This window comes from Triticum aestivum, chromosome 6A (assembly GCF_018294505.1).
Source record: "Triticum aestivum cultivar Chinese Spring chromosome 6A, IWGSC CS RefSeq v2.1, whole genome shotgun sequence".
NCBI classification, from domain to species: domain Eukaryota; kingdom Viridiplantae; phylum Streptophyta; class Magnoliopsida; order Poales; family Poaceae; genus Triticum; species Triticum aestivum.
The window spans coordinates 574,891,596-574,963,684 of NC_057809.1; the positions used below are offsets into that span (position 1 = coordinate 574,891,596).

General features: G+C 45.8%; 2 protein-coding genes and 1 long non-coding RNA gene across 4 annotated transcripts; all 3 read left to right on the forward strand.

The window, feature by feature from the left end:
- Positions 1-2,646: 2,646 nt before the first annotated feature.
- Positions 2,647-8,491, forward strand: LOC123128626 (DNA (cytosine-5)-methyltransferase DRM2). Of its 2 annotated transcripts, none has more exons than XM_044548680.1 (8): positions 2,647-2,903; positions 4,711-4,827; positions 4,931-5,039; positions 5,123-5,169; positions 5,265-5,423; positions 6,637-6,736; positions 6,829-6,920; positions 7,012-8,484. In XM_044548680.1, exons 1-8 carry the CDS (start codon positions 2,898-2,900, stop codon positions 8,188-8,190), a joined length of 1,809 nt encoding a protein of 602 aa, XP_044404615.1. In that variant the 5' UTR covers positions 2,647-2,897; the 3' UTR covers positions 8,191-8,484. The 2 variants fall into 2 exon arrangements, with proteins under 2 accessions (XP_044404615.1, XP_044404618.1); XM_044548683.1 differs by having other exon boundaries at positions 2,760-2,903; positions 4,711-4,836; positions 7,012-8,491.
- Positions 8,492-14,686: 6,195 nt separating this feature from the next.
- LOC123129723 (subtilisin-like protease SBT1.4) lies at positions 14,687-21,535 on the forward strand. The gene is made up of 6 exons (XM_044549775.1): positions 14,687-14,774; positions 15,696-16,966; positions 18,258-19,382; positions 19,692-19,774; positions 19,878-20,069; positions 21,325-21,535. The coding sequence occupies exons 1-6, from the start codon at positions 14,687-14,689 to the stop codon at positions 21,533-21,535; spliced, it is 2,970 nt and encodes a 989-aa protein (XP_044405710.1).
- Positions 21,536-28,530: 6,995 nt separating this feature from the next.
- LOC123131096 (uncharacterized) lies at positions 28,531-29,494 on the forward strand. Its single transcript, XR_006464061.1, has 2 exons — positions 28,531-28,722; positions 28,829-29,494. It is a non-coding gene; the product is annotated as an uncharacterized lncRNA (long non-coding RNA).
- The last annotated feature ends 42,595 nt before the right edge of the window (positions 29,495-72,089 follow it).

Below are 72,089 nucleotides of genomic sequence, written 5' to 3' on the forward strand. Positions count from 1 at the left end.
CAAAGTCAAGTTTTGTAAACTTTGACAAAATTTGTAAACAAAAATGTTAACATACACAATAACAAATCAATACCATTAGATTCATTATTGAATATACTTTCACATCATATAGATTGGTTATGGTTAATGTTTATATTATTTTTATAAACTTGATCAAATTTTATGAAGTTTGACTTAAGTCAAATCTAATATGCAGAGTAAATAAAAACGAAGAGAGTACTTGTGAATATACAATTAAAGATTGGTGCATATTTTTCTTTTTCTTCTTCTTCTTCTTCTTCTTTTGTGGGAAGGTGCATATTTTTCTTTTGACCGTATTTTTGTGTGTGTGTAACTTACAAGCTCGCGGCTTGGTCGGAAGATAGTTGGTCTGTCTTGCCATCTCCAAGTACTCCCAAGGTCTAGAAATATAATATGCACATATTTTCCAAGCTTTGTTTAGCGGCATATGATTGTGTAAACTTGTCAAATTTGTATTCAAAATCTATATATGGTTATATTAATTATTTTTCAAAGTTAAATCCGGAAACAAAAGCATTTCTTATATCTATGAATGAAGAGAATGTTTGGCGAGGCCACCTACAATGGTTATCGATAGAGTTGCAAGCGGACGGCGCAAACGAGACTGCCTGCATCCGTAGTTATCAATGTTTTCTCATAGCTGTCACACTGAACATGTGGATATGCGAGAAAAATGCAAACTACTAAACCCCATTACATAGATCACCTCATCACGCATTTTGCACATATATAGAGATAATGTGCTCACTTCATTTTTTTAAATAACTGGCTTAATATCGTCTTTATATGCATCTTTGATCATTAAATTTTGTAGAGATACATTATTGGGGAATCGTGAAAATGTTTTAATGACACATCGAATAATATTAGTTTCACGTTACTGATATATAAGATATGATGATCTTAGAGCATCTACAGCTGGGCACCCCAAATTTGCCTCAAACGCCCGGGCGGACGACCTGGTCACTGGCCAGTCACAAAAAAAAAACAACTCACACGGACGCCTCAAACTGGCCTCAAACGTTCAGTCTGACTGGCACTCCTCATATTCAGCCCAAATCTAGGGCGAATATGAGGGTGCCCGCCACGTTGAACCCGACCCATGTTGGCCCACCCGACCCCACATACATTCCTCCCAATCCGCCAAGCTCCCGTCTAGCAATCTTCGGCCTTCTCCTACACGACAGGCAACAGATCTGAGTCCTACACCTTCAGATCCATCGACCTCGAGCTCATCCCATGCAGCCCCCAGGGAGAAGATGACCGCCGGGCTTGTGCTCCGTTGCTCCCGGGAGGAGGCCGCCCGACAACAACGCTTGGATTCCTTCCATTTGGAATTCATTTCGTCCGCCCAAATGACGCATGGATCCACCACAAGGTGCGGCATCGCTACCTCACCGGAGGCGATGCGGCCCGTCTGGTGTTCGAACTCGGTGGCGTGGAGTCGCATTCTCTGTCGTCCCGTATAGTGGATCAGTATGGGTGTCGCAACTGTGTTGTGGTGGATGTCGTCGGCTCGTCCCAGGACGGATCCATCATCGATCTAACGTCCACCGGCACCGTTAGGGTTTCCGGCTCCGACGAGAAAGAGTAGGGCATGGGAGGCCTCATCACCTTGAGTTCCGTGAGCCGGCTCGTGTCTCATGTCCTACTCTACCTCGCCGGTGACTGGACCAACACTCTAGAGAGCGCAACCGACCGCCGGACATAGGCACGACGGAGCCGAACGGGCTTCGCCTAAGATTAGGTTTACGTTGCATGTTATAGTATGGATTTGAGGTTTCTAATTTGAAGTATCCCGTTGTGGAATAGATTATTTGAGACGTGACCGGTCACTGTCCGCGAACATGTGTGGGCGCGTCCACGAACATTTGAGAGATCAAATTTGTCAAGTTCGGTTGTAGATGCTCTCATGTTTGCTCCCATATAATGACATAATATGTGTCGATGATTCACGTTTGATGCCTTTGCCATTTCGCCACCATGCTCGAGGGGGTGTCCCTGATTCTTATGTTAATGCTTGGCGCGTCACGCTTGTAGCATGTAGCGCGACTGCCACCCTATATTAATGTTCTATATGAAATGTTATGAGTCAAAATTAGAAAAATTCTACTACAAGCTTCTTAGAAAGCCGTTTACGATATTAGTAATTGTATTAACCACACTGATATACTATTGAAAACTCCCAAGATTTACCAACTTAAATCATGAATTTCATTAATAAAATATTAATGACATGCCATAGAAATAGAAAAATAAAATTGTATTCCAAATAAGTTTTTAATGTATAATTTTTACGGCACCCAACATAATTATCAGCCCGATTGATGATCAAAATAAATATAAAAATACGCAATGATCATATAAGTCTAAAAAATAACACAATATTAATTTATATCTATATTTATATGAAAAGACTGGTCAAAGCTATCCAGCTAGGTCTAGCCTAAAACTGTGTTGGACAGCTATGACCAGTCTAACTTGGTTATTATCACCACCGACACCTCTACCACCACGCATCACCGCTTTGGCACATCTCTCCATCTTTCTTTTCTTTTATTTATCTATTGAAATGTGTGCTGCGCACAAAACGGTGCAGCCAGTTTTGTGCGCGGCCGCACGCCACGTCTGAAACAGAGCAGCACGGCTCGCAAAGTACTCCCCAGTGTCAGTTCCGTTGGTAGAAAACCATGCGCGCCCGGTCAGAAGTACACGTCCCGGCGGGCGCACCGCAGTAGCACCGTCTTGAAAGCCAGCGAGGGGCGGACGAGCCCGCCGTCGCCGCCCTCCGCCTCGGGCTGTCCTCCTCTTCCTCCTCCCATCTCTCACGGCAGGGAGACAGTGAGAGCGGGCGTGCCGATCTTCTGGCGTCAACAATGGCGGTGGGCTCTCTCTCTCCCTCTCTCTTTCCTCTCTTGTCTGGCAATTTGTGGCCTCGTTGATCCGATGTTTTCCGTACTCTGGATCATGGAAGTATGCGAGGATTTCCATCGGACGGATTCTCCCGCGCACACACTGTTAGCTAAATTTCCATTGACTAGAAACTCTGAAAGATTCCTTCGTTTCTCACTCTGTCTCGGTGTGCGATTCTTTTTCTGCATATTGGGGGGTTTTCTGGTCTGTTCGATCGAGAACATGTATATGCTTGAAGCCATATAGCGATTGATGGCGATTAGATAGAGGAAGGGGATGGAACTGCGCGCCTGGAATGGTCTAGTGGACTGCTAAGTTGTGAGGGGGAAATAAAATTCCCCACACGCCTCTCGGTCTCAAAACTCAAATCCTGAATCCCTAGCTGCACGCCCGCAAATGCGCGTTGAGCTGACTGGATAGAGGCCGCCAAGGCTGCTGCTGCTGCGGCGGCGCTGGTCTGACAACCACCAGCAGCAGCAGATACTAATTCCTCGCCTTTTCATTTTGGATTCTGGTGATTTTTTAATCTCTGCTCCGTGTTATTAGAATAGAACCTGGGGCTAATTAGAACTGGGATTTAGAAATTCAATGTCCAAATGTGATGTTGTAGGAAATTCATCAAGCTGCTTGTGTTGATGTACTAATCAATTTCAGTATCAAAAGCTAAAACCATTGTTAATAGTTTCAAAGTCTTTTTAGTATGTTTTCTCGTGTCCTGGTAATCGCATTTCATGGTTCTCTTTTGGGGACCATTTATCTTGTTGAGTGGACTTGCATTTGCCTTGATAAATATCGACCTTAAATTAAATGTTCTCCCCGGAAAACCACAATTCTTGGCTCTGCCATATGGCAGTGGCTGGTTTCCTCAATCTGTTTGTCATTGTCTGATCATGTATCAGGGGATTATGCCCAATAGGATGCTGCAGTCATTTGCTCAAAAAACTTAGATCCTGCAGTCATTTGTACTGATTTCGCATCTGCGATTTCGACTGTCGCATTGGTCTTTGCGAGCAAAAGCTTGTCTCGGTTTGCAGTTACTAATTCCAGTGCCACCATTTGTGTATTAGCTCTGTTGCTATAGCTCTGCTGCAACGGGCTGTGTCGCGCCATTGCACATAGCTGTAAGCTGGATGTCTCTAGGAGATCAGTTCTTCCTAAGGTTGTATCGCCGTGGAAACCGATCAGCGATGGGTACACCGATTTCTGAATACCACTAATGCATTCAGCCTGGTCAGTTAGGCATCCCTGTCAACTATAACGATCATGTGTCTCAAGAGAGATGTTCTTCCTGACCTGTTAAAGCTAGAGCACTGCATCAGTTAGGCATCCCTGCAGCTGAAAATTCAACTGTTGTATTCTGCCAATGGACGTTTTCTATAGCTCTGCCTATTACTGTCCAGAAAACTATTCTTCCTGGCATCTGAAAGCTAGCATACTTCAGTTAGTCAGGCATCCCCATAACTGCAAATCAAACTGTTTCTAATTGCACTAATGTTATTTCTTGAGCATTAGCTTGATGTTTTGCTTTTACAGTGGTGAAGGGGAGTTTGTTAAATAAAAAAAATGGTTTTTGCTCTTCCTTTTTGATGAGTTCTGAACTCTAGAGCTGAATCATTGTACTGATTTCGCACTGGAGATTTCAATTGCAATATCTTATGTTTGTTGTGGGCTTCTGGCACAATAAACTTATTTTGCTGCGCTGTTTTATTCTCTATAATTGCTTTTCTTGTGGTTTGCTTTTAATATTGACGGAGGTGTGTTTAACTCATGTCACAGGGCTTGACCAGCGACAGCGATGATAATGATAAGTTTGAGTGGGAAAGTGATGGTGAGGTTGCGCCCTCATCAGCTCCGGCCTTGAGGAACTTGGATGCTCCTGGCCCGTCCACACTGGTACGTCAGGTAGTAACTGGTTGTGTATTTCAACATAAGAGCTAGCCATGGCTTGTTATTATTATGATCATATTGTAATATTTGTTTGTGCAACTGTCTAAAGAATTCTAACGGGTGGGCCAACGGGGAAGCAACGTCTACTTCTTTAGTCGAGGAATATGTGACAATGGGTTTCCCAAAAGAGATGGTTGTGAAGGGCATTAAGGAGATTGGTAATATTAAAAATAACCAATGTCATTTCATTTGTCTTCTTTGTGTTTGCACCTTCTGTTTTAACCGAGGCTTTTGCTTTCAGGGCACAATGATGTAAATGCGTTGCTAGAGCTACTTCTCACATATAAGGTATTTGTCAATGTGCTTTATTAGTGAGTTTATCTTATGATACTTTTGCTGCTTGGTGGCAAGGATCTTATGTTATAAGGCGATATGAAATGCAGGCACTAGGTGATGAAGGTGCATTGGGTGATTGCTCTACTTCTGGCTGCGCCTGCCCAAATGTTCAAGATGATGATGATGATGATCTTGATTCCGATAACTGGGATAACGACAATGATACTGGTGGTAGAGAGCACAACTCTGATAGTTCTGGTGATGAGGTAGATGATTCTTTATCTTTAGTTATGTTGCTAGAACTTTTTAAATCATTTGTATGCTGATATATGTGAAATACTACCTCGGTCTCAAATTATGAGAGGTTTTGTTATGATATTTTATAGACTACCAAAACATCTTATAATTTGGAACGGAGGAAGTATTTGCCATGCATACCTTGAGCACCTCCTTTACGTTCTGTTTGAGCTTTGTTTATTTTGCTCCCAGCCTTTCATCACTGTAGAATTGCATTGTGAGTTTGAACACTTGATTTTAGAATTCTTCACTGTAGAATGGCATAGTTCAAGATTCTTCTTTTTATTTTCAATTACACAAAACAATCATAATACTGGAAAAGAACATCACATACCACACTAATTGCATCAAATATCCTTCTAAGATCAACCTCAAGAAGAGCAACATCTACCTGTTAGAGCCGAGAAAAATGATGGATTTGGTCCATAAATATTCTGCTAGAAATGCATAGACGAAGTCACTAATTTGGAATTCTCAGCATGTAATATATGATGTGATAACCAGTTTTCATAAAGTTGACTGAACACAACAGACAGGGAAACAGTATGTAGTGTTTGATTTGTATTGCACCTGCTCAGCCAAAAAAAACATCTTGCCTAGGAAGGCGATAACCTGAAATGGGAGGAATGGGAATATCGTCATGTTCTCCTGAAAATACACAGATATCATCATTCATCAGTTTTTAACTTTCTATCACGCAAGCAGCATGAAGAGACCAGATAACTGTGTTTCACCACTGATATGCATCCAACACAGAGTGCCATCATATGAAACGACAAAGTTGTACATGTACCTTCAGTTTATTCCAGTCCAGCAGCACCAGTGCTTCATATTGCTAGTGTGCATAGTTGCTCAAGTGTAAAATGATGAGCATTTGTGTTCATGCATACAGTACCTTTTGTATTAACGTCATTTCAAACAGCGCCGGGGAATAAGAAGTCAAGTTCCTAAATGATTTCATTGATTTAATTTTTGATCAGTTTTTCTTTCTCTTGATTCTTGGGTAGTTTGTGCTATTCATTTCTTGATCATTTAGCTGTAGGTCCCCTTCTTTTCTCTGGCCCTATACATGTCGCTATGTAGTTGTATTTCCCTATCAGGAGTCACATAGTTGGCATTAAAAAGTTAATGAGATATAACTATTGTTTTCTAATCTCGGTTTGTTGTTGTACCTTTGTGCAGGATTTTCTAAAAGAGATGTCAGCGAAGGACGAGAAGATAAACTTATTAGTAGACATGGGCTTTTCTGAAGATGAAGCCAGTATGGCTATGACAACATGTGGTATGCCTCATTTTCAAATTGTTTCCTTGACGGTCCTTCTTTCATGTTAAAGGCACCTTGTGCTATATAAATTCCTGTTTCAATTTTCCTAGGTGTGGATGCTGATCTCTGTGTATTAGTTGATTCGATCAGTGCATCACGGGTTGCAGGAGATTGCCATTCCACAAACTTATGTGACGATCAGGTGCGTTGTGGTTTGATGTACATGTGAATACGATAACAGTTTCGCTCTTTTAATTTGATGTAAGGACACTGAAATCTGTGACATTTGGCAGGTTATGGATAGATGCTTTGATTCCTTTGGAGAGAGAAAGAAAACAAGATTGATGGAAGAGCGCAAGAAAAAGAGGAAGCGATATGGAGGTGGAGCACATGGCAATCGATCTTCCTTGGATGGTAGCGATGATGAACCAATGCTTCTCCCAAATCCAATGGTTGGATTTAACCTGCCCGGTTATAGGCGGCCATCAGTGATGAGAATGCTTCCTCAACAAGCTATTGGACCACCTTTTTTCTACTATGAAAATGTGGCCCGAACTCCAAGAGGTGTATGGGAGACCATTTCAAGATTTCTGTATGACATTGAACCAGAGTTTGTGGATTCTATGCATTTGTCTGCAGCTGCAAGGAAAAGAGGCTACATCCATAATTTGCCAATTGAGAACAGATCACCTCTTCTTCCTCTGCCTCCAAAGACCATATTTGAGGCATTTCCTCATTATAAGAAGTGGTGGCCTTCTTGGGACCCGAGAAGACAACTCAATTGCTTGCAAACAACTGTGGCAAGTGCAAAGACGACCGAGCGGATCCAGAGTCTTCTTGCAAGGTCAGGCAATTCACCACCTCCAAGTGTTCAGAAATATGTCATTGATGAGTGCAGAAAATGGAATCTTGTCTGGGTTGGAAAAAACAAGGTTGCTCCGTTGGAGCCTAATGAGGTGGAATATCTACTTGGTTTCCCAAGGGACCACACAAGAGGGGTCGGCAAGACAGAGAGATATAAATCTCTTGGCAACTCATTCCATGTTGATACTGTTGCTTACCATTTGTCGGTGCTGAGGGACATGTTTCCTAATGGTGTTAGTGTGCTGTCCTTATTCACCGGTATTGGAGGAGGAGAGGTAGCTTTGCACAGGCTTGGGATCCACATGAGGGCAGTGGTTTCTGTTGAGATAGGTGAAGCTAATAGGAGGATTTTGAGGGGTTGGTGGGATCAGACCCAGACAGGCACGCTGATTGAGATTGCTGATGTGAAATCTCTCACACCTGATATAATTGCATCATACGTTGGTAGATTTGGCGGCTTCGACTTGGTGATTGGGGGCAGCCCATGTAACAATCTTGCCGGGAGCAACCGACACCACCGTGATGGCTTGGAGGGCGAGCAATCTTCTTTGTTCTACCACTACTTCAGAATCTTGGATGTCGTCAAGTCGGCTATGGCGAGGATGTAGGCTATGGCAAGGATGAAGCCTAAGCATTGCAGTACCCTATCTTATCACGTAGTGCTTATATCTAGGAACCGCGACTTCTTTTGTTTAGTTGCTTCATGTCCTTTTCTTTGCTTGCACTTACAACTATGTATCAAGCACTTAATCTGTGGGTTCCAGGCTATGAAAATGGTGAGCCCAATAAGGTTAAAGGAGGATGCTGCTTTGCTATGAAGCCTATTGTGAAAAATACATTGTGTCTTATGCCGCTTTCATCGTGTAGGGCCTTCAAAGTCAGGAAAGAAGTAAGAGTCAGAACTTGGGTTCTGATTTTTGTGATAGTGATTGTTATGTTTAGAGCCTGCCTAGTGCCCTGTACTCCTGGTGCACAGAATGTTAACTGGCAAAAACCAAAAATAGTAACCTCGATCTGTATTCTGTAGTGAATGAATAGAAATAATGATTATCAAACTATCACTGGAGATGAGATAACTACATTCGTGCAAACGAGTTTGCATTGGCTCTCTAATGGTGACACGTTACATAGTAATCTAGCTGCCACTGCAAAATTTTAGGACATACGTACCTTTTGTGAACTGCCAGTTAACATAGCTGTATAACAACTGCCGAAAAGGAGTGGCAGGAGCAAGCGGTTGGATTGGCCCGACTCTTCAAGATCAAAGATACTCGGTCTCCTCTTCATTAAGTCACGAAATTTAGAAAAGAAAAAAACTTCATGTGCCTGACTCAGAGCCATTAGGAATAGTAGAGGTAACTGAAACACACCATTATTTAATTCTAAAGCATCAACTTATTCACTGTTCTCTTCAAATTTCTGCCAGACTGGAGAAAAGAATGATGAGAAAGAGAAGAATGAATGGAGATTCAATTATTATGAACTCTGATGGAATCATTAATGTTCTCCAAAATTTTGGTACTAGAAGGACAAATATTCCTCTCATATACTAATTGCAGGGATTCTTCAGCATGTAAATTGTTAACAAAATGGCATTTAAATTCAAACCATCAGCTCGTTTAGATTCCTCGTGCAGTATGGAATCTACATTGTCATTAGTTTTAGGTATCTAAAAGGGAGCCTCACGGTATGATATTTTTATTTCTACTTTACAGAAACCGCACATTGGTTCAATATGCTATTGTTTACTGAAGAACGGGGAAAATGTAGAGATCATGAAGACATTGCATTCTGCGATAACATTAACAAAAACCAGAGATCTGGTGATGTTTTCATTCTGTCACAAGGTAATCAAAACAAGGAAAAAGACTAACCAGTTGACACCCTCATGACAATAAAGCTAGGACTACATAATATATACATACAGCACTCAAATACAATACAAATCATGCTTTCAATCTTAAGCACCATGTATGCTATGTAAATTTCAAAAAATAATCTGTAAGATTTAATTATGATGCATTGCCAGTTATGGCACCCCATTGCAATAAAACAAGCAAAATTGCATAGGAAAAAGAAAGAAACGAGCTTATGTATGTTCAGTAAAGCTCGTTTGTTCCATCTTTCTATGCACGTTTGTATGTGCTTTTTCTAACATAAATTGTTCACAACACACACAAAGTAAATAGCTTACCTTAATCGGACTTTCCACCACAAGAGACAGGCTAAAGGTTTTTTTTTTTTTTGGTGCTGTACAGTGTTGCCTGAATATGAAAGGGTTACATGTACTTGGTGGTGACTGGGGGCCTTCATCGACCAAACCTATGGACTCTTGTATATACATTTGCTTTTCCTCTTAATGAAAAGACGAGCAAAACACTGTTTGCATGTTTCTCTAATTTTTTGCACTATTTCTGCTGCCATATAAAACTAGACTGTCATTGAGACACTACCTCCATGATACTACACTTGATAGCCTTGATCTTAATCCTTCAGGCATTGTGAATTAGAACTACCCTAAGCTCATACATTTCGGCTTCTCGGAGGCCTCTCTTCTCATTAAAGTGCATGTATACATTTCAATGTTTCATGGTAGTTGTGTTGTCCTGTCGCCATGTATAATGAAATTTAGCAGTAAGAAGTGATAATTCTTAGTCTTAGGTTGGTTGCAGATACAGATGCTCCAGAATGTTGTAAATTTGATTAAAACTGGGGTGGCTGAAATCCCCCGTCAAGAACTCATGAACAACAGTGTCTACTTCAACCCAGCTGAGCCCTATATCTTTTTCAACAACATTTCCCCTCATCAGTCGTCGTACATCCTCAACCGAATCCCATCGCTGGTTTCGAGCTAGTGTGTTTGCAAGGAGAACGTAGTTGCCAGCATTCATGGGTTCGATCCTGACGAGTTCTCTTGCGGCGACCTCACCTACATCAACATTGCAATGCTTCCGGCAGGCACTGAGCAATGCTCCCCAGACACCTGCATGTGGCTTCACCGGCATTACCTTCACAAAGGAGTGTGCTTCTTCAATAAGCCCAGCTCGGCCATAGAGATCCACCATGCAAGCATAATGATCTGCAGATTTCTGAATTGCGTACGTTGTTCCCATGGACTCAAAATAGTGCTTTCCATCGTCCACTAGCCCAGCATGTGCGCAAGCTGATATCACGCCAAGAAATGTCACTGCATCAGGCCGCAATCCTTCCTCAATCATGTCATTGAAAAGCTTCAGTGTATCTTTGCCATGTCCATGTTGCGCAAGAGCAGTGACCATCACATTGTAAGACACCACATCCTTCAGACGTGTCTCGCCAAACAAGAAACGAGCTTCAGTAATGCAACCGCACTTTGCAAACATGTCGATCAAAGAATTCCGCACATGGCAGTTCATCTCGACACAGCCCTTGTGTAAAAGTCCGTGCACCTGCCTTGCAACTGACAAGGAGCCTAGCTGTGCGCATGCGGACATCAACACGGCCATTGTTGCAGCATCGGGGTGGAAACCCACCAGCCGCATCCGATTGAACACCGCTACTGAGTCAGCCCACAGCCCTGCCTGGGAACACGCGGTGACCATCATGTTCCAGCTGTGCACATTCCTCTGCGGCATCTGATCAAACAGGCCCCTCGCGACGCCAGCATCGCCTTGCCGCAGGTACCCTGACATGAGCGTGTTCCAGGAGATGAGGTCCCTCTCCGCCATACCGTCGAACATTTCCTGCGCAGCCTCCACATCCCCTGCTCTGGCATAACATGCTACCATGGCGTTTCCAACCACCACGTTCCTCGCAGGCATTTCATCGAACACCCTCCTTGCGTCCCTCACCAGGCCAAGATTCCCATACGAATCGAGCAATGCAGAGCCCACGTGCACGGAGGAGCCTAGGCCCGCCTTCACCAAGAACCCGTGCACCTGGCACACCTCGCAGACCCCTCGGAGCGTCGAGAGGGACTTGAGCACGGAGCTCACGGTGAAGGCGTTGGGTGGCGGGCCTGACCGGAGCATGAGCCGGAACAGAGCGAACGCCTCGGCGGCGAGCGCGGGGGAGGAGGCGTGCTTGGCGTAGGAGGATATGGTTGCCGTCCAGAGGTAGACGTTGGCGGAGGCGGCGGGGACGCTGTCGAAGATGGCGCGGGCGTAGCGCGGGGAGGAGGAGGATGCGGCAAGGAGGGTGACGGCGGCGCGGGCGGGGAGCGGGAGGCCGCGCAGGAGGAGCTGCGCGTGCAGCTGCCTCGCCGCGGCTGGGGTTGTCGCGCGGTTGGCGAGGCCGGTGAGGAGCGCCGGAAGCGGGGCCGCCGGCGGCATGCAGGCGGGGGCGCCGGAGCGGGGCGGGAGGAGGTTTGCTGGCGTCGTGAGGTTTCAAAGGACTCCACATTGATTGGACCCACGAGGCAGTCTCACTCCCTCACTGATGAGGTCTCTGTTCTATTTTTTTACTAGTAAAATAAAAATAAATTGCATTTTCCATCCCTCAACTTATCGACAAGTGATGCTTTCGTTTCTAAACTCTCTTTCAACCTTCAATATATCAACTTTTTATTTTCGAGAGAATGCCATCATGGCTAACTTTAATGATTAACTCTTAATATCGGTTAGATTTAGCATCTAAAGTTGATATTGGATCTGTACTAAAAAAACAGTTGATATGGATCGGGCAAGCTTGGTTTTGACTATTTTGTGCGTAATCTTTGTATATGTATGTAAAATTTGTTGCCCGGGGGTAATTGATGCAACTTCGTACAATGATCCGAGGAGGTAATTGTCTCTTGGGAGTATTACATTGTAGTTATCTGCGTAGTAATGCCCTAAAACCATCATTTGAATTCTTCATGGTGCATTACGTGAAGTGAATCAAATGGAAGTTATTTTGTCCACTAAATCTCAAAACCATCCTTTGGAATAACCCACAAAGGCACACACTAACACTGAAAAATGTCAAGTACGGGGTAAAATTAGTCATTTCTTGTAGCATGAAAAAACTGGTAACTATCACCAGACCAAAAAATTTAAAGTTGGCTCACCAACTTGCCACCTTTTTTGAAATATTTTTCCAACCAAACTACTCCTCCGATCCATCTAGCACTAAATACACCTAGATGCATCCGTTTGACGGCAAGTAATATGGATCGGACGGAGTACCGATTTTGGGGGCAGTTAGCTTCACGCCACCCAAACATAGGTTGTCCTTACACAAGTAGCAAATTGTACAAAGACAAGCTATATTGTTGTCAATAATATAAGTTGACAAAATTAAAATTCTATGTTCAGATTCGTTTAGGGGAACATGGGTATTTATTCATGTCATGTTTATGCCCTACAAGATACATCATACAGAAGCTTGGGAGGAATAAAATGGTCATGTGTAATGACAGGCTAGATTTCCATTTGTGTCATCGATATGACATGAGCCACGTCATTGGTGATAGGTGATGTTGACGGTTGCAACTGCATTTTTGAGTTCGCTTTGACAGAATTTTTGGATGTTCCTTTTTTCTTTTCTTTATGGGTCGGTGTTATTGTGTGCTTACTTCGTACAAAGGCTGAATGTATGCTCTTGGTGCTTGTATCATCTTGATGCGACATTATGAGTTGTACAATTCACCTTTTATGAAACAAGATACGATTGACAGCTCTTGCGGGAACCTGGGCGAATGATTCGTTTGCCCTAGGGGGAGTTTCCCGGCGACCCTAGCTGGCACAACAAATTATGGAACATGCAGAAAAATGGGTTAGGCCCAATTAGCTGTTTTTTTTTGAAAAAATTGCCATGTAAAAACAATAATGCATAGTAAGTTGCAAAAAAATGTCGTTTTTTAAAACCGAAAAATTGTGAAATTCCCATGAGACTATGTGAAACACTATTAAAATTTACAATTGCCATGCTACCAAGACGATATAATTACAAAAACGAAAAATGGTTTGAAAGGAAAAAAATCTATACCCATGGCAATTTTGCCATGGCATATTGTGTTATGCTGTGAAATTTTCCATGTTCCAATTTTTTGCCATGCCACAAATTTCTTTTTTGCCAAAGTTCAAAAACTAAATTTGCCATAGTCAAAAAATAATTTTGACATGGTCAAAAAACTATAATTGCCATGGTAAAATACATTTTTTTTTGCCATGGATGAATTGAAAAAAAAGGGACAAAAGGAAAAATAATTTTGTCATATATCTAAAAAAGATTTGCCACCTAGTGAAGAAAAGGTTTTTTATTGTAATTTTTTCATCTATGGATTTATTGTAATTTTTGTGTGCATATTTTGCCATCCCTGCTAAAAAAGTATTGCCTCTGTAAAGTCTCAGAAACGTCTTATATTTATTTACAAAAGGAGTAAAATGGAGGAGGATTTGGAACCAGGTCTCCCAGGTGTACGGCCCTAACCAATTAGCTAGCCCACGCATTTGTAACATTTGTAATGAGATCATTTGCGTTTATTTTGTTGTGTAGCGAACTAGTAAAAATATGCCGTGACTCTCTTCTCTGCCTTGAGATCCGTGCAAAGAAATAGACGGCCGAGAAAGGTCGTGATGCCATCATGGGCGTTAGCCAGATACCATTTTCCTAAGGATATGTTTGGTTTATGTGACCGAATGGGACGGCATGGGTCGGTTCCGTCCCGAAGTACCATTCTCGTGTATGGTTGACCCGAGGAACCGGAACCCACTCATTCCTGGAACGGCATATTCGGTCGATATGCCGAACCAGGTCGTGCCTTCGAATTGGCCGGACGACGCGGAACGCCCCAGTCTCACGCCTTCCCCTGACTCTCGCTCACCCCCAATCTCAGCGCCGCCACCCCCTCGTCTCTCCCCACTCGATCTGCGACGCCGGCGGCCACCCCCCTCGTCTCTCCCCCTCGATCTGTGACGCCGGCGGCCACCCCCTTGTCTCTCCTGCTCGATCTGCGACGCCGCCGGCCGCTCCCTCCTCTCTCCCTCTCCGGCTTTGACTATCCCTCTCTAATGGCGTGCACCAGCAACGCGGCAGCAGACTAGCAGTGGGCGAGCGGAGGCGGCTCGCGTGGAAGAGAGGCTTGGCGGCGGCCCATTTGGCCGAGAGCGAGCCGGCAAGGAAGCCGTTGCAGACCTCTGCGCCATGGGGGTGTTCACCGCGGTGCTGACTGTTCTGGTGCTGACTGTTCTGGTGCTGTACGCCGTGCAGTTCGAGAGCTTCATCTTCTTTTGCTAGTAAAAAAGGAGGAAAACTTTTGCTACTGATTGTAAACTGCAATTAGCAAATGCGTGTGTTGCAATGTCGAGTATGAACTCTGAATTGTTGGTGCATGAGCGAGTCTGAACTCTGAATTGTTCGTATATGCCAGAGTCTGAACCAGGAAGGGTGGATGGTAATGGCAATTATTTCTTGTGTATAGTGACAAAATTTATAAATTGTCCAAACTATAATAACAATTGAATTTTCGCTGACAATTCAAATAATTTATTGATAAAAAAATATTGTTCTATTTAAATGTAGCAATTCCGAGAGATAATCTCTCCATTTCTAACCAAATTCATTCCGTTCCATTATCCTAACCAAACACTGGAATGTAGCCATTCCGTTCCACATAATTATCCTAACCGAACATAGGGACGGAACCAACCCGCTCCAGTGGAATGGAACCGTTCCATTCCATTCCACTTCGTTCCCGAACCGAACACACCCTAAGGGTATGGTTAGATCGCCATGGACTGAGATTTAACAAAGTCTTAGTCAAATTAAAACATATAAAAATGATTTTTTTTCATGAATCTTTATGTAAGAGCTCATGAATATAACATCAACCCAGACTTCATTAAATCTCAGTCGGCCAAAATGTCCGACTGAGCAATGCAAAACATACTGTTACTGTTTCACGAGCATAAAACCGTCTGGTTGGGATAAGGACTACATGAATGAATGCTGCTTCCAGATAACCCACAATTAAGTAATTTCGATGGATTTGGATCCGGTGAACATCTCACATGATTGTTGGCTCCTCCACAACGATCGATGCGGCTCAACCGAAGATGAATCTGACGCCTTTACTCATCCAGCCAACTCTGACGGACATGAAATTATAGACGGACGCCTACTTATTCGCGACTCCGATCACCGTACTTCACAGTACACAACACCGCCGCCGCGTATTTCTCTCCGTGCAACGATGCCAGACCACTCGCGCTTCTGTGCGTCCAGCTCGCCATCGTTGCCACCGCCGCGGCGTCGCCGGCGAGGGAAAAGGAGGAGGAGCGGTCCTGCTGCATCGTGCATGTCGCTCGCGCGCACGCGCCGCCGCTGCCGTGCCGTGGCCTGCTCAATACCCGGGCGTACGCCTCATTCCTGCGTGACCGCATGCCGGCGGACATGTCCCTTCCGGCGCCGCGGGTGCTCTATTCCTACTCCCACGCCGCCACGGGCTTCGCGGCTCGCCTCACGGGTCGCCAGGCCGCGCACCTCGCGGCCCAGCGCTCCGTGCTCGCCGTCGTGCCCGATGTGATGCAGCAGCTACACACCACGCTGACGCCATCCTTCCTCGGCCTGTCGGCATCGTCGGGCTTGCTACCAGCGTCCAACGGCGCCACGGACGTCGTCATCGGCGTCCTCGACACCGGCGTGTACCCCATCGACCGCGCGGAGTTCGCGGCGGGCCCGTTGCTGCCGCCGCCGCCCGGCAAGTTCCGCGGTGCCTGCGTCTCGGCTCCGTCGTTCAACGCCTCCGCCTACTGCAATGGCAAGCTCGTCGGCGCCAAGGTCTTCTACGTGGGGTATGAGGTTCAACTTGGAGGCCCGATCAACGAGACGGAGGAGTCCAAGTCGCCGCTCGACACCCTCGGCCATGGCACCCACACCGCCTCCACCGCCGCCGGCTCTGCCGTCCCGGACGCGGCTTTCTACGGCTACGGCAGAGGGAACGCCGTCGGCATGGCCCCGGGCGCGCGCGTAGCCTCCTACAAAGTGTGCTGGAAATGCGGATGCGCAACCTCCGACATCCTCGCGGCGTTCGACGAGGCCATCGCCGACGGGGTCGACGTCATCTCCGCTTCATTCGGCTCCTCCGGCTACGCGGAGCCGTTTTATGTGGACTCCACCGCCGTGGGCGCCTTCAGCGCCGTCCGCAAGGGCATCATCGTCTCTGCCGTAGCGGGGAACTCCGGCCCAGCTGAGTCCACCGGCAACAATATCGCGCCCTGGTTCTTGACCGTCGGCGCGTTCACCATCAACCGCCATTTCCCGGCGGACGTCGTCCTCGGCAACGGCGATACCTTTTCTGGCGCTTCGCTCTACGCTGGCCCGCCGCTTGGCGCTACCGAGACACCGCTCGTGCATGGCCGGACCGTCGGCTCGAAAACCTGCGAAGCTGGGAAGCTGAACGCCAGCTTGGTCGCCGGGAAAATCGTTTTGTGCGACCCTGCCGCAGCGTCTAAGAGCATCTCCAACAGCCGCGCAACGCGCCGCGCGCTAAAAATGAAATGAATTGTTTGGGTCTGTCTCCCGTTGTTTCTGTGGATGACGGCGAGCTGGGAGCGACGACACCGCGGGCCTGGCCTAGGTTTGGCAGCGAGCTTTCTCGATGGCTGACTGAGGCTGACTCCGGCCGCTAGCAAAGATGGGCGTGGGTTTGCCGCCTGCAGGTGAGGTGGCTCCGATCCAAGGACGTCGATCGCTGGCGTGGTGAAATTGGAGCGTGGGTTGGGAGTGAGAGGAATTGGAGAAAATGATGTTGCTTTGGCGGCCGGGAAGTCGGAGATGACCGACGAGGAAGAGGGCATGGGAGCTCCGGCCGGCGACGGGATCTTGGGGTCGGCCGAAACAAGTCGTGCGCGTCTGAGGAATATTGTAGAGAACAGATTGGCAGCGACGCAGGACATGTCCTCTCCGCCCGCGTGGACGGGGAGGAAGGAGGGACTCGTTGAGCTTGGCCACGGTGGTGGAGGGGAGGCGGAGCATGCAGGAGGCTGTGTCGATGCGCGGCCACACGCCGGCCGGCCGGCGACGTGCACTGCACGCCACCCAGGACAGACCACCGCGCGCCTTCCCTGGATGGATGGATGGAGGGTGGGACCGACACGCATGCATGCATGCATCTCAAGCAGGAGCAGCTAGCATGACCAGCTTTGACCAATCCTTCCTTCGCTTGTTTCAATCCCGGACGCGGCTTAATTTCTACGGCTCGCTACGCAAGAGGGGAGGGGACGCCGTCGGTCGGCATGGCCCCGGCCGCGCGCGTCGCCTCCCTCCTGTAAAGAAACACGTACGGATGCGCCACCTCCGACATCCTCGCGGCGTACGTTCGACGAGGCCATCGCCGACGGGGTCCACGTCATCTCCGCTTCGTTCGGCTCCTCCGGCTACGCGGAGCCGCTTTATATGGACTCCACCGCCGTGGGCGCCTTCAGCGCCGTCCGCAAGGGCATCATCGTCTCTGCCGCGGCGGGGAACTCCGGCCCAGCTGAGTCCACCGCCATCAACATCGCGCCTTGGTTCCTGACCGTCGGCGCGTCCACCATGCATCAACCGCCGTTTCCCGGCGGACGTCGTCCTCGGCAACGGCGATACCTTTTCAGGCGGTTCACCCTACGCCGGCCCGCCGCTTGGCGCAACCGAGATACCGCTCGTGCATGGCCGGACCGCCGGCTCCAAAATCTGCGAAGCTGGGAAGATGAACGCCAGCTTGGTCACCGGGAAGATCGTTTTGTGCGACCCTGCCGTCTTGAATGTTGCGCAAGGAGAGTCTGTCAAACTCGCCGGCGGCGTCGGAGCAATCCTCACGAGCACGAAAGAATTCGGCGAGCTGGTCGTCGGCAGCCCCCACACCTTCCCTACAACAACCGTCACGTTCGCCGCTGCGAAAAGGATTAAAACGTACATGAACAAGACTACGTCCCCGGTCGCGACGATCGTGTTCCGCGGCACGGTCATCGGCCCGACGCCTCCTTCCCCTAGAATGGCATCCTTCTCGAGCCGCGGGCCGAACCTCCACGCGCCGGAGATCCTCAAGCCGGACGTCACGGCACCCGGCGTGGAGATCCTCGCCGCTTGGACCGGCGCCGCCTCGCCCTCGGGCCTCGACAGCGACACGAGACGAGTGCACTACAATGTTCTATCGGACACATCCATGGCGTGCCCACATGTGAGCGGCATGATGACCACCATGATGACCACCGCGATCAAGTCCGCCATGATGACCACCGCGTACAACGTGGACAATGCCGGCCACGTCATCGGAGACATGGCCACCGGCAAGGCGTCCACGCCGTTCACGCGCGGGGCAGGCCACGTGGACCCCAACCGCGCCCTTGACCCAGGCCTCGTGTACGACGCCGGCACGGACGACTACGTCACCTTCCTGTGCGCACTCGGCTACACCGCTGACGAGGTTGCCGTCTTCACGAGAGACGGCTCGTCGACCAATTGCTCGACGCTCCCGGGTTCAGGCTATGTTGGAGACCACAACTACCCGGCCTTCGTGGCGGTGTTCACCTCGCGCAACGAGACCATCACGCAGCACCGCATGGTGCGCAACATCGGCAGCAATGTGGATGCGACGTACCGAGCCACGGTCACCAGCCCCGCCGGCATGCGCGTCGACGCGAGGCCGCAGAAGCTGCAGTTCAGCACTACGCACAACACACAGGAGTACCAGGTCACCTTCTCTATCCGAGCCGCGGGAAGCATAAAGGAGTACACGTTCGGGTCGATCGCGTGGAGCGACGGAAAGCACACTGTGACGAGCCCCATCGCCATCGCCTGGCGGCCGCCGGTGAACGCTCGAGCGAAGTCGCGGCCATGTGACGTGGATTTTGGTTCCGCGGTTGCTTTTTTTTTGAGCATCAGTACAGACACAAGCGCTCATATATACGCGCATACACTCACCCCTATGAACGCACACACGTACACCCTACCCCTATGAGCACCTCTGAAAGACTGAGCCGGCATATCATCTTGAGATTTACGAAGCACCGTAGGCGCTTCGTCGTCGACGGGAAGCGCATCGCCGGAATTCCTGAAATAAATCCAGAAATAATACGAGCACCAGGATTTGAACCCTGATGAGTTGGAGATACCACTATCCACCTAACCAACTCAACCACAGGTTGATTGAACTGCACACCTCTCGCAGCACCTACCTAGAGGAGTTGCGGCACGGCTCGTCCCGAGTTCTGCAGTTAACGTGTACACCTCTCACGTGGACACGAGCAAACCGTACGTGTACGCACGCAACTGTATATCTTCCTTCCTTCGGTCTGTAAGAAACTGGATGTCTTCCTTCCTTAAGTCTGTAACTGGGCATCTTACATCCTCGCAGAGAACTCCTCTACTCGTTGCTTCGGCAGGTCCTGCAGGACAATGCTATAAAAATACAATCAAGGAAGGCTCCAACAAAAGCATCCAAGTCACGGCTCGAGACGACCAAACGAGAGACGACCTCGATCAAGGTCCAGCGCCCCGCCTCCTTCGCCGACGACCAGAGCGACGCCCTCGGCCCCCTCCTCCCACGGTACTCATGCTCCATGGTATGCCCCTCCTTCGATAAGGTATCTGTCGCGCCCGCGCGATATGACGCTCAAGCGTTTTAGCATTTTTTGATTATATTTGCCTTGGCCTGATTCATGCTCGAGCTTGCTTTTGCTTACAAAAATGCTACACTTATGTAACTATTGCATAAGGGTTTTGTTGTGCACAAAAAGCAATTTTTATCCTCCACCTGACTGTATTCGCTTGCTTGCATTGACAGAAGTTGTGTCGTGCCAAAGGTTGGCCTGAGGTCAATTCATTTAAATTCCTCATGCCCATCTCAGATGTTGTTGATTACGAAAAAAGTTGTGTAAGATCTGATGAATTCCTTACTTAGATCAGCGCGTTGACAGAAGTTATGTCGTGCCAAAGGTTGGCCTGTGGTCAATTCATTTAAATTCCTCATGCCCATCTCAGATGTTGTTGATTACGAAAAAAGTTGTGTAAGATCTGATGAATTCCTTACTTAGATCAGCGCGACACCGTGAATTGCCTTCTTGCATACGCCCATCCTTTATCCTGCTACTAGCACATGTGCCCATGCGTTGCAACAGTAAACCTTTTGTTAATGAAGCGAATGCAGAACGATAGATCAATTGAAAGTAGAGTTCTTCAGCACGCTAGTTCGAGACATGACATGCTCAAGTGATCCAGGTGAACAACACTAATCTTTGATTAGATAATCCCACATCTTCCTCGATTCCTACAAAACATTGGCACGACACCAACTCATTAGGACTTGCTGATAAACAACGATAAATATGTACTATAAATTAACCCTTTGTACATTAGATCGAGGACCAGCAAACTTATATTCAGAGGAGAGAATAGAGCTAAAAAAGTTGTGCAAATGATCAGGAACTGAAAGAAAGCCTTATAAAGTTAGCATAAAAGAAATTCTTACAAAGTCATACACATCCATCAATATAAATGGCATTATTATTGCAAAGTATCATGCATCCTTCTCACATATGCACTCTTATCCATGAGAGTCAACCAACGATATCGGTAATTCCCTGAATTGCCAATAGTATGCATGGAGACTACAAAAACTTTTAAAGGAAAAAAAATATTTGTCAAGGACCAGAAGTGCTACTTTAAAACACTACCGTGTGAGATGGCCCTTGGTGACATCGGCATCTAGCAACATTGATCTGAAAGTGGTGTGTCTGTTCTTCCTAATCCAGAAGCGATTGCACCTGTCCAAACAATGCGAGTGACGTTGGATGTGTAAGCAGATGCGCCTGGGTGGACACGAACCCGCTCATGGACCGGACCGAAAAAGCTCGGAGCGACAAAAAAACTGGCCATTCCGGTCTGTGGAAAGAGGACCGAAAGTTGCCCGGTCCAGCTCAGTGCGACCGAAGGCACTGCCGCTTCTTCCGCCCAGCCGCCGGCAATGCCCTGCTGTGGCACAGGAAAGATCCATGCTGCCGCGCGACCGGCTGATGCTTACCACCACGCCTCCTTCTCGATCCAGTTTTCCTTTCCTTTTTATATTCTGTCAAACGGAAAACAAAAAGGAACGAAAGAAACGGGGTATGATCGTCGATAATCATGGCGTCATCCCACCATTGGCTCCTGGTCTAAGTTAATCCACTAATCACGGCAATGCCTGGAGAGAGAAAATCGCGGGCTCGTGGACGCGCTACACTACTTGCATGTGTAATAGAAAAACTACTAAGAAACAAACATGCAGGCTGTTTAGATCGGGCCATCAGGACGTCCTGTGCATGCGCAAATGGCGTTTAGATCATGCACTACTGTTATGCAAGGAATAAAGAGGGCGAAAAGCCGAAAACAGAAACACCGCAAGTCAGTTGCACGTCCTGTGCGTGCATGCCAGTTCCACCCTTAGCTATTAAGAGGAGAGGTGGCGAGATCAGCGTCAATGGGCACCAGCGGCGCCGCACGTCATGTGGGCTCTCCACAGACTCGGGCTCGCGCCACAGTGTCACGACCTTCTGCTAGTGCTGAAAATTAGCTACACAAGGAACGGTGCCTAGCCGACATCCTGGATAATGTCCGTGACCGACTCCTGCATCCATCCCTCTACTCTCTCCTTCCCGACCTCCTCCTCGCCTTCTTCTTCGATCGCGACATCTAGAAGCCCACCTACCCGCTCCTTCCACCGGAGCTCCAGTACGCCTCCGTATCGGATAATTCGGTGAAGGACGCCGCAACCACATGGCCGGACACGAACTACTTCGTCCTAGGATTGCCATGGCCCGGAACCGGGGAGACGCCCAGGTCGTACTCATGCCCAGCCCATGGCGAGAACAGCGACAAAGCGCCGCCGGTGTGGCCATGTCGCCTGATTCTGACTCTGGACAGTCGAGAACGACCACCATGAACGAGGGTCTTGCGGCATGGCTTTATCCCAGCTTAAGTTGATGTACGCGTGGCCGCACTGGTGGGCCGATCGACGCCAAATCAGTCTCCTGCTGCTAACGGATTCCAATCCAGGGCAAGCTAGGTATATTTACCTAGATAACGTGAGTTGTACCTACATATGGAAACCTAGCTAGCTACGTATATGCAATTATAAGAAAACAGTATGATTAACTTCTTTTAAATAGGAAAAAACATAAATCTATTTTTAAATCTCAGCCGTCAATCTTTATTATTAACATAAAATCAACGGATAGAAAAGGGTGACTTATAGAAAACTATGAAAGCCTACATCGTTTAATATTAGGTATATATAGATATAGATTGTGATAGTACTGTAGTAGTATTGGCGACATTATTATTGTTCCCTTCTTTATTCTTTCATGGTTCTTTGTCATTCTCTAAATACGGTGTGCTACTCGATCGCGCTAGGTAGCAGACTATGTCGTCTCATCACAAGGCACGGGGAGGTGCTCCAGGACACATTTTCATCGACATCGAGCAGGGCGGCGGGTCGGCCGGTTCCAGTGCCAGCGCCCCTCCTTCGGACAGTAGCATCGTCGTCCTCCATGAGGATGACAATGCCGACTAGCTGTTGGAGAGGCAAAACAAGTGGACCAAGGAGATGCGTGGGTCGCTTATGTTGCTGGCATCCTTGGCGGCGACGCTGTCATACCAGTCAGTCATGAACCTCCTTGGAGGATTTTGGCAGGACGACAAGGACTGGGAGGGCCAGCCCTAGCATTATGAAGGCCGTAGTGCGATTGAGGCACAATGAACATTAACAAAGTAACATATATACTTTCAACAATATATGTTGTATATCATCAAAAAATATAAATGCATAAACATAAAAGACATAATTTTAGCTGTCAAATAAAGTCTCAATACACCATCTATATGTGATTATATGATGCAAATAATGACTATAATACGCTCAACTATAAATAACTATTGAATAAATACAATATGGTGAAGTGCGTCGAGGAGGGGGGGCATATGCCCCTGTCCATGTTAGTTTTTTTCACTATCGTGGACCGTGCTTGTCTCATTTGCGCCAATTAATCTAACTTCGAACATGTTGATTTCTATATGATACATAAGCGATGTGATTTTTCTACTGGGTGAGAGGGAAATTACCGCGATCCTGTATCATGTTGCCAATCACTGGTAGTGCCCTGACAAGGCAACGAAACAGGCGGAGCGACGCAGGAAGAGAGCGGCAAAGGGCAAGCGCCCTTGCTACCTATGTTGTGCCCAGTGATAATCTTTGGCTATTACTTGGAGATCAAGTCATTCGCTACTAATATCTGGCATCATTCTCCAGTTCGTTGCTACTATCTGACATGATTCGCTGGCTCCCCGCTTCATTAGCAATACAGAGTATAGAGAACATTATTTAGCTTCGATGTAAATTCTTCCCCTCACTATAAAACATTAAACACTAAATTAGCGAATGTCTATTTGACAGTTGGATGAAAATCAATTGAAGCCCAATTGATTTTCATCCAACTACGAGTTGGCAGGTTAAAAACAAAAGTGTCGCTTGGTAACGTATGCCCCTCTGTCCTCTGTTTGTCCCGCCTCACCTTTTTATGTTAACGAGCCCACAAATTCCTCAAAAAAATTCAAAACGAGCCCAAAGAACTAGGGGATTGATAAAAAACAAAAAGTAAACGGGTTAATCCACTTGTTCCCCCTATAAAGTTATGTTGAAGCGTTCCTACGCCCTAAGCCATGTATATGTACTGATATTGGCGTGGAGTATAACGAGTTTCGGTTATCAGCCGAAAGAGATTTAGGAGAGGGAGAGATAGAGATAAACAGCAAGTTTAAACCGTAGGAAATCTATCTCTATTCTATCAATGTGTAGCGCACAAATCATGGTTAGGCGGCTAACCATATGCTTGTTTAACATTCTCCCTTAATCATAACTTTTCTAAGTTAAGATTACGCCAAAATTCTTCAAATGATCTTGTAGGCAATGCCTTTGTGAATCCATCAGCAACTTGATCTTTGAAATGCACAAACCAAATTTTTAACTCCTTGCTAGCAACTGTTTCTCCTACAAAGTGATAATCAATTTCAATGTGCTTGTTTCTCGCATGAAAGACATGATTTGTAGACAAGTAAGCAGCACCAAGATTGTCACACCAAAGACATGCAGTTTGTGTGTGATGTATTCCAAGTTCCTTTAGCATGGATTTGACCCAAACGATCTCTGCTGCTGCATTCGCTAATGCTTTGTATTCTGCTTCTTCAGTACTTGATATGAGCAATTCCATCAACGAGTGGGCTGAGCAATTCCATCAATCAACACAATGCAGCGTGCAGGTAGGCGGTATGGAACTCTGTTTGTGAATTACTTCCGGCTAGCCATGCATGCATGCGCTTGGTACTGGATATGTGTTGCAAGTTAACTTTTTTGAGGGATATGTAGTGAGTTAGTAATTAGTAGTAGTACAATTCTTGAGACAATCAACTGATATGTGCATTCAGAGCTGCATAACTGCTGGGAGTAACTATATATGCCATTGTTTTGCTTCTGAGTTTGTACACCTTTCCCAGTAAAAAAAAGGGCCATGCACCGAAATGACGTTGATCAGACATAACATGCCATCAAACTATTACAGCTAACCTTCTACTACCATAAACTGAAGTGGAGAAGAGCGTGAGGTCCGGTCGCCCGGTCGGTCATAGCAGCAGCTGCCCGTTGATAGCGAAGACAATGCAAAGTACGTCGTCTCCGCCGCGTCCAGCTTCCCGTTTCTCACTCAGTCGGCACGTATCATACGCTAGCTAGTGATGATGGCTCGGCTGGTTTCCGTTTCCGGTAAGCATCCATCAGGGACGTAAGGCTCACCGTCGAGCCCAGCTGTATGGACTCAAATGGCAGAATGGTCACGCAAGGCACGACCTCCATCGTCCTTGATGCATGCATCCTTTAAGGGCCTTCCACAGCCACACTGTGTAGTAGAGTAATTAAGTACTACGAATGCTTGCTTTCGTACGTGGCCATGGCCCCATGCATGCCAGTTCGTTCGGGGTGCAAGAATTGATATGCCAGTGATCATGTTTAACAGTAAGACATTTCCCTACGAAAGCGTAGAGACTATATCATGCATCAAAACTATTTAGAACCAGGTAAATTCGACATGCAAACTCATTTTCATGATCACCAACAGTAGCAAAATATGCACGCCCGCCTCCGCCACCGCCACCACCACCACAACCACCTCCCACCCCCACGCCACCCGCCACCGCCGCCATCCCCCATCTTCCGTTGGATCTGAGGAGAAGCCGACGCAACCTGCGCAAAGGAGCGCGTGTCATCCGCTTTCCCTTCCACCAGCTGAAATTTTCTAGTGGACTAGGTGGTGAAAGTGTAGCTCTCTCCCAGAAGTGTCCGGAGAGAGCGGTGAAATCTGCGGGAGGCGATATCCGAGATGTAACTGGAATGATCCCACCACGGATCATTCCTTCTAATTCTCTCCAACCCCCTAGTTTCAGGTGTGGGTGGGGCCCTCCCTCTTACTTAATCCAATTGGCACCTGCCAAGTCACAAACACTCCGTAAACCCCCTTGTTATTCCATGAATGTAACATTGTTGCTGTGGGTCCTGGCATCCACTTCCGCCATTGTAGGAAGGAGGAGCCCCCTTGCGAGGAGTCGTGGCAGCCTCAATGCCCCCGCCTTCACGGTACACGATTGTGCCGCGGTGGGCGCACGCTCGGGGCATGGTTTCTCTGTAGGTTCCCCAACGCCAAACGAGATGTGACAAGGAAACTGAACCCAACCACCATGCACCACGACTTCCCCGTCGATCGGCCGCCCTCTGTCGTTGAGCAGCACGATCTGGCGATCAGCTTGATGAAGGAGCACCTCGCCGTCGTAGAATGCGAGCCAGGTACGCCTCGATCGGAAGTCTACCATGAACGCAGCCGGCCAGCGTACGTCGGACACCATCCCTCCTTGTCTTTTTCGTCCATTCCTGGAAGCTGATTGAAACTCCGTTGCCAGCTCCTTGAAGTGGCGCCCGGCGCGTCCGCTAAATGGACGGCGCATGCCCGTTCTGACGTTCCGTGACTTGTGCGTGTGTCGTCTCCATCGTCGATGCATGCATCGATGATCGATCCGTTAAAGGCCGGGGCCGGCTACAACTACTGTGCAGCACACTACGATGCTTACTTCCGTACGTGGCCATGGCCCCATGCATGCCACTCTGTTCGGGTGCAAGAATTGATATGCCATACTCTGGAAGCAAATTAGAAGTGTGAAACGGCGGGCGCGGCGACATGCCGACCCACTCATGCAACCTACAGTATCTTTCTTTACAACTAATTAAGATTTTACTAGGCCAATTACACATTCTTCTCTTAGGTTCTATACAAATTACGATGCACGTGCCTCTCTCGAGATACTAACGTTCCTTCACATCAGCACATGGCAAGAGTTCATGGCCCCACGCACCTGCGCGTTCAGGGAGGATATGCACATGCAATTGCAATTGCTAAGAAGTTGGGCACCACCAAAGATACATGCCGTGCTTTCCTTTGCCTACGCGTACATCTCACCAACCGTTCATCACATTAATCCTGGCCCCAAGTTGCATTAGAGTTAGAGTCGTCTTTTCAGGTGTCATTTACCATTGTTAGTAGTCAAAATTGACGTAAGTATCACAAAAGAAACAAAGTTTGAACTTTGTGTTAGATAAGAAAGAAAACGTTAAATAAGGAATTCTCTCTTTTGAAGGTTTGTACCGGGGTATGGAGCTATCAGCAGGCCTTTAACTGAGTTGCTAAAGAAAGGTGTGGAGAAGAAGCCAGAAAGCACCAAGCTCAAAAGTGCTGAAAAGCCGTAGTGCTAACACACGCACTGTAGTTTTGAAGCTAAAAAGACAGCAGCGAGCTCCGCGTCGAAAAGCGAGGCGAGCCACGCTAGCAATCATTGAGGTTTATGTCTATCAAACCGAGCTCTTGAACCTTAGGAATCTGCTAAATACCCTTTTCCCCTAAATGGCATTTTTTTCTCCTTAAATATGACTTTAAGGGGATGTTTTTTACCAAAAAAAAGGCCGCCCTCTCTGATCTTGTATAAAGAAACCATGGTCTTGTTTTTGCAGACTAACATACCCATTGATACACTATGGGGTAATGCTAGAGATGCTTTAATTAAGCTGTCTTTCTACCTCCTGACTGCTACTGAACAAGTAGTAAGTTGCTCCATGTAGCTACAACACTCTTTTCTTAGCAGGCTACAGTACTCTTGGGAAATCTAGTTGTGAATTACTTCCAGCTAGCCATGGCTGCGCTTGGTATTGGATATGTTGTCAGTTAACTTTTTGGAGGGCTATGTTATGAGTTATTCGCAGAAAAAAAATGGTGTGAGTTAAGTTTTTTGACGGATATCTAGTGAGTTAATTAGTAGTAGAACAATCAGTTTTTGAGATTATCAACTGGTATGTGCCTTCAGAGCTGTATAACTGTTGCGAGTAACTATCTATGCCATTGTTTTGCTTCTGAATTTGTGCGTACATTTGCCAGGAAAAAAAGTCATCCACTTGGAATCAAACTGTGGTGTGACAGATAAACCTAGCTTCCACCACAAACGAAGTGGAGAAGAGCGTGATGTCCGGCCTGTCCAGCCACCTAGCTTATGTCTCCATCGTCGATGGATGCATGCATCGATCCTTTAAAGGCCGGCCAACTGCTACTATCACTGTGTAGCACTGGGATGCTTGCCTTCGTACGTGGCCATGGCCCATGCATGCCACTCCCCTCCGTTCGGGTGCAAGAATTCAGCCGTCCGCTTGAAGCAAATTAAAAGTGTGAAACGCTCGGCAAACGGGGTCACAGGATACGCACATGCATTTGCATTTGCAATTGCAAAGAAGTTGGGCTGGGCACTGCCAAAGATCGATGGTACGTACAGTTACGTGTCGTGCTTTCCTTTGCCCACGCCTACGTCTCGCCAGCCGTTCATCACTTCACTTGATGTACTACTACTTGCTTATATAGCCGACCGAACCTCCCGTCCCTCGCCGCCTTGACCCATGACCGTGAGAGATAGCTAGCTAGCTCCATCAGGAAAGCACCGCCTGCGCGACAAGAGGAAGAGGAAGAGGGACAAGCATCAATGGCTGGTGGTGACCAACCAGCTGCCGTGATCGGCTTCGTCTTCGGCTTGGCTTGGTGGCGGCCGTGATCGGGCTCGTTGCCGCCACCAGCAACCCGGGAGACTTCCAGGTAATTACTCCACAACTCCGGCATCTATCTCCCTTTTCGCTGGCACCTACTATCGTCGGTATCGTATGTACTAATTTGCTGGATGGTTACCCATGCATGCATGCAGTCGCAGATCGGGCACTCTGCCACGGAGGCGGAGGCGCTGCGCCTGCGCGCGGCGGCGCTCGCCCTGGTGCTCCTCGGCGTAGCTCAGGCCATGACGGCCGCGGCGGCCGTCGTGGTCCTGGCGGGGGGTTCCCTCACATTTCTGGGCCGGCGCCTCGTCGCCAGCGCGCTCGTCGTCGCTGCCACCAATACCTACCTTCTTTTCCGAGTCGTCTACATGGTGGCAGTCGTCGCCGGCGGGCAGAGCGCCGGCGGGAACGTCCTCGACCTCTGGACCCAAATCTCCATCGCCTGCTCCTTCTTCTCCTTCTTCTGCGCCAGCCTCGCCGCCACCCTGGCTGGGCCTAATTAACCTCGCCGGCCGTCACCTTTAGCGTAAATAAGCTGGCCTTGTAGCGTGAGTTGTGTTCACGTCTCTGCCGCAGATCGACCTCTCTCTTTGCATGTACGTAGAGCCATAAGCTAAGCTAAGCTAGGAGCCCCCTCTAGCCTAGCTTAAGTTTGCCAGCTCGCAGCATCGATCTATCTTCTTCTACGGTTCTACTACTACCAAGCAACACTACATGCATGGATCTTTAGTGATTATAATTGGCATAATTACTAGTAGTACATTATTAGTGTGATGATCAAGATGGGCTTAACTATTGGAACGTGTGTGTATCTGCGATATGTTCTGTCTGAAGACTGGAGTGTGTGTTTCACATTTCATTGTGTGTTCTTGTTTCTTTTCTTAGAGCATCTCCAACATGCGCCGAACGCGCCGCGCGTAAAAAACAGCTTTGCCGCGCGCCCATCGCCTGATTTGGCGCGGCGCGCAGCGCTGACTCCAGCAGCCGCGCTAAGATGCAGCATGCGCGCGTCGCTTCAGCAGCGCGCAAAAATGCAGCACACGCGCTCATTTTTACAACATTTTCAGAAGCATAGATAAATATTAAGATAATAAAAAACGATAAATTGCATAGATAAAAAACCATACAAAGGTATTTTACATCGGTGCAACTAGATAGATAGTTCGAAAGCATAGATAGATAGAACTACGGTGCAACTAGATAGAAACTACTACGGCATATATAGATAGAAACTACTCCAAGTCGCTACCATCATCACCATCCTCGTCGGTGTTGTCCGAGGTATCAAGCCATATGTCGTCCCAACGTTCATCGTCTGACGTGAAGATCGACCTCCCACCTGCTTCAACGATGCCTTCCGCCGATGCCGGTCCGCCTGCTCCGCGCGGCGCCTTGCCGTCCTCTCCGCCCAGTAGGCACGCTCGTCGGCGACGTCCTCCGGGTGGCGACTGCGCCACTCCGCCATGGCTCGCTCGTCCTCCTCGGCGATGAGGAGGCGGCGGCAGCGCCGAGCGTGGTCGGCACGGTCCATGTCGGTGATGAGACGCGGTGGAGGGGCGACGTGCTGCGCCTGCTCGCGCGTGAAGACGTCCCGAAGTTCATCTGCGACCGGGGCCTATCCAAGCGCCACGCCGCCGTGTCGTACGCGCGGGCCGCCTCGTACGTGCTCCGGAACGACCCGAGGCCGAGCCGGACATCGCCGGACCGGATCTCGGCGGAGTACCAGCCGTTGGGGCGCTCGCGGACGCCACGGTAGCCCGAAGAACCCCGGCGGCGCGGTGGTGACGCGGAAAGCGGTGAAGCGGCGAGGTTGCGAGGGGAGGGCGCGTGGCTGTGTCTGTGCGCGGCGAGCGCGACATTTTATAGGCGCGCGCGAAGCGACGCGCCAAATCTACCGCGCCGCGTGCCGCTTTCTCCTGCGCGCGCAAGCGCTTCCCGCGCGCGGTAAGTTCCCGCCGCCGCCGGAGCGCACGGAACCAGCCGGCGCGCGCTAAAACCAAATTTTACCGCGCGGGCGCGCCTTTTGCCGCACCTGTTGGAGATGCTCTTACCGAGCTACTCCCCAACTTCTCTCACCAGTTTCATGTGGGCTGTATCAGTAGTACTGCATGCGGCAGTTCAGTACTCCTTTTCCATTTTGTGCCTAGGATTACAGAAATGACAACTTCACTATGCATCTCCTCTCAAGGATCTAGCAGTCTTTTTTTTTTGCGGTTGAACGATCTAGCAGCCCTTAACTCAAAAATCAAGTAATCCTCCAGACACAGGAGATCAATCTTACTAAGTGTGTAATTAAATGTTGGAAATGCATGCATCAATCATGAGTAGTATTTTCTTAATAAAGTTTCGACCGCAAAGGTTTATTCCGCCAAACAGCAAATATTAAGGGAAAAAAGATGATTTAATCTACTCCCTATACATAATAATAACATCGAACTCCACTGTTAACCATATGTAATACACCAATACTCTCTACTGGCTCATAGTTAAACCTCGCCAGACACTTTTCTAATAGCTTATCTATCCTTCACACTATTCCTTACGTTTGTCAATTGACCCGTCGCACCACTACCTTCAAAAGCTCTCGTTGCTCCGAGGAGAGCAGCCAATGCCTCCTCGGAGGAGGTCAAGGAACTCCAAATGAAGAATAGGTCCTTCTGCGAGGAGGAGAAGTCGGCCAGTGAGATCAGATGAACCAGCTGGCCAGCCATGTGTGTTCACCGAGAGATTCAGCTCGGTGATCTAATCGTCAATGTCCTGGAGCACCAAGCAGCAGATATCCACCGGATTAGTGAGAATATAGACACAATGATTGTGAGCCTTCTGCATTTTGCTCTTATTCATGTGTAGAGAAGCTTGACACCACTTTATGGGAAAATCACCAAGCTAGGCATGATGGATGTACTCCAAAACTATTTGTACATGGATTTTCTTTGTCATTTTAAAACAAACTGCTACTGTGTGCTTATTTACACATTTCAGAAACTACAAACTTGTCAAAACTTACTGTTACTGTCAGTTGTTCGTGTGTTAGGTGATGATCTATGAATGTTTGTTGGGACCATCCAGCAATCTACAGGAGCTTTCACCAGTTTCACAACCCACACAGACCAATTTATCTCCATAACTAAGAACAAAGCCCTATAAACATATTATGAATAGAAAGCAATCCATGTATAACCAGACCAAGTGTAGCATCTGTTATTCTTATCAGCTGAAAGACATGAACTTATGCCAGAATCAAATCATGCACAATATTATGGAGCCTACACCGGTACAGGATCAAAAGAAAGCTCTAACTGCATATATGGTATTACGATTCATGGCGAAATAATGAATGCTGAAATAAAAAAAATCTATAATGACACAGTAATTACAAATATCCGCAGACCATTGCCTTTTGATCTTAAAAGATCACTTTAGTAAGCAAGTCTGACTCATGAGTAACTACTTAAATGGAAATAGTCCAAAGAAAGTATACAACCCATACCTTCAGAGCAAGAAATTACTATTGTGCTCCCATAACCAGTCCCATGAGTCACTTGAGCTGCCGCAAGGATCAGTACCTATTCTTTGCTGTGAATCTTTTTGTGATCCCACTTTATCTTAGGAGGGAAAAAGCTTGCCCTGCTGTTTGTTTTCCCCAGTAGGAGGAGCACCAGCACCCGCGTACATGTAGAGAGACGAGACTAACAGTGCCAGTGCTGCCACAGCAACATATGATGCCCCTTCTGAGAAAGCAATGGCAGTGGGATGTGCCCCAGCAGGCGAGTTTATCTAAAGAATCCTGCAGCACCTCGTAGTGTTAGAATATGTTGTAACAAGGGATAGCTCGCATAGAATGAAATGACTTGCTTAAAGCTATCGATCCTGGATACTCTCATAACCCCATCCGCACATACTGCCACAAGAATATGCAATAAACATATAAATATCAAACAAATTTAGAGAAGTGGCCATGGACCATGGTTGGTCAATCATGTGGGGCGTTTTGCAAACTGGATGAGGTGATGCCAATGTAGAAACCCTTCAATTTATCACTAATGCATGCCATGTCTGCCAGCCGGACAAAAAAATGGTTCATGCAAGAGAATTTTAGAAAAAGCTATGGCGAGAAACAAGATAGAAACTTTTTTTTATGGGTGCCAAGTTTTGCTAACTAGATGAGTGGAGCCAAGGTGGAACCCCTCCATATCCGCCATACAAATAAAATGGCAGCTATAGTACGACTGTAATTAGATTGTGAAACATATTTCCAGTGGATCAGCAGTCCATTTCATCAGGCAATCATATATTCTCATCTCACTTGACCGAACCAACGCAAAAAAATGGAAGATGGAGAAACATAAAATCGAAACACAAGTAACTGCCTTATGTTTGTTTTCCCACATTATTTACTTGCACAATAGTATGGAACAAAACAAACAAATCAATCAGATGAAAAATCTGAACAAAACGACTAGCTCCGCTTTAAGCTTTTGGGGGTTAACCACATCATCAATCAATCTTGGCACCAATATCAAGCAATGGGCTAAACCACGGCTCGGGAGCAAGTGGGATAGAGGAAAGGACACAGGAAAACCAGGACTTACCAAAACAGATGCCTGGGGTGTGCCATCAGATCAAAGACGAAGAACCCAAGTTGATGAACGCAGACCTGTTGTTGCTCGCCATCTTGTTCTAGTTCCCATCCCCGTGGCCATGCTCACCGGAGGTACTGTTCAGCAATAAAGTAAATAAGTGTTGAGATCAGGGCACTTGGGAAATTAAAGTAAATTTCTTACGAATCCAACAACAATAGATGTCCAAGAAACAAGGAAATGACCAAAGCAACGGTAAATTGCCGTATGAACCTTGCCATGCCTCGAGCTGGAGCACCTTGCCGTACTGAACCGTGTGCACGGGCATGGGGGAGCGCCAGCCAGGCCTTCGAAGACGCAGCCAGGCATCGAAGGGGCTATTCAACAATGAAGTAAATAAATGTTCAGATAAGGGCACTTGGGAAATTAAAAGTGGGTTTCTTATGAATCCAGCAGCAATAGATGTCCAAGAAACACGGAAATGACCAAAGCAAGATCAAGCCACACATGAAGTAACGAATGCAACACTACTTCATCAAAACAACACCAGGAACCTGATCAAACTTAATCAAAGCCACAATCTTTAGCTAATGAAACCCTACAACACTAGCTCCTTAGAAGAAATGCCCATATTAGGTTAGTACGGAGGTTAGCCTTCAGATTAAATTCAGCTAACCTATAAATGCAATACTAATGCTAACTCTCAAAGGCACTTGCCAAATGCCAAGTCAACATAGGGATTTTCCCTTAGGAATTAATTAATCCCTCATATATGGAATACAGCAAAAGTGCAAACACAAATAAAAATACTAACTACGTTCCTGATCACAAGGGAAAGATCCCTTCTGGTTCTGGAGTCTCCATCGAACTCCTGATGACAAGAAGAAAGCATACCACTACTCATGTGTGGAGAGGCAGCACATGGAGAGAACAAACAATTATCAGAACAACTAAAAGTGCAAACACACCAACACAAAGAACATGAAGGGTTTTACCAGCAGCGACCCGCACACTTCATGCCTGCCACTCACGGTCATTCAACACCGCCGGTTCAAACAAAAGCGTAGCGGCCATTCAAAATGCAATTCCATCACACTCAAACAAAAGCATCACCGCCGTTCAAAAAGCAATGCCATAGCATACCATTCACGGGAATTCAACCACCGTTTTCAAACAAAATTTGCATGATTCAGGTAACAATGACATATGTACAAGTTTGTAATGGAAGAAGCTTGGGAGATTGGAAACTAAGACATCCTAAAGAATACTGGACATGCAAGTCTCCAACACCTTCACCTCACAGTTCAAAGAAACCAATCAAAAAAATCACAAAATTCAGTTGCTATAGAGGAAAGCTGGCCAGAAGATGAACTTCACACCAACACCAGAATAAACACATTACTATTCCGACTGTCCAGGCATGCTCCTACAAAAAGGCAACCGAAAAATTGAAACTTCCTCACAGTAGTGACTACAAGAATAAAGAAGATCATCTCATCGCCATCCTCCTCCCTCCTCGTCCTAATTCACACAGATAATATTGTTCTCATATTGAAGTTCTTAACATCACAGTAGGTGCGGCCTAATTCATGTAAAGTACTACAAGAACTACAAGAGCACGACCCAGTTTATATATGCATGCAAAAACGGTGCAGCTAACTTTAATCAAGCACAATGGTAGGAAAAGATGAGATGTTAACAGTCAAATACCCGATACTGAATTTTGGCGTGGCAAACGGGTCACATAAAAATAAGAAATTTCACATCAAGTACTAGCACTGGAGACAAACAACTATTAATTCATATGTAGAGATCATAACTCGACAACAAGGTCACAAACAACAGGTCTGGATCATCAAATGTACAAATCAAAGTGAAAGCGATGCTCATATAACAAATTATCCAACTGCAAAATTGTTGAGCTAGCTAATGAACATGGAACATCCAGAAAAAGTTGTATAATATGTATTAGCTGTAATTAGTTGGCTAGTTCTTACAACTCTGCACACTTAGCTAGCTCTTGAAGTGAAAATATTACAGATTTTACATCTATACTACTACTCAGTATAATTAATTACTAACCGGCTCTATATCTTTTCCAGTAAAAAAGAGGGCTTACTTATAAGGGTTGGGCACTGCAATTATTATGGGGTAGTTGCAGACCTACTGAATTAACTGGCCTGGTCATTTAATCCATAAGTTATTAAACTACTACTATGTTGAATTCGTATCGGTTCAGTTGCAAACTCCGGTTCACATGAGCTCTGGCCAAGAAGACCTGCATAAGCCAAACAAAAGTCAAAACTTCAGCTTTGTGAAACGGCGTGGCAGATAAGAATTACTGTGTGTGAGCTCAACTGAGATGAACAGACCAGTGGTGACTTGAACTCCAGGAGTCCCAAGTACTCAGGGTAGGGCTCCCCCACTATCTGAACTGCTTCAGGTCCTCTGTCTGCAGCAAACATAGGTTACAACAAGGTCAGTGGCACAATCAGCCATGTTAACCAACTAAGCGGATTACTGCAGGTTTTAGAAACTACTCCCTCTGTCCCAAAATATAAGATCTTATTACATCTAATATGTGAATATATTGGATGTAATAAGATCTTATATTATGGGACGAAGGGAGTAGTAAACATTAGTGACGAATCTAAGATGCATGCACAATCTTAGTTTCCAAGATATTCTTGGTAGGGACTTTTAAGTCAACTAAACATATCTCCAACAAATGGACAATCCAAGGTGTATACGACATTTGTTACTAGGAAGAAAAATAGCAGTCATGATCCGCCACCTTTCACTGTTTCACCCAACACAATATCCAAACAGCGCACACAAGAACAAGAACTATAATGGTCCTAGCTGTGGCACACAAGAATAATAAATGTGGAGTTTAGTTTGACAAACGGCGAGCTCGAACGGAAATGACCGGCCGGCCTGTCACACGGGGTTTATAGTTGGTAAGGCAAGGAAAATCTGTAATTTGATTCTATTGATGATCCGGTGTTGTGCACCCTGCACATTAAGAGATTACTTGCAGGGAAACAAGGGCACCCCTTGCATTCTACTTTGACAACCATATATATACTCATATGTAGCAAGACTACTCTCACTGGCTTGTTTTCTCCAAGCTAAACAAGTTGCAATACTTGGCATTTCCTATGAGCGTCAGAGAAGGAAAATTTGCCCATATAGCCATATATTCATTCACAGCAGCTTCTCCGCCGGCCACCACAGGGCACACGCCGCGCCGACCAACAGGCGGTACACCTACATTGTCTGTTGTACATACGCATGGTTGATTCAGTAATTAGTCACCGTGAACCATGCATGTTCCGTACGTGCACACAGACAGACATACAAAGCAAGAAAGAAGCAAACCAAGCTAGTGAGTAGAGTATGTAGCTTATGAGTGGTGCTGACTGGAAAGGGAATAAACAAAGGAAGACTGGCATACGTCGTCACTCCAGTAACCCAGAGTGATAGTTGACTCTTGTCTTACATACCGCCATTTCTTATTTACTTATTAATCTTGATGAATCTGGATGGACGTAGCAACAGCCAGCCAACAAGAGTGAGTATAGTGCAGCAATTACAGTTGTAGTTGTGCATGCATATCACCTAGCATATGTTGAAAGAGATGAATTTAATGGAGTTGTAAAGCAGCTCTTGCATGATTGATCATTGAAGAAAGCGACAAAATCAAGTACTACACATGCAGCTAGCATTACCAGCAGTACTCATAGTGCATATGAATGATGCGTGCATGGATGGATTATCATATGCATGCAGTAAGTAGCAGCAATCAGAGTGGACTGTGGTCATGCATATCGAAATGATAGATCAATCGGTCCATGGAGTACACTACTACATGTGTTTACTGACCTGTTTCTCGTTGAACATGACCAGGACCATGGGCCGGTCTGCACCACCCAACTCCAGGTTGTCGTCATCACACAGTTGCCCAGCTCTGCCTTGTTCCTACTTTGGTTGCGGTTGCGGCGCTGAGAGCGCGGCGGTTGAGCAAGAGCATGGTGACGATGATCCCCATGTAGAGGCGCTCGGCAAAGAGCATGAGGAACATGGTGGCGCAGAGGTACACGGCCAGCTGTAGCAGTGGCACCACCACCGTGTACCGCAGCACCGCCGACACCGCACACGCCATCGTCAACATGCTAACCCCCCACATCTTTGATTCTTCTTCCAAGATCTTCTTCCTCTTCCTCCTCCAAGAGCAGGAGAAGATATTGAACATGTTATGATCTCTAAGAGTCTCAAAGTTCTTGGGTGGGGCATCCCCGCCGTCTGAACTGCTTCAAGTCCTCTTCCTGCAGGAATCATAGGTGGGCATGGTTACAACAAGGTCAGTGGCGCAAATGAGCCCTATTAACAACTATATGTAGACATTACTCCAGGTTTTAGAAACTAGTTGAGCTAGAACCACAGCACTTATTTCCGAACGGAGGGAGTAAACATTAGTGATGAATCCAAGTCTTAGTTTCCAACAAGTTCTCTGTAGGAACTTTTAAGTTAACTAAACAGATCTGCGACAACTGGGCAATCCAAGGTGTATATGGCATTTTGTTACTGGGAAGAAAAATAGCAGTCACAATACGCCGCCTTTCACTATTTCACCCAACACAAGATCCAAACTGCGCACATAAGAAGAAAGAACTATAATGGTCCTTGCAGTGGTGACGGACAATGGCTAGCTTTTTACCTAATAATAAACTTGCAGCTTAGTTTGACAAAGGGCGAGCTCTAACGGAAGTGACCAGTAATGAAGACACCGAAATTTGATTTCAGTGATGCTCCGCTGCTGTGCAGCCTGCACACTTGCAGATTACTTGCAGGGAAACAAGGGCACCCCTTGCATTCTACTCCGACAACCAATCTAAGCAAAGTTGCAAAACTGGGAATTTCCGGAGGCGCGTCAATCAAAGAAGGAAATTTTGCCTTGTAGAACAACCATATATTGACACGCACAAGGCTGTTGCCTTGTAGAAGAATTTTAATAAGCAGAAAAAGAATATGCGTACTACACATGCAGCTAGCGTTACCAGCATTACTCGCAGTGCATATGAATGATACACGCATGGATGGATCATCATATGCGTGTAGTAAGTAGCAGCAATCAGAGTGGACGAGTGGTCATGCACATCGAAATGATGGATCACTCAATCCATGGAGTACACCACTACGTGTGTATACTGACCTGTTTCTCGTTGAACATGGCGATCTGGACCAGGACCATGGGCCGGTATGCGCCACCCGATGCCAGGTCATCATCATCGCACCCTCCAGCTCCGCCTTGTTCCTGCTTGGTTTGCGGTTGCGGCACCGACGGCGCCTGACGGCGTCGGCGGTTGAGCCAGAGCACCGCGACGACGATCCCCATATAGAGGTGCTCGGCGAAGAGCATGAGGAACATGGCGAGGAAGCGTTTCTGCTCCGGTGCTCCCCTCCGGGCTGAACGCGAGGGGGAGAAACACAAGGACAGCTGAGATCTGTCAAAAACGATTCGTGAAGAGGGGCACGATTGTCTTTTTATGCCCGTGGAGAGCGCGGGTACAGCCCTGTACAAGCCCGCACCGGCCCGATTACTTTTGTACACTGAGGGTATACATGTATTGTACGTGGGCGTATCGTTTTCCCTTGTCACGTGCGGCGGTCGTGGGCGTGGGCGTATCGTTTTCCCTTGTCACGTGCGGCGGTCGTGGGCGTGGGCCTATCGTTTTCCCTCGTCACGTGCGGCGGTCGTGGGCTCGCCACGCGGCCACGCGGCGCACAAAAACTTCCAAAAACGTCACATCCTATAAAGAGGGAGGGGAACCACCACCGGCCGCATCACCCCCACCATTTCCCCCCAAATCGGCTCACTCCCTCTCTCCTTGCCGCATCATCTCCCCCTCTTCTCCATCGCCCCGCCACCGCACCTACTCGCTCAACCCCACCGCCTCCCTCTCTCCGGTGGGTTCTCTTAGGCTTCGATGGCGCAAGGTGGTGGCGCTGCCGCTGCTGCGCACGGAGTTGCGGTCGAGGCCGCGAACACCGCGGCAAATGCCGTCCAAGAAGTGGCCGCCGTCGGCGGTGCGGGAGATGCTGCACCTGTAGTTGCTGGATCGGTCGCTGCGGCGGCGGATCTGGTGGAGCAGGGGGTGGTGGGCTCGGACTTCGTCATGCTGGACCTGGTGGTGACGGCGTCTGGCGGCGCACTGGATGCAGGTGCGGAGGCGAGCGACAAGCAGGTGGTGGATGTGGTAATGCTTCTCGTTCCCCTCCTCTCATAGTTGTAGTTGATAAGCAGAAGATTTAGTAGATAGGGTTTTTTTATTGTAGATCTGTGATTGAATGCGGCACCCCCTTCTGCTTGTTAGGGTTTTTTGATTGAATGAGGAACCCCATTTGAGAGTTAGGGTTTTTTGTAGTTGATTCGTGGTTGAATGCTAGAGAGATCATAATGAGAGTTAGGTTTTTTATATTGGAATCTGGATTGCCTCATGTGCTCAGATTTTGTTATGTGCTGTATATGTTGTTAGATTTGTTTTGCATATTCCCCCAGTGGGCCACGGCAGGGGCTGAGCCGCCACCCAGTGTATCTATTAAAGTTGATATTGTACAAATGAGGTTAAAATCCTACTTCGTTCATTTGAAGTCTATCAATTAATTGTTGAAATGAACACAGTATGTTTAACTAGTGCACAATTTCAAAATATTTAGGAGCTTCACTTCATTATCCATAAACTCAAATTGTAGGTAGGTTTATTTTTGATCTGTAGGATTCCTGTACTTATAAAGTGAACCATAAGTAGGTTTGCTAGACATGCAACTATGCCAGATGACCAACTCATATTAAATTGTTGTTGCATAACTCCATGCATGAATGTCATATGAATCATCCAGTAGATGTAGTAGTTAGGGTTTTTTAATTAGATGTTTAGTTAGGGTTTTCTTGTATTGGATTCATTTATAGCCAGTTATATGTTGGACCTATGATTGAATCATCCAGTAGATGTAGTAGTTATGGTTTTTAAATTAGTTGATTAGTTAAGGTTTATTGTATTATTCATTTATAGACAGTTATATAGATTCTGTGATTGAGTGTGTAGTAGATGTACTAATTAGTGTTTCTTAATTAGATGTTTAGTTAGGTTTCTTCTGTATTGGATTCATATATAGGTAGAGATAAATGTAATTAAATGGTGTGACTGAATGATGCAGTAGAAGTAAGAGTTATGATATTTTAATTAGATGTATGAGTTAGTGTTATTTGTAGTGGATTCATTTATATCCAATGATATATGTAAGTAAATTTTGTGATTCAATGTTCCAGTGGATCTAGGAGTTAGTGTTTTTTACTAGATGCTGGAGTTAGGGTATTTTAGTTAGATGTAGGAGTTAGGCTTCACCATTTCACTTATTCTGACTTATGAGTAATCATTGAGAACTGCTCTGAACTAAATATTTATTAAGATTTACAAATGAAATGAAAACCTGACATGTTTGTGAAGTTATATATAAAGGTCCTATTTGCATTGTCTGTCAAAAACTACTATATCATGGGTTAATAAGAGAGGAATGATATTCATTTATACCTTCATATGCATGTTCAAAAGCAAAAACTGAAATTGTATGTCTATATGAATGAACTTGTATTTTCATAAGCCAATTGTTTAGTATGTATATAGCTTCATATATAGTGTATGAAATATAGTTAGGAGCTTTCCATCATTATGCAAAATCAACTTGTTTGTAATGACATTATTTGAACTGCAATTCAATTCCTTGTAAATGACTTGCTTGGTTGACAATATAGCAGAAGGAGGATCTTGTTGGCAAGAAGAGGAAGTGGGACTCATCTGGCTACTACCCTTATGACAGTGATGAGGATGAGCCGTACGAGGTAAGGCCTAGCTGAAATGTTATTTGTGCATTGACTTAGTGTTAGATGTTTGTAGTATTTGAATGCATGATGTATTAATGTCAGTCATTAATGTGTGCATTATCAATCTGGAGATGATGTGGTCGAGGGGAACGTCGAGTCGTTTGAAGAGAAGGAGGTGCTGAAGATCAGGGCCCAAGGATCTGCTAGGTACTACAACTGGAGGTCTGACAAGTACCGGTGCCCCTACTGCAGCAGGCCCAAGCCCAGGTCTGGGTTGCTGGAGCATCTGATGGAGCATTGTCAGGCTACATCCATCAGCAGTCATGACTACAAGATCAGGGCTCAGCATTCTGCCCTCCACAAGGTCCTGAGAAACCCTGACAAGTAGTTGCCCTAGACCCTCGTTGTCGTATGATGTAGGAAGGCTCAGTCCTTTTGGTGAACTTTGTGTGGTATTCTGATGGTGGAAACTTGTAGTGGTAATTTAGTATGAACTTTATCTAAGTGCAGTACTGTGATGTGCGGTCCAAACATATCTAATATGCTAGTGGTCTGCATCAGCAAGTGTGCTGTGTGGATGCTGCTATCTATGGCAGTAGTATATATTGCTATCTATATTTGTGTCCCTTAAATTTGCCATTATGGTTCCTTAGATGTATGATTTTCTTGAATTTAGTTGCTGCAATGATCAGACATGCCGCATCAGTGTTGCTTCACTGATCAGGCATGCTGCAAACACTTCCCATGCTGCGGCCATGTGGAACATGCTGTGGCAATGGTGCAATAAATTCCCATGCTGTGGCCATGTGCAACATGCTCTGCCCATAAGCAAATCGGACCAAATGTAAAACTTTGCGTTAAGTAAATTAATGTTTTTATTGAAGTAAGTGGAAATTGTTCGTCGACACATATGACATCTTTCCCTCATTTGAGTAAGCAAAAATAGCAAATACTCCACCATATATATGATCAAATATTCAAATAACTGAACACATATTCCTTCATTTCATCAAATACTAACAAAAAAGTAGTTAAAGATGGTGTGTGTGTGTGTGTGTGCAAAAAACAATATTTGAATGAAGGTGTAATGATTATTTGTAACATGAAGGAGTTTTTTCATGAAATGGAAGTTGATTATATGTAATATGAAAGATCCCCTTTCGTACAATTTATAGTGGCTCCGTGAAGCCGCATGTTTCGAACCGGCATTGGGCAGGGCATAAAAAATTCAGAAAAAATTCAAATATTGTGACCCAAATTTTCTTGTACATGGTGACCTAGATGTGCCAAACATGGCCATGAAAGAAAATTTGAAAAAATAATACTTTAGAATGCCCCCTTGAGGTATAGACCAATGGTTTGACCAGTCAGTCTAGAGGGCATTATAAATAAAAAAAATTAAAAAAAATATAACCTTGGAAAATTAGCTTTGTTTGTGCAAGAGATCATGTGTGCCAAAATAGAGGTGATTTGCAGGTGGTCGAAAAAATCATCGCATTCCGGAGGAGCCATTTGGTCTAACTTAAGCCAGTTTTTAAACATACGTGATTTTTTCCACCACCTTCAAATCACCCAATTTTTGTTGTACATGGTGACCCACATGTGCCAAACATGGCTATGAAAGAAAATTTGGAAAATTAATACTTTACAATGCCCCCTTGAGGTATAGACCGATGGTTTGACCAATCAGTCTAGAGGGCATTATAAATTAATAAAAAATTCAAAAAAAAATAAAACCTTGGAAAACTAGTTTTGTTTGTGCAAGAGATTATGTGTGCCAAAATAGAGGTAATTTGGAGGTGGTCGAAAAAATCATGGTTATGCAAAAATTACCACCTCCGGAATGTACATGGTGACAAAAAATTACCACCTCCGGAATGTACATGGTGGAAAAAATCATGGTTATGCAAAAATTACCACCAAAATAGAGGATACCCAAAGTAATTTTTGTTGTACATGGTGACCCACATGTGCCAAACATGGCTATGAAAGAAAATTAATTTGGGTATCCTCACATGGTGGAAATGTTTGTCCAAATATTTTAAATATTTTGTAAAATTTATATTTAATTTAATATTTGAAAATTTAATGCTTCAAACTTGTTTGCAAAATTTGACATGTGACATATGCAAAAAAATTGACATGTGACATATTTTGTTTCAAACTTGTGTGCAAAATTAGGCATTTGACATATGCAAAAAATTGAATACAAATTTAAAAAATTACTTTGGGTATCCTCACATGGTGGAAATGTTTGGTCCAAATATTTTAAATATTTTGTAAAATTTATATTTAATTTAAAATTTTAGTTTTATCTTTGAAAAAAATTTAAATCACATATATATTTTTCTGTATTACTTGTTCTGACAGTTAGAAAATTCATGAATGTGCGAAAAAATTGTTGTGTTATATTCTTTTATGAGGTGATTTAAAGAATAACAAATAATGGTGACAAATGCAAAAAGTGAAATATGACCCAAAAAAAGCCCGCCTACTAGCTGCATACCACACAATTCAACGACCATCATACGACTAGCAACCCAATCATTTATTGGGCCAGGATGCAGGCCCGCCAGATTGTGATAATAGGCAGCTAGTAGGCCCCACTGGGCAGGGACGGACGGGGTTAGGCATGTGCTGCCCACTTTAGAAAGGAACTCGAAAAGGGAAGCTCAGCCCGGTATATAAACCGGTGCGAACTCCCGTCGCTTGGCGAGGTGGGACTAAATCCCAGCACCGCTGGGATGTGCCCGGCACGACGCTCGCTTGGGCCTAATTCGGGTGGGCCGTCGCAGGCCAGCCTCACCCGCGCGCAGATTATTACCACATTTAAAACCGAGCTGCTTCAATGTGTTATATTTCACTCATTCAATGTGTATGAAAAACTAATTCTTATATTTCACTTATTCATTTAAATATTTATTTTCTTTTTATCTATACAATAATTTAAAATCTAATATATTTTTACTCCTTCAGTTATTCTCGCACTATTAAAATTCAAAAAATGCAATATAATATGTTTCATCTTTATTATAATATATCTTTTCTGTTTTCCATTTCAAAAAAGGTATATCAAATATACTTTTTCTTTGTTATTTCTTCTTAGAGTTTTAAAATTGAAGTATATGTTTTGTATTTTATTTCTTATTATAGTTGTAAAAATCAAAATTCCATGAATGTATATTGTCTTCTATTTCACTTCTTAAATATAATTTTCACTCTATTTTCAAAATTCCATTTGGTTGAGTCCAGAAAAACAACGTCCTTCGGGCTCCCCCTCCGGCAGACCCGAATGATGGTGATTGCACATGTGGTATGTGCTGACCTGCATGAAATGACACCAAACTTTGGTACCATGTGAGGATGCCCAATGTAAGCCCCCATGCAACATGTGAGCCATTCCTGACACCGAACGAACGTTGCGTCACGTCCGGGCAGCATTTCGGGTTCTTTTTGCCAGCAAAATCCCAGTAAATGCATCGAGTGTCGGAAATCGATGAGAATTGGCATGCATGATGTCCATGGTCATCCCATTGTGTGAAAAAAATTTAGGGCCATTTGGTTGAGTCCAGAAAAACAATGTCCTTCGGGCTCCCCCTCCGGAAGACCCGAATGATGGTGAGTGCACATGTGCTATGTGCTGGCCTGCATGAAACGACACCAAACTTTGACACCATGTGAGGATGCCCAATGTAGGCCCCCATGCAACATGTGAGCCATTCCTGACACCGAACGAATGCTGCGTCACGTCCGGGCAACATTTCGGGTTCTTTTTGCCGGCAAAATCCTAGTAAATGCATCGAGTGTCGGAAATCGATGAGAACTGGCATGCATGATGTCCATGGTCATCCCATTGTGTGAAAAAAATTTGGGGCCATTTGGTTGAGTCCAGAAAAACAACGTCCTTCGGGCTCCCCCTCCGGCAGACCCGAATGATGGTGATTGCACATGTGCTATGTGCTGGCCTGCATGAAATGACACCAAACTTTGGCACCATGTGAGGATGCCCAATGTAGGCCCCCATGCAACATGTGAGCCATTCCTGACACCAAACGAATGTTGCGTCACGTTCGGGCAGCGTTTCAGGTTCTTTTCGCCGGCAAAATCCCAGTAAATGCATCGAGAGTCGGAAATCGATGAGAATTGGCATGCATGATGTCCATGGTCATCCCATTGTGTGAAAAAATTTAGGGCCATTTGGTTGAGTCCAGAAAAACAACGTCCTTCGGGCTCCCCCTCCGGCAGACCCGAATGATAGTGATTGCACATGTGCTATGTGCTGGCCTGCATGAAATGACACCAAACTTTGACACCATGTGAGGATGCCCAATGTAGGCCCCCATGCAACATGTGAGCCATTCCTGACACCGAACGAATGTTGCGTCACGTCCGGGCAACATTTCGCGTTCTTTTCGCCGGCAAAATCCTAGTAAATGCATCGAGTGTCAGAAATCGATGAGAATTGGCATGCATGATGTCCATGGTCATCCCGTTGTGTGAAAAAAATTTGGGGCCATTTGGTTGAGTCCAAAAAAACAACGTCCTTCGGGCTCCCCCTTCGGCAGACCTGAATGATGGTGATTGCACATGTGCTATGTGCTGGCCTGCATGAAATGACACCAAACTTTGGCACCATGTGAGCATGCCCAATGTAGGCCCCCATGCAACATGTGAGCCATTCCTGACACCGAACGAACGTTGCGTCACGTCTGGGTAGCGTTTCAGGTTCTTTTCGCCGGCAAAATCCTAGTAAATGGATCGAGTGTCAGAAATCGATGAGAATTGGAATGCATGATGTCCATGGTCATCCCATTGTGTGAAAAAAAATTGGGGCCATTTGGTTGACTTGAAATAATAATTATTTGATATCAAAATTTTGTAATATGAAAAAGAAAAGAAAAAAGTACATGAAACGAGCCCCTCGTCGCTCAAAGAGAGGAGCACCTGCGATTTGTTAGACAATTCCCGGATCAGAATCTACAAAAAAAACTCGAGCGTGGGAAGCCTATCCCTTTAATTTAGGAGCACGTACTGCCTCTCCTCAACCAAGGAAGGCAAAGATCACGAACGTACTTTCCCTGGTGGTTACGACGACCTAGGAGATCCTCCTCCTCCTATATAGTCTCGGCATCGTCTTTCATGTCGTCTACGACGGCTCCTACCGCCGAGTCGACGACAGCTGCGTCCCTAGCATCGGCCCAACTCCACCAAGATCGTCGAGAACATCCAGATCGTCAGCGCGTGCTGGCCGTCGTGGACAAACTGCGTCCACGTTACAACGCTGACAACTTCCATCTTCATCGACCGATCCAATATGTTGGCAACCGTACCGCATCCATGATGCTTTTCTTTGTGCGTGTGTTAGATTCGATAAGACTAAGATTAATTAGCGCATAATCTTCGCATTACATCTGTTGGAGTAGATGTTTTTTGTTTGTGCATGTATTAGATTAGATAAGCCTATGACACTAGATTTGTTTGTGTGTGTATTAGATTAGATAGCCCTACGATTGCAAATTAGTTTCTGCATGTTGTTTGTTGTCTTTCACTTGTAGGTTGGATTGATGAATAAACAATAATTTTAAATCAGTGTTAGTTATAGCATAGTCACTTTAAGTTATAGCAATGCCCTAAGACATCCATGTTGCAACTATGAGACGCCCACTAATATTGTATGTGTTGCACGTTTGTTTGATGCATGTTCCAGTATGCATAATTTCGTTTTTTTCTTTTCGATTTACTGTTAATTAGGCACTGTCACCGATTCTTATATCTATTTGTACAGTACCATATGAAAATAAATGATTAGATAAATAATGTTACTTTTGATTATGAAACTAATTGGTTAAATAAGTACTTGTTAAACTGTCATTTTATGTGTTGCACGTGTCTCTGCTGAATGTTTCAGTATGAATAAATTATGTTCTATAGTTTTCTATATAATGTGGGATAGTGTATTCCATTATTATGTTTTATGCAACAATATGTTAGGAAAAAAGTTGATTACATAATTTATGGTACTGTAACCTTGTATGTTTTTTTAACAGGATGGATGAACTGAACAGAGAAATTGTTTGCGCCGTTGAAAAATGGTGCAAACTTATTGCCGGTCTATCTTCTGGTCAACGGGCCGCACTTGCCGAAACACCACTCCGTAGCATGCTTCAGATACCTTCGCTGAAGATGCGTACACTGCTGATCCGGTACATGGTTGAGATTTTTGATCCTAGCAAGGGCAGATTCATTGTACAAGACTTGGTTGGCGAAGTGTCTCTCGGTCCCGTGGATGTTGAGTGCATCTTGGCCTTGGAGAACCACGGACTGTCAGCAGAAGGTATTCTCGGTGAGGAAGGTGAGGATGTTAAAGATCGAGTGCCGCCTCAATTCCTGAGCAAGACCACATGTAACATAGTCATCGATGATCTGATTGTGGACATCACAAAAAATAAATCTGCCGCCGACAATTTCCTTCGGAGAGTTGTCCTCGTGTTGCTTGGAACAGTTCTTGCTCCCATGTCGAGCAAGACTGTACCAAAGCAATATTACACATTGGTGGAGGATGTGAAGCGTATATCCAAGATTAATTGGAATGCATTCACCCTCCGGGTTCTGCTGGACTGCCTTCGCAACGTGAGGAAAGGCAAACACCTCCGCCAATGGCCGAGAGGGAACTTAGCTCTCCTGCAGGTACACCTTTCAGACTTGTACCATTGCAAAAAAATTATAATTGCTAATTTACCTGCTGTATAGTACTAACTATAATTTTTCATATTCATGCAGTACCTATACTGGGAGAAGGTTCAGCCTCTGGAAGGTGAATGCGCATTCAATCCTAGCTTGTCCATGGAACCTCTAATGAGAAATTGGACTAAAGCTGCAGCCTCAAGGAGAGACAAGTTTGATTATGACCACGGACGTGGCCGTGGTAACATCAAGGTAATTCATTACGTTGGGTACTTCTTAAATCTTTTATATAACATAATTAGTTGTATTAATATTTTTATTGATCACATATACTTGTATTTCACATGCAGATTGAAGACAACATAACCAAGGAGTATAGGGCGCAGGAGCGCAAAGTACCCGAACCAGAAAAGCCAAAAATGAAGCCCGCCGTTGGTGCGGCAAAGAAGTCCAAGTTAGCCTCAAACGCGGACGAGATGATGAACCTCATCATGAAGCGGTGTATGGATTACATACGCAGCAAAATGAAGGAAATACCGGAACAAGTAGCTGAGGTGACACACCCTTAATTCTATGTTTATAACATTTTTGAAGTTGCAAAACCATGCCGACATTAATAAATATTTTTTATGTAATGCAGAGATTGTTAGAGAAGTTGAACCAAAATGGTGTGATGTACAAGCCATCGGCTGCTGCGGCTTCCGGCAACAACGATGCAGACCTAGAAGCGGATTCCTTTGAGAATGGTCCACTAGAAAAAAAAGAATTCATGTACAAGGATGACTCTGACGGTCTAGAGCCGGCGATTGATTTGACACAGCCTAACGAGCCTGTTGTCAACAAGAACAACGATGATGAGGTAGTATGTTTTCATTTAGTTGTCTTCATTTATCTCAATTATGCATCTTCATTTTCGTTAACTGAACCTATCACATTATTTCTTTGTTAACCAGAAAACACCTGCCAAGTTAAATGTTGACAAGACAATGGAGTGCGACGCAACACCGGAGAACCCTTGGATTGTAGGTAATTCTCCTCAAGCAGAATCGTCCGACATTGACATTTCTGCAAGTTCTATCGACAGGATGGTGGGTAAGAGCAAGGGGAAAAAGTCTGCAACAACCGCAAAAGAAGACGATGTTATATCCGGGAAGCGCTGATGGACTGTTCCCAAGAAATTTGAATCCCCCTTTAAACTTGACAAGCCTAGCAAGCAAAGCGCTCGTGGTACTAAGCCATCCGGCAACACTACCACAACTAGAGGTACCGTTAGTAGCTATCTTAGTGCTTAATTTACTACCATTTCATGTACTCACCGTTCGTGACGTTCGTAATTTATCATGCAGCTCTGTTTAGTAACAATGACGTGGAAGGCTCTGCTAAGGACGATCTCACACCGGAACTCATTGATGCTGCTGTTACGTTTGTGGAGGCAGCTTCCCGGTCTGAGAAGAATATGAATAAAAGAGTTTACTACAATGAACGTGGCACCTCTGTGACTGTGGAGAGTATACGACCGATACTTGAGCATACATGGCTGGTGGATGACATAAGATCTATTACCATGTCCTGCTATTTAAGTGCATAATCTAGGTGTCACCTATGAAAATAAAATGTTCTATTATTTTACGTAGATTATCGATGCTTATCAGACACATTTGGCTCTGCGCGTTGGTCATGATCGGCACCTCTGTCCAGCCTGGAGGTCCAAATACCTTGTTGATCGTGCTAAGGCACGAGACAACCCTAAACCGTCGACATACAACATGGATAGTGCGTTGAGCAGAGCTGGAGCAGTACGTAGGGTTCTGGACGAGTATACCGTCTGTGATAAGGTACGATATGTTCTTACTAGTTCATTAACACTCATTTCAACAAGCATAATTGCATGTGATTACAAATGTGTTCCACATTTTAGTCGTTTCTCCCGTTGAACGTCGGCAATACACACTGGATCACCGTAGTGATGCACAACCGCAAGAAAGAATTCTGAGTTTTTGATTCGCTCTATCCTCTCGAGTTCTCTCTCGACACTGTGAAAGCACTGGTACTCTCCCCAACATTGAGCATTCTTCATATGAAATGTCATATGGTTTCTCACTACTACTTTCTTTCAAATAGCGACTAGCAATAGCAATTGATATGGAAGAGGCAAACCGTATTACACCTGGCAAATATCCAGACGTCACTAAGTGGCCTATCTTACCTCAGATCGACATGCCACTACAAGAGGACGGGTGAGTTACGGTTCATCATTTTCTACTTACGAAATACATGTTCATGTGCACAGTGACTAATGTTTGCATATATATTAGGAACTCTTGTGGCCTTTTTGTGATTGAAGTTATGGAGCATTGGGACGGGGATTGATGGACCACCGATTTTACCCAGGTAATTTATCCTCTCTTTTCGTACACTTGTACAATTGTCGTATAATACCAACTTCTATTCATTAAACATTGTTCTAAAAATTGCAGGCCTGTTAGGACCCCGACTCAATGCCACATCGATCTAGCATGTAACACCTCATATCACTTTGCGGCCTCACGCATGGTATTCCCACGGGTGTCGCCTTACCTTTGCCCGGGACCGTTTGCGTCTTTTGGCACACGTATATGATAGTGTCGCTAGCATCCATATGATAAGGAGCCCGGGCTGACATGGCTAGTCGTAAACCCAAAGTGGCACAAACTTACAGGGACAGGCATCCATGACCCAACATCGAACGTGTCGGTCATCAACGAGTGAATCCAGGCTGTAGCACTGGGCTAGCAGGACTCTAGTGAACCGGGCTGTAGCGGGCTAACAGGACTCCGGTATTCATCGCGTGACATTTCCCCGAAGGGACAGACACAGGAACGAAGAAGGACACATGCCGGCCAGCCTAAGTGTTCCGGAGTAGTAGCAAGCTACCATGGCTCGGTGGAAGCACTAGGAGACATTTCCCGGTAAGAGAGGCTACTAAAGATAAACAACTAGATAGTCAGATCCCACACATACCAAGCATTTCAATAACATACACACAGTATGCTCGATATGCGCAAATACAACATGGCATCACAACATGACTCTACAACTCAAGTATTCATTAGGCTCCGAGGAGCGGGATATTACAAACAGGGGTCTCACGACCCAACATTCAGAGCATACAAATCAAAACACAAGCGGAAGCTATCATGTCTGAGTACAGACATCTATAAATGAAAAAGGCTTGAAAGCCTGACTATCTACCAGATCCTGCCGAGGGCACAAGATCGTAGCTGAGGTAACAAGCTAAACGTCGAAGTCCAAGCGGAACTACTAGTGAGACTGAAGTCTCTCTGCAAAAACATAAATTAAGCAACATGAGTACAAATGTACCCAGCAAGACTTACATCAGAACTAACTACATATGCATCATTATCAACAAAGGGGATGGTGGGGTTTAACTGCAGCAAGCCAGCTTTGACTCGGTGGCTATCCTAACTACGACTGCAAGCAACTCTTTTGAGGTGGCGCACACGAGTCCACATATTCACCATATCAATACACCACTATGGATCCGCTCTCGTCTCCCTACGAGAACGCCATCCATAGCACTCACGCTTATCTTGCATATTTTAGAGTATCCACTTTCACTTGTCTATGAACTGATATAAGCAACCCAGAAGTCCTTTTCCGCGGACACGGCTATTCGAATAGATGATGTTAACCCTGCAGGGGTGTACTTCTTCACACACGCTCTCACCACTTACCGCCGTTTACACGACATGTACTCGGCAACCTTCAAGCGGAAGCCCAACGTGGGTGTCGGCCACGGCCTGCCTAAACACTCAAGTCTCTAGTCCAGGTTTATCGCCTATTCGGGTTCCATCCATGAGGAGATCCGGCCGGAGTTTCGCTCACAGCCCCAAACGATGTGAACAGGGTTCCGTGACACCAAACGGGCGCCCGGTATACCCGGCCACGTGCCTACCGCATCACAGCCCACCCCTCCGGTCAGCGCTGCCCACGGCCTCCAGCATATTACAAACACCAGAAACTACTTGCAACTCCTGGACAGAGGACAAGGGTGATCAAGAAGCCGAGAGGGTCCATTGGTTTCGGGACCAATGCGTGGTAGTAGCTGAATCATGGATCACAAACACAGAACTCAGTTCCTGAGGACGGCTGCAATGAGACAACCCACCATGTACTCCTACATGGCCTCTCACCGCTACCTTTACCAAATCGTATTCACACACTTAGCTCACACACAGTAGGACATGTTCACACACCTCTGATTCATCCCCGATGAATCAGACCTGACTCAACTCTAAGCAGTAGCAGGCATGACAAACAAGCATGAATGAGTAGGCACAACAGGGCTCAAACAACTCCTACTCATGCTAGTGGGTTTCATCTATTTATTGTGGCAATGACAGGTCATGCAAAGGATAAAGGGGTTCAGCTACCGCAGCAAGTAACAGATGAATCGTTGTTGTCCTAATGCAGTAAAAGAGAGCAGGAGTGAGAGAGTAGGATTGTATCGGAATGAACAAGGGGGTTTTGCTTGCCTGGCACTTCTGAAGATAATATAGCTCTTCATCGGTGTCATTGATCACATCGCCGGTACACGTCTATCGAGAGGGGACAAACACCGGCAAACAAGAAAGAACACAATCAATGCAATGCACAATATGATGCATGCTATGACATGGCAATATGAATGTGTTTTGGGCTAATGCACCTAGCTATGATTTAAATGAAGTTGGTTTGAATACATGATTCAAAATCCAACTCCATATATGACTATTTAAATGCCCTTTATTTGTTTTGTCCAAAACAGAGGACAAATATTGTTCAAGCATGCATGAAAATAGTACAGATGGATTCCTTGAATTTTTCTGATAATTTTTCATATATAAATTATTTAATTTGGAGTTACGGTTGAATTTCTATGATTTTTAGAAGTATATACAATTTTCTGGAATTTCCTGAATAATAATAAATCCAGAAAATGATTTAACTGCGTCAGCCTGACGCCAGCATGACGTCAGCGAGTCAACGGCCAGGTCCAGGTCAAACCTGACGTGCGGGGTCCATACGTCAGTGACACAGGAACTAATCCCGCGTTGACTCGGGCTTTGACCCGCTACGGGGCCCGCTGTCAGTGTCTGTTAGTGTGCTAATTGGGGGGGATTAGCCGCTAATGGCAACGCCACGTCAGCAAGTGACGCCGGCGACCACGACGACGGCGAGACCTCGCCGGAGTTGCTCGGGACGGCGCTACAGGGCACCGTTTTGCTCGGGGTTTGCGGCTACAGCGAGCTGGAAGACTCGCGCATCCAGTGGTGGTGGCGGCAGCAGCTGCGGTGGTCGGGATCGACGGCGGCGACCAAATCGGCGGCGGCCGGAGTTTCGGTGCGGTCGGGTTCGGCGCTGCTGCTCACAAACGAGGGAGCTGAGGCGCTAGAGGGGCTCTACGGGTCGCGGCAAGCACAACGGATGCACGCCCGTGACCAAATGGTCACCGGGGTTTCGCCGGAGTCGAGCTCGCGCGGCGGTGGTTTTCGGCCTTGATGGAATCGGCGGCCAGAGCGAGCAAAAGAGAACGGGGGTAGGGGTGAACGATGGCGGGGCTTACAGGGGGTCGATTGGAGGCCCAGCGGCTCGGGGGAGACATCGGAGGTGGCGAGCGGGCGCCGGCGATCTCGGGCGGCCGGAGATGGGGGAGACGGCGTGGGCGGCGATGCAGGGCTCCCGCAGTCGAACGGGCTGGCGTAGACGATGCAGGAGACGATGGTGGTTCTTCTGGGCTTATCGACAGGGCGAGGGGTGGCCGGTGGCCACGGTGGTTGCGAGCGACGTCGGCGGCGGCTCTCGGTCATGGGGGGGGGGGAAGCAGAGGAGCGAGGGGGAGGGAGGTCCAGAGAGCGAGGGAGAAGTGAGAGGGGGTCGGGGAGGCGCGTGGCGTCACCGGGGCGTCGAGGAGGAGCCAGGCAGGCTAGGAGGGAGGAGGTGGAGGCTTCGGGCGCGCTGGCGTCGACACGCCTCTGCCTACTGGCAGAGGTGGAAGAAGACCAAGGCGCCCCTGGTGGGCTGGGCTGATTCTGCTGGGCCACCAGGTGAGTGGGCCTCAGGTAAGCGTTAGGTAAGTCCTTCTCTCTCTCTCTTTTATTTCTATTTAATTCTGTTTTCTAGTTTCTGTAGTTTGTTTTGATTTAGTTTTAGACACTAAATCATTTTTATTGCTTCTGATAATTATGGTAGGGACTAGTAGGATTATTCCAAAGCCCTTCATCAAAGATCAGGATTATTGGACATATATTAATTAATTAAGAAATATATATCCAATGCAAATAGTTATTTATTTAATTCAAAGGCCCAAAATAATTAACTCTGAGATACCAAAAATATTGTTTTGAGTTTTACCTCTTTGCAATATTTTCAAAGACTAAGAGGAACATTTTCTTGGACTTCTTTGAGAAGATTTTAATGTTGATCATTTTTAGAAGGTTTCTGAGGCTTTGAAAATTCCTCAATTCAAATTTCATTTAAATTTAGACATGATGACATGAATATCAAGCAAGACAACAGGGCTAATCTAGGGCTGTGACAACTCACCCCTACTAAACAAAAATCTCGTCCCGAGATTCAAGCGTAGGGTAAGGTGAAGGGGGAACGCAAACAAGCACAATCTTCACGATCCAGTTGCACTTCAAATGAACGTTGATTCTTTCACCATCATTATCTTGATGTTTTGTTCCGAGGACTCCAACCAACATGACAACAAGAGGAGAAGGGAACTCTAGAAGGATCAATCTTCTCGAAGGTCGAACAACTCAGGAGTGACTCATGGGATGAGACATAGCAACATCTCTCGAGCTGAGAGACGAAGCACACATCCATAGGAATGGAGCGAAGCAGATGACGAAGGTTCACTAGGTAGACAACAATTTCATGCTTAAGAAGGTGGTAAACGATTGTCAACGTAGCGAGGAGTTGAGTTGCCATGATATCACAACAAGACACCTTCGGAACCGTGACTCGTAGATATCTCCCCTTAAGTGGCAAAAATAATGACCTTTGATTCAGAGATCATTGAAATTCTTTAAACCAGCCTAAGGCAATTCTCGAGCGATCGTTTGGAGGGGGTCGGTAGAATGGCATACTCGGACTTGGATGATGTGGATTACCTTGTTGAAGACAACGCAATGGATGATTTTTGCTTATCACCGGAAATGGAAGAGACCCATGGTAGAATGGCACATTGGCGGTGCAAGCTGGGAACAAAAATGCAAATGCTAGGAATGATTCTGGTAACTGGGGAAGAACCCAACAATAGAGAGTGAATTCACTGTTTGAAGGTTATAGTATAATCGAGGAAACTGAGAGTACTATACAGTTAATGCCGACGATCAAACCTAGCACTTGCGCGTGCTCTCAAGAACTTGAGCATTTCCATAATCATCAAGATTTTACCAATATCCGTGTCAAGGATCCTGGCAACACATCATACTACCATGATGAATACCGGTGGAAGATGTAGATGCAAGGAAGATAACACTTTCTCAGATTTCACCTTAGCGAGGCCAAGGGAACGAAATCTGGATGATCGACCGAGAGGCATTTAGCACTCCGCTTCTAATGTTCTCCTTGATGTGCTAGCGTAATCCATAGACAATTATGGTTTGATATTTAGAACATCAAGTAAAAGGTCGGACTTCGGAAACACAAAAATCCATAGGGCAACTAGGGAGTAAATCCTACGAAATCCCTATGGGGAGGTGGCCAACTTCTCCAATCAAGATACTACAATAATAGGTCCTTCGGCTGGGTGGTGCTGGCCACGACATCCACTTTACCAGTTATCGAGGGACCAATATTATAGTTCTTGGGAAATGTTCCAACCATCATATCTGCCTGAGATTCAGATCTGGTTGGTGTCAGAATAATCCAGACTCATCGCGTCTAGGAAGAAAAATGAAAGTTTGCAACACAATTCGACGAGATAACGTTGCGAGATTCTCGGGAAATGAACTACGATAGCAAGCTCCAAAACATGAGCTGGTTCTGCTACAAACATGTGAACACGATGTCCTAGACAAGCATGACCACGTGGTAGTCTTACAATAAAACTCTACCGAGTTCTGGTTGGGAACCATCACCGTGGATAACGAAGTCCTTGCATAAGTCATATGATTAGCTCTTATGAAGGAACTTCTTCTCCTTGAACAAATCAATCAGTGGCTTGGTGTGCTCGGGACACATATGGAATGAAGGTTGCAAGTCTCCAGACCACAGAATACTTCGCACGTGTGCATGACTGATTTGGGATGATTCCAAAGGAAACAAAACAATCTTTCTCAAATTCATGGCGGCAACTTTCACCAAATGCACGTGTATAAGAGGAAGTCACTCCTTTCATCCGAACATATGCTTCATGAGCTAGCATGAACAAATGCTTTCAAAAGTTTCCAACACTAGCTTAATGTTCAGCAAAATTATGGAGAAGACAAGGATGTTGTCGATGGACTCAACAACAATTCATCCAGATTCCCATGAAGATGGAATTCCCTAATTATATGAACAGGTGATAGCATTGGTCAGACCCAAAGAATATAATGGTGTATGCTCGAGGAAAAACCACGAGTAAAACAACATTACAAACATCGTTGGTACTGATTTGATTTGACGATAGCCCACACTCAAATCAAAGGATTGATAAGACAATAGGTCCAGCAACTGATCACAGGGATCAATCGATGAAGATATCATCTTTCTTCAACACACACTACACAAGAATATCCCTTTGGAACGAACTAAGTTAGGCAAGCTTTTATCTTCCAACTCTCTAAATTGTTGTCTAGCTTAACCAACTAGCTCAGGGATATCTAACACCGATCTTGGAGAGAGGGTGGTTCACAAGAAACCAACTTGATCACGAGCTCAACACAGCGGTCAGGTGACAACCTGGTAATACTTCCGAGAAGATCTTCGGAAAATCACGAACCACCGGTATGTTACTAAGCTCGAGAACAATCTTGCTTTCCAGGGCAAGACGATATGATCAAATAAGCAAGGATTGGCACTATCCTAACTCACTGATCAGAGAGTGCACCAGAAATAAGGACTAGGTAGCACAATCAACCTTAGGGTGACGATTCAATAATCAACATGCTAAGAATGAGGTTATCGTCCATTTAACTACCAAGCAATGGAGTTGCTAGCAGTATTGATTTCACACACCACGATTCACTTGTCGGCATTCCGGTTACGATAACACAGGAACCGAGGAATGAACAATGATGGTAAGAAGTATCACTGTACCAAGAGTTCATAGGATGGTGTGCAATTCCTATAACAATCCCGATATAAAGATGGTAATACTCCAAGGTAGAGCAGAGCAAAAGCAAGATTAGCAATTTGATCTGCGGAGTACGACTTCTTTGACCCAATCCTGGAAATGGAAGAGGTACTGGAGTTTGTTTCTCCTAGTCATTCTGAACTAGAACGGCTTGACGGACCACAAGAATAACGAGCATCGGTGAACACGAATGCACAACATCAACTTGGCTATCAATTGATAGACGAGGGTCAGAAGACAACTAAAGAGGGACAACTCAAAGGAACATACGATTTTCTGAGTTGGGGATGCATGGTTTAGCATGTCGAACGAAGTTCAACATATTTCTTCCGGATAACCCATGCAAAGAGGTAGGACTGGCAGAGTCACGATTTATGAATGGAGAACTCCTCAAGAGTACTCCGATTGTGATCTTTTGATTCAACAAACTACTGCCACAAATGGTTCATAGTATTTGGAAGAAGGAAAATACCATGGACCTCGAGGACTAATGCAAAAGTTACTAATATCCTAAAGGAACTAGCAACACTATCAACATGAAGTAAGTAGAGTGAATCTCGGGTTCAAAACCCAAGAGTAGAATACCTACTACTAAGTAGCATCACAGAATGCTTTCGAGAATAAAGGCCAGAATCATCACACTAGGACACAAATCATGGCTAGACCACTAGATGATCCCCTGAGACACCTAGGGTCATAATAATAACTCCAACATAAATGCCAAGGCAATAGAATACCTCAACTCAACAATTAGTGTGATTGAGCTGGCATAAAGGAACATCGAAACCAGAGGGAAAGGATTTTGCAAATGCATCAGACTATTTAGAAACCTGGGATGACTCGGACAGCATAACGGCTGTAAATGCTCAGAAAAGATTTGAGACATTCACAAAAATGGTGGCATAACCACTCAGAAGCACAATATCAAGGTTTCGAGATCAACAATTAACATATGGAAGTAATAGGAACTGAAATGAGGCTTAAGTCCAACAATCTATAAGTCTACGGATTAGTAACACGTGATCCTGATAGAAAGAAGAGATAGCCTAGTTCTTAATCCCCGTAGAAGAGAAGATGATGACTCAGATCAGAAGGCCATGAGGTATAAGGAGTAAAAAGAGCCTTACGTTCCATCCCACAATCAATTCCCTTATATAACTAAAGAATTTCTAGAATCAACTTCGACCAGTTTGGCTTGGTAATCCTACAGGCAGTCAAGCTCTGATACCAACGCTGTCAGGACCCCGACTCAATGCCACATCGATCTAGCATGTAACACCTCATATCACTTTGCGGCCTCACGCACGGTATTCCCATGGGTGTCGCCTTACCTTTGCCCGGGACCGTTTGCGTCTTTTGGCACACGTATATGATAGTGTCGCTAGCATCCATATGATAAGGAGCCCGGGCTGACATGGCTAGTCGTAAACCCAAAGTGGCACAAACTTACAGGGACAGGCATCCATGACCCAACATCGAACGTGTCGGTCATCAGCGAGTGAATCCAGGCTGTAGCACTGGGCTAGCAGGACTCCGGTGAACCGGGCTGTAGCGGGCTAACAGGACTCCGGTATTCATCGCGTGACATTTCCCCGAAGGGACAGACACAGGAACGAAGAAGGACACATGTCGGCCAGCCTAAGTGTTCCGGAGCAGTAGCAAGCTACCATGGCTCGGTGGAAGCACTAGGAGACATTTCCCGGTAAGAGAGGCTACTAAAGATAAACAACTAGATAGTCAGATCCCACACATACCAAGCATTTCAATAACATACACATAGTAAGCTCGATATGCGCAAATACAACATGGCATCACAACACGACTCTACAACTCAAGTATTCATTAGGCTCCGAGGAGCGGGATATTACAAACAGGGGTCTCACGACCCATCATTCAGAGCATACAAATCAAAACACAAGCGGAAACTATCATGTCTGAGTACAGACATCTATAAATGAAAAAGGCTTGAAAGCCTGACTATCTACCAGATCCTGCCGAGGGCACAAGATCGTAGCTGAGGTAACAAGCTAAACGTCGAAGTCCAAGCGGAACTACTAGTGAGACTGAAGTCTCTCTGCAAAAACATAAATTAAGCAACGTGAGTACAAATGTACCCAGCAAGACTTACATCAGAACTAACTATATATGCATCATTATCAACAAAGGGGATGGTGGGGTTTAACTGCAGCAAGCCAGCTTTGACTCGGTGGCTATCCTAACTACGACTGCAAGCAACTCTTTTGAGGTGGCACACACGAGTCCACATATTCACCATATCAATACACCACTATGGATCCGCTCTCGTCTCCCTACGAGAACGCCATCCATAGCACTCACGCTTATCTTGCGTATTTTAGAGTATCCACTTTCACTTGTCTATGAACTGATATAAGCAACCCAGAAGTCCTTTTCCGCGGACACGGCTATTCGAATAGATGATGTTAACCCTGCAGGGGTGTACTTCTTCACACACGCTCTCACCACTTACCGCCGTTTACACGACATGTACTCGGCAACCTTCAAGCGGAAGCCCAACGTGGGTGTCGGCCACGGCCTGCCTAAACACTCAAGTCTCTAGTCCAGGTTTATCGCCTATTCGGGTTCCATCCATGAGGAGATCCGGCCGGAGTTTCGCTCACAGCCCCAAACGATGTGAACAGGGTTCCGTGACACCAAACGGGCGCCCGGTATACCCGGCCACGTGCCTACCGCATCACAGCCCACCCCTCCGGTCAGCGCTGCCCATGGCCTCCAGCATACTACAAACACCAGAAACTACTTGAACTCCTGGACAGAGGACAAGGGTGATCAAGAAGCCGAGAGGGTCCATTGGTTTCGGGACCAATGCGTGGTAGTAGCTGAATCATGGATCACAAACACAGAACTCAGTTCCTGAGGACGGCTGCAATGAGACAACCCACCATGTACTCCTACATGGCCTCTCACCGCTACCTTTACCAAATCGTATTCACACACTTAGCTCACACACAGTAGGACATGTTCACACACCTCTGATTCATCCCCGATGAATCAGACCTGACTCAACTCTAAGCAGTAGCAGGCATGACAAACAAGCATGAATGAGTAGGCACAACAGGGCTCAAACAACTCCTACTCATGCTAGTGGGTTTCATCTATTTACTGTGGCAATGACAGGTCATGCAAAGGATAAAGGGGTTCAGCTACCGCAGCAAGTAACAGATGAATCGTTGTTGTCCTAATGCAGTAAAAGAGAGCAGGAGCGAGAGAGTAGGATTGTATCGGAATGAACAAGGGGGTTTTGCTTGCCTGGCACTTCTGAAGATAATATAGCTCTTCATCGGTGTCATTGATCACATCGCCGGTACACGTCTATCGAGAGGGGACAAATACCGGCAAACAAGAAAGAACACAATCAATGCAATGCACAATATGATGCATGCTATGACATGGCAATATGAATGTGTTTTGGGCTAATGCACCTAGCTATGATTTAAATGAAGTTGGTTTGAATACATGATTCAAAATCCAACTCCATATATGACTATTTAAATGCCCTTTATTTGTTTTGTCCAAAACAGAGGACAAATATTGTTCAAGCATGCATGAAAATAGTACAGATGGATTCCTTGAATTTTTCTGATAATTTTTCATATATAAATTATTTAATTTGGAGTTACGGTTGAATTTCTATGATTTTTAGAAGTTTATACAATTTTCTGGAATTTCCTGAATAATAATAAATCCAGAAAATGATTTAACTGCGTCAGCCTGACGCCAGCATGACGTCAGCGAGTCAACGGCCAGGTCCAGGTCAAACCTGACGTGTGGGGTCCATACGTCAGTGACACAGGAACTAATCCCGCGTTGACTCGGGCTTTGACCCGCTACGGGGCCCGCTGTCAGTGTCTGTTAGTGTGCTAATTGGGGGGGGGGGGATTAGCCGCTAATGGCAACGCCACGTCAGCAAGTGACGCCGGCGACCACGGCGACGGCGAGACCTCGCCGAAGTTGCTCGGGACGGCGCTACAGGGCACCGTTTTGCTCGGGGTTTGCGGCTACAGCGAGCTGGAAGACTCGCGCATCCAGTGGTGGTGGCGGCAGCAGCTGCGGTGGTCGGGATCGACGGCGGCGACCAAATCGGCGGCGGCCGGAGTTCGGGTGCGGTCGGGTTCGGCGCTGCTGCTCACAAACGAGGGAGCCGAGGCGCTGGAGGGGCTCTACGGGTCGCGGAAAGCACAATGGGTGCACGCCCGTGACCAAATGGTCACCGGGGTTTTGCCGGAGTCGAGCTCGCGCGGTGGTGGTTTTCGGCCTTGATGGAATCGGCGGCCAGAGCGAGCAAAAGAGAACGGGGGTAGGGGTGAATGATGGCGGGGCTTACAGGGGGTCGATTGGAGGCCCAGCGGCTCGGGGGAGATATCGGAGGTGGCGAGCGGGCGCCGGCGATCTCGGGCGGCCGGAGATGGGGGAGACGGCGTGGGCGGCGATGCAGGGCTCCCGCAGTCGAACGGGCTGGCGTAGACGATGCAGGAGACGATGGCGGTTCTTCTGGGCTTATCAACAGGGCGAGGGGTGGCCGGTGGCCACAGTGGTTGCGAGCGACGTCGGCGGAGGCTCTCGGTCATGGGGGGGGGGAAGCAGAGGAGCGAGGGGGAGGGAGGTCCAGAGAGCGAGGGAGAAGTGAGAGGGGGTCGGGGAGGCGCGTGGCGTCACCGGGGCGTCGAGGAGGAGCCAGGCAGGCTGGGAGGGAGGAGGTGGAGGCTTCGGGCGCGCTGGCGTCGACACGCCTCTGCCTACTGGCAGAGGTGGAAGAAGACCAAGGCGCCCCTGGTGGGCTGGGCTGATTCTGCTGGGCCACCAGGTGAGTGGGCCTCAGGTAAGCGTCAGGTAAGTCCTTCTCTCTCTCTCTTATTTCTATTTAATTCTGTTTTCTATTTTCTGTAGTTTGTTTTGATTTAGTTTTAGACACTAAATCATTTTTATTGCTTCTGATAATTATGGTAGGGACTAGTAGGATTATTCCAAAGCCCTTCATCAAAGATCAGGATTATTGGACATATATTAATTAATTAAGAAATATATATCCAATGCAAATAGTTATTTATTTAATTCAAAGGCCCAAATATTAACTCTGAGATACCAAAAATATTGTTTTGAGTTTTACCTCTTTGCAATATTTTCAGAGACTAAGAGGAACATTTTCTTGGACTTCTTTGAGAAGATTTCAATGTTGATCATTTTTAAAAGGTTTCTGAGGCTTTGAAAATTCCTCAATTCAAATTTCATTTAAATTTAGACATGATGACATGAATATCAAGCAAGACAACAGGGCTAATCTAGGGCTGTGACAAGGCCACGGTTAATGCAAGGAGAAGGCGTCTCGTCGCTGAGTTGGTTCTCTCACCTACCAACACGCTCGAATGTGTGAAGAACAAAATCCGCGACATCGCAAAGAAAAGCAAGGCGTGAAGACACCATACATGATTCAAGATTCTAGTTTTAGTCGTTTGTTTTAAGTCCGGAAGCACGTTTCCCGGCATGGACAACTTTGATTTTCAATCATTCATGTAATAAGCACGATACCATGGATTTTGTGTGGATTTTTGGTCGCTCACACATACTTGTGTATGTGTAATATAGTCAGACTATACGTTTCGTACCAATAAATTTTTGCTTCCCTTCATTTGTTCTACCTTAATGTCTTTTGCTGCTGTGTTCATTCTTTTCTTCCATGGAAGAGTAATTCATTTCCTTCTTACTTTTGCATATTTTTTGATTTGATTTGGCATTATTCAACAATAAGAAAAAAATATGATAAATTCCTTTTTGTTTGCCTGAGAATCAACCTCGACTGTCGTGCCATCCGGTGTGGGATCCCACGCCCGAGACAATGACAGATCCGGTACCCGCGCGGGTGACCCAGTCGACGAGCGACAGTTGGCGCGGGGCGACGCGCCAGGTCCGGACCCGCCCGACCGCTCGGTGGAGACAGCCCGCGTGTCGGACGCAGACGGGCCACCCGTGGATCCTGCGGTTGGTGGAGTAGGCAGATCCGCCTGGGATCCCGTGCGCATGATTGCCGCTGGATCTCTCGGGATCGGCGTCCGCAGGTGGATCTTCCTCGTGTCTTGCGCCAGACTCCCTTGGCGTTATCTGTTGCTTCAAATCACGTTGCAAAGTTCTTTTTTGCTACATTTTTGTTAGCCATTTCCTTTTCTACATCATGAAGATCAGGATCAGTAGCACCATCAATCACATGATCAACTACTCTTTCGCCCCCTTGATCAGTATGATTTAGAGCTCCGGTGGGGGCAAAAGAATTTCAGTGCTTAGCCAAGAACCCGCATTAGGATGCAGGTCAAACAAGAGCAAACTATTTCAAAAGTGATATAATTTATTGGTTAATATAATATACTTAGACCTTACACAAATGAACTGGCCACAATGCAGATAGGACTTGATCATTCAGTTCAACAATAAACCACAAAACATACTTAAAATTCATCACAAATCTCCTTCAGCTTCTTGATCTTATCAACGTACCCATGTTTCTGTTTGAGAAAATCTGCAATAATATACTCCAGTTTTTTCTTCTCTTGCTTCAGTTGGTCCCTCTCTCTCATCACTTGGTCTCTCTCTAGCACCACCCGGTCCCGCTCTTTCTCAGCCTTTACCCTCAGGACCTGATGTAGATTGGCACAACCATGGTCTGCCATCTTATTCTTCTCCAGCTCCTCTTTGAGATCGCTAAGTGACAATCTTGCATTGCCCAACTGCGTGAGAGCATCCTCCTTATCGGGCACCAGTTTAGCAAAGTCCATTTTGAAAAATCTCAGCTCTTCCTCCGTCCTCCTCTTTTCTCCAATTAACATGCATTTGTCTTCAGCATTCTTAATATTCTGTCTCAACTTCTCATCATACATGCTCCACAGTTCTCTCAGGCAGAACTTCATAGCCACTGACCACTCCAGGTCTACCCATTCCACATGGTTACATTTCACTTCGTCCTACAGTATGAAAAAATATGGTCTCAATCATATATGCACAAATGCAATACAATTACATGCAATGCAGTAAAAATATGGTCTCAATCATATAAACACAAAATGTAGCATGCAATGATATAGAAAACATAAATACAAGTATATGCTATTAGGCCCCAATTAACTACAAGTATATGCTATTATATGCTAAAACAAATATTAGACCATGAAAAAGACAACATAAATACAGAATTTGTAAATGCACAAATTAATTTAAATTGCATGCAATTTTTGGCAGATCAATGGATTACTGCGAAGTAAGTCGAGCATGAGGTAATGTAAACATATATTTATAGTACGGAACAACATACCTTCTGACCACAGGCAAGAAAACGTCTGCCAGTGTCCAAGGAATCAAAAGCAACTAGCCTGACGCAAGGTTCTCGATGCAGACAACGAGAAGGCAGATCGTGAGCAATGCCACTCCATTCATAACACGGGATAGTCATAGGAAGCTAAACGAAACAACAGAGATAATGCACAAATCAACGCCCTGCGTTAAATACCGGAAATGAAGAACCCTAACCCTAAGCCTAGCACTATCTGGAGATTATATAGTAGGAGCGTACCTGCAGGCTAGTCACGGATTCGCCATCCGAAGAAGAGCTCGACTCGTCGCTCCACGAAACCATGGCGTAACATGACCGGCGGCAAGACGTGGATCGGTGGCAGCGGCGGCGGCGGTCGCAGTGGATAGATAGAACGCGCGTGGAGATCGTGAGGGAAGAACCGCCCCGACCAGGTGGCCAGCGCGGCCCATTTAAACGGGCTGTAATCAAAATAAAAATTGTTAAATGGGCTCGGCAATGGGAGCAGCCATGTGTCGTGCCGTCTAACGACATTCGTCACCCCCCTCCACGTCATCGCGACAAGCGGCCCGAGTTACACTACAAGCCCTAAAATGGTGGGTTTTTCTTTTCTTTATGAGGTGAAAATGGTGGGTTTTTGGTACGAAGTCTATACTATAGACCAACGTGAGCTGGTATCTTCCATATCTAAATGGTGCTGAACCAAAGGAGTGAAAAAAATTAATTATTACCACACATAATTACATCTTCTATATATAAACAACTAGCCACCAATAACCTATTTCTCTTAACATGCAAGTTTGCCACCTCGTCATTCAACATGTATGGAGAAAGGTCCACTACAACATGCAAACAAAAGATTCCCGCAACAACATATACATGTTACACGTAACCATTTCTCTATGAATATATTGCAAAACATTCCCGCAACAACATGCCCGGTATCGTCTAGTTTTCTAATATAATATAATTTGAGTGGACAACACAAAAGATGACATCATTACAATGGCTAAAATGCTATCCATTTTCCATGATTAAATTCCCTAGTGACCGCCTCCTGTTTAGTCCATATATGCTACAAGCACTATCTCAAGGTACTGGCCTCTTGCAATATTATATATCATGTATCATGTATGCAGTAACACATTGTAAACACCTCACTATTAGATCACTGGATTCATCCTAACATAACTCTAGCAACTGTTCTACTCTTCTTCGCCCACCACGCTTCTGCACACGATAACAGGATAAGTTAATGAATGACAAATTAAAAACAATTATAACCTACAATGCGTACACAAACTTACTTCTTATTTAGTTTGCATTTCTTGCTGCGTTTAGTGTGCCCTAGCAATTTGCATGCACCGCACCTGATTCTGATCTCGTCGTACGAAAGTGGCCTACCATTTTTCGACATAGGGCGGTTCTCATCTACCTTAGTTGCACCTTTCTTTGATACTTTAATAGGATCTTGAACTTCAACTATGTTGTCTTCACCATCGTCTACATATTCAATTGCACAAGTACTAAGATCAGCCGTTTTCTTACTCAAATTTTCCTTTAGCTGATCATACTCATGGCTCTTAGCTATCACGGTCTTCAAACTCTCCTGTAACTAATCCCACAAAGCTGGGTTTTTGCATGCTACATGCATAGCTTCTGAAGCAAACACACTGACCTGGCTATATTTCATTCTTTCAGCTGCTCCAGTCCATCCAAATCCCAACAGATCACTTGTGCGCCTCGCGGGCAGTCCCAACCTTGCGTCTTTCGTGAACCGCACAAGAACTAAACACTTTGGTATTTCAGATATATTCAAGTACTTCAGTACATGGAATATGTGCTTGCAAGGTAGACCCTTTCGAATCATTCTTCTGCAGCTGCACCTTATAGTTTCTGCGGAATTTACTGGAGTGTACTCCACCCAAAAACGGCTCTTTCAGTTATTCTTTCAGGCCACGATGTACTGCTGTGATCCGTCTCCGAGCTTTATTTCTACAATCTCCATGCCGCCAATTTTCCTAAGATCAGCTTGCAACATATAGAAGTTTGCTGGAGTGAAGACGTGAGAAGCAGCTATCTCAAGTTCCGTCAAGCTAGTAACTGCCACCGTTACACTCTATGAGGCCGTGCAATCATCTCGTGCCTCATTCTCACGGATACGTACAACGGCGTTCTCATAGTGTAAAATCATATCCACCAGGGTCATTTCACTGTCTAGGTGGAGGTGAAGGCATGAGTTTAGACTTTCACTCCTCTCGTTGCTTTTCATGCCAAGCCAAAAACCCTCTGTCAGATAAGCCGCGGCCCATAGTCTCCTCTTCTTATACATCCGTCTCAACCATGTTACTGTTTTTTCCGACAACCATCTTTTGGAAAACGCGTGCCATCTCTCCTCAAACGTGGCCGTGGACGTGCTGTAGTATAGAAGACTTCAGAACTCCTTCAAGGACTTGTGACTAAGGTGAATCTTCATATTTTTTCTATATGCCACGTACATATATGGTGCCACACGTCTGGCAAGACTTGGCGAATTGCCTTGATCATCGCAGCGTCGGCGTCCGTGATAACACTCTTCGGCATCTTTTGACACATGGACCTCAAAAAAGTCTCCAGCAGCCACACATATGTCTCTTCGGTCTCGTACGAAACTATGGCACGAGCAAAAACAGTGGTTTTCCGGTGATGGTTAAGACCAACAAAGGGTATGAATGGCATACCATACCGGTTCATCTTGTACGTGCTGTCAAATACAAGCACGTCGCCAAAGTCCTCATAGACATGATGAGACTGGGAGTCACACCAGAACATCCTATTCATATGTCCTTTCTTGTCTAGCTTGTACTCAAAAAAGAAGCTAGGATCCCTATGTTTCCTACTGGCCATGATGCCTATGACTGCGGCAGCATCACCTTTTGAAAGAAACTTCGTCCGGTCCTGCCAAGATATGGCTATGCTTGTCCTCAAAACTATCAACATACCAAACCCCATGCTTTTGGTCAAACTTCACGGTTAGGTGCGCTTCGCAGTGGCAGCGTGTCTCGGGTCTAAGCCTACGACTATGTCCTTCCTTGGTTAGCAACCTTCTATCATGTTTTCCTTGTCTGGAACAAACAAACTGCCTATAAAGCATTAACGCATTTGACGTGACTCGGTTTTGGTATACCTGACCCTATTCTTTCTAATGCTGAAACCATTTTCTCTAGCATAGCTGTTGTAGAAATCATACGCAGCCTCATGAGACGTAAAAGTCTTTTGTATTATCTGCATGAACATATCCCTCTTATCATCTGCACTAGCAGTATCTTGGACATTCTTTTTCCCCTCAACTTCTGTCACCTACACAATCATAACATAGCCATGAAAACAGTTTTCTATGGTATAACATTACTTCCATACAACATTCATTACATACATACCTCACTCATGATGACCGACGATTGCGACTCCCCAGAATCAGGTGCAGCTAATGATTCGACATCAAGGCCTGTCTCTGCATCAGATTCACCGTAATAGTCGTACGCATTATGACATTCGGAAATGAGCTGCACCTTATAGTTTCTGCGGAATTTACTGGAGTGTACTCCACCCAAAAATGGCTCTTCCGGTTATTTTTCCAGGCCATGATGTACTGCTGTGATCCGTCTCCGAGCTTTATTTCTACAATCTCCATGCCGCCAATTTTCCTAAGATCAGCTTGCAACATATAGAAGTTTGCTAGAGTGAAGACGTGAGAAGCAGCTATCTCAAGTTCCCTCGAGCTAGTAACTGCCACCGGTACACTCTCTGAGGCCGTGCAATCATCTCATGCCTCATTCTCATAGATACGTACAACGGCGTTCTCATAGTGCAAAATCATATCCACCAGGGTCATTTCACCGTCTAGGTGGAGGTGAAGGCATGAGTTTAGACTTTCACTCCTCTGGTTGCTTTTCATGCCAAGACAAAAATCCTCTGTTAGATAAGACGCAGCCCACAGTCTCCTCTTCTTATACATCCATCTCAACCATGTTACTGTTTTTTCCGACAGCCATCTTTTGGAAAACGCGTGCCATCTCTCCTCAAACGTGGGCGTGGACGTGCTGTAGTACAGAAGAGTTCGGAATTCCTTCAAGGACTTGTGACTGAGGTGAATCTTCATATTTTTTTCTATATGCCACGTACATATACGATGCCACACGTCTGGCAAGACTTGGCGAATTGCCTTGATCATCGCAACGTCGGCATCTGTGGTAACACTCTTCGGCATCTTTTGACACATGGACCTCAAAAAAGTCTCCAGCAGCCACACATATGTCTCTTCGGTCTCGTCCGAAACTATGGCACAAGCAAAAACAGTGGTCTTCCGGTGATGGTTAAGACCAACAAAGGGTATGAATGGCATACCATACCGGTTCATCTTGTACGTGCTGTCAAATACAAGCACGTCGCCGAAGTCCTCACAGTCATGACGAGACTGGGGTCACACCAGAACATCCTATTCATATGTCCTTTCTTGTCTAGCTTGTACTCAAAAAAGAAGCTAGGATCCCTCTGTTTCCTACTGGCCATGATGCCTACGACTGTGGCAGCATCACCTTTTGAAAGCAGCTTCGTCCGGTCCTGCCAAGATATGGCTATGCTTGTCCTCAAAACTATCAACATACCAAACCCCACGCTTTTGGTCAAACTTCACGGTCAGGTGCGCTTCGCAGTGGCAGCGTGTCTCGGGTCTAAGCCTACGACTATGTCCTTCCTTGGTTAGCAACCTTCTATCACGTTTTCCTTGTCTGGAACAAACAAACTGCCTATAAAGCATTAACGCATTTGACGTGACTCGGTTTTGGTATACCTGACCCTATTCTTTCTAATGCTGAAACCATTTTCTCTAGCATAGCTGTTGTAGAAATCATACGCAGCCTCATGAGACGTAAAAGTCTTTTGTATTATCTGCATGAACATATCCCTCTTATCATCTGCACTAGCAGTATCTTGGACATTCTTTTTCCCCTCAACTTCTGTCACCTACACAATCATAACATAGCCATGAAAACAGTTTTCTATGGTATAACATTACTTCCATACAACATTCATTACATACATACCTCACTCATGATGACCGACGATTGCGACTCCCCAAAATCAGGTGCAGCTAATGATTCGACATCAAGGCCTGTCTCTGCATCAGATTCACCGTAATAGTCGTACGCATTATGACATTCGGAAATGAGCTGCACCTTATAGTTTCTGCGGAATTTACTGGAGTGTACTCCACCCAAAAATGGCTCTTCCGGTTATTTTTCCAGGCCATGATGTACTGCTGTGATCCGTCTCCGAGCTTTATTTCTACAATCTCCATGCCGCCAATTTTCCTAAGATCAGCTTGCAACATATAGAAGTTTGCTAGAGTGAAGACGTGAGAAGCAGCTATCTCAAGTTCCCTCGAGCTAGTAACTGCCACCGGTACACTCTCTGAGGCCGTGCAATCATCTCGTGCCTCATTCTCATAGATACGTACAACGGCGTTCTCATAGTGCAAAATCATATCCACCAGGGTCATTTCACCGTCTAGGTGGAGGTGAAGGCATGAGTTTAGACTTTCACTCCTCTGGTTGCTTTTCATGCCAAGACAAAAATCCTCTGTCAGATAAGACGCGGCCCACAGTCTCCTCTTCTTATACATCCGTCTCAACCATGTTACTGTTTTTTCCGACAGCCATCTTTTGGAAAACGCGTGCCATCTCTCCTCAAACGTGGGCGTGGACCTGCTGTAGTACAGAAGAGTTCGGAATTCCTTCAAGGACTTGTGACTGAGGTGAATCTTCATATTTTTTTCTATATGCCACGTACATATACGATGCCACACGTCTGGCAAGACTTGGCGAATTGCCTTGATCATCGCAACGTCGGCATCTTTGATAACACTCTTCGGCATCTTTTGACACATGGACCTCAAAAAAGTCTCCAGCGGCCACACATATGTCTCTTCGGTCTCGTCCGAAACTATGGCACAAGCAAAAACAGTGGTCTTCCGGTGATGGTTAAGACCAACAAAGGGTATGAATGGCATACCATACCGGTTCATCTTGTACGTGCTGTCAAATACAAGCACGTCGCCGAAGTCCTCACAGTCATGACGAGACTGGGGTCACACCAGAACATCCTATTCATATGTCCTTTCTTGTCTAGCTTGTACTCAAAAAAGAAGCTAGGATCCCTCTGTTTCCTACTGGCCATGATGCCTATGACTGTGGCAGCATCACCTTTTGAAAGCAGCTTCGTCCGGTCCTGCCAAGATATGGCTATGCTTGTCCTCAAAACTATCAACATACCAAACACCACGCTTTTGGTCAAACTTCACGGTCAGGTGCGCTTTGCAGTGGCAGCGTGTCTCGGGTCTAAGCCTACGGCTATTTCCTTCCTTGGTTAGCGACCTTCTATCACGTTTTCCTTGTCTGGAACAAACAAACTGCCTATAAAGCATTAACGCATTTGACGTGACTCGGTTTTGGTATACCTGACCCTATTCTTTCTAATGCTGAAACCATTTTCTCTAGCATAGCTGTTGTAGAAATCATACGCAGCCTCATGAGACGTAAAAGTCTTTTGTATTATCTGCATGAACATATCCCTCTTATCATCTGCACTAGCAGTATCTTGGACATTCTTTTTCCCCTCAACTTCTGTCGCCTACACAATCATAACATAGCCATGAAAACAGTTTTCTATGGTATAACATTACTTCCATACAACATTCATTACATACATACCTCACTCATGATGACCGACGATTGCGACTCCCCAAAATCAGGTGCAGCTAATGATTCGACATCAAGGCCTGTCTCTGCATCAGATTCACCGTAATAGTCGTACGCATTATGACATTCGGAAATGAGCTGCACCTTATAGTTTCTGCGGAATTTACTGGAGTGTACTCCACCCAAAAACGGCTCTTACGGTTATTTTTCCAGGCCATGATGTACTGCTGTGATCCGTCTCCGAGCTTTATTTCTACAATCTCCATGCCGCCAATTTTCCTAAGATCAGCTTGCAACATATAGAAGTTTGCTGGAGTGAAGACGTGAGAAGCAGCTATCTCAAGTTCCCTCGAGCTAGTAACTGCCACCGGTACACTCTCTGAGGCCGTGCAATCATCTCGTGCCTCATTCTCATAGATACGTACAACGACGTTCTCATAGTGCAAAATCATATCCACCAGGGTCATTTCACCGTCTAGGTGGAGGTGAAGGCATGAGTTTAGACTTTCACTCCTCTGGTTGCTTTTCATGCCAAGCCAAAAATCCTCTGTCAGATAAGACGCGGCCCACAGTCTCCTCTTCTTATACATCCGTCTCAACCATGTTACTGTTTTTTCCGACAACCATCTTTTGGAAAACGTGTGCCATCTCTCCTCAAACGTGGGCGTGGATGTGCTGTAGTACAGAAGAGTTCGGAATTCCTTCAAGGACTTGCGACTGAGGTGAATCTTCATATTTTTTTCTATATGCCACGTACATATACGGTGCCACACGTCTGGCAAGACTTGGCGAATTGCCTTGATCATCGCAGCGTCGACGTCTGTGATAACACTCTTCGGCATCTTTTGACACAAGGACCTCAAAAA

What these genes read in the sequence shown, in the direction of transcription:
- LOC123128626 (XM_044548683.1), top strand. An exon ending in AGCTACTTCTCACATATAAG is followed by an intron (nt 5,170 to 5,264) that starts GTATTTGTCAAT and finishes TATGAAATGCAG; the next exon opens with GCACTAGGTGATGAAGGTGC. An exon ending in CTGATAGTTCTGGTGATGAG is followed by an intron (nt 5,424 to 6,636) that starts GTAGATGATTCT and finishes ACCTTTGTGCAG; the next exon opens with GATTTTCTAAAAGAGATGTC.
- LOC123129723 (XM_044549775.1), top strand. Translation starts at nt 14,687, where the DNA reads ATGGGGGTGTTCACCGCGGTGCTGACTGTTCTGGTGCTGACTGTTCTG. An exon ending in ACGTGGATTTTGGTTCCGCG is followed by an intron (nt 19,383 to 19,691) that starts GTTGCTTTTTTT and finishes CACCTCTCGCAG; the next exon opens with CACCTACCTAGAGGAGTTGC. An exon ending in CTCGGCCCCCTCCTCCCACG is followed by an intron (nt 20,070 to 21,324) that starts GTACTCATGCTC and finishes ATGTGTAAGCAG; the next exon opens with ATGCGCCTGGGTGGACACGA.